The sequence below is a fragment of the Budorcas taxicolor genome, chromosome 2 (assembly GCF_023091745.1).
Source record: "Budorcas taxicolor isolate Tak-1 chromosome 2, Takin1.1, whole genome shotgun sequence".
NCBI classification, from domain to species: domain Eukaryota; kingdom Metazoa; phylum Chordata; class Mammalia; order Artiodactyla; family Bovidae; genus Budorcas; species Budorcas taxicolor.
In genome coordinates this window covers 166,777,588-166,848,781 of record NC_068911.1, presented here as the reverse complement: position 1 = coordinate 166,848,781, position 71,194 = coordinate 166,777,588, and the positions used below count along the sequence as shown (strand labels likewise).

At 49.7% G+C, this 71,194-nt stretch overlaps 1 protein-coding gene across 3 annotated transcripts; it reads right to left on the bottom strand.

Moving 5' to 3' along the window:
• Window positions 1–18,266: 18,266 nt before the first annotated feature.
• NKAIN1 (sodium/potassium transporting ATPase interacting 1) lies at window positions 18,267–64,307 on the bottom strand. 3 transcript variants are annotated; one of them, XM_052656324.1, is made up of 8 exons: window positions 64,201–64,288; window positions 63,691–63,789; window positions 25,210–25,347; window positions 23,260–23,340; window positions 21,833–22,030; window positions 21,432–21,492; window positions 20,722–20,852; window positions 18,267–20,621 (listed from the first exon to the last, which is right to left on the bottom strand). In XM_052656324.1, exons 1-7 carry the CDS (start codon window positions 64,252–64,254, stop codon window positions 20,740–20,742), a joined length of 744 nt encoding a protein of 247 aa, XP_052512284.1. In that variant the 5' UTR covers window positions 64,255–64,288; the 3' UTR covers window positions 18,267–20,621; window positions 20,722–20,739. The 3 variants fall into 3 exon arrangements, with proteins under 3 accessions (XP_052512284.1, XP_052512293.1, XP_052512301.1); XM_052656333.1 differs by having other exon boundaries at window positions 20,771–20,852; XM_052656341.1 differs by lacking the exon at window positions 63,691–63,789 and having other exon boundaries at window positions 64,201–64,307.
• Window positions 64,308–71,194: the final 6,887 nt, after the last annotated feature.

The window sequence follows — 71,194 nt, the reverse complement described above, 5'->3', positions numbered from 1 at the left end:
CTCTAGTTTCTGCTTTCTTTTGCTCTGGCTCCATTTCCAAATGAGCCATGCCAAATCACTCTATTTTTCACAACTACTACTCTAGTCCAAACCACCATTGTTTCTACCCTAGTGACTATAACAGCCTCCCAACTGGTCTCCCTTCTTCCAATATTCCTATCTCTCACTCCTGGTCTCAACTCTACTGGATGCTCTTTAAAGAGCATGAATCAGATTTCATGACATCTCTGCCCAAAATGTTCCAAAAAATTCTTGGACTAAAATCCAAACCCTTCTCTAAGTCCCATCAGACCTTCAAGGCTGGCCTCTGCCTGAACCCCTGAACTCATCTCCTGCTTCCTTTCTCTCTCACTTTACTGCACTGGCCTTCTTCCCATTGTTTCTCATGCTGGGGGTGTTCCCTCTGCCAAGAACTTACCCCTGTGCCTTGCTCCCTAAATTAATTCACAACTCAATTCCCTTGATCTCAACTGTCCAGGCTTCTGTCCTTACAATTCCAAGTCTAGTAAGAAAAACACAGAGCTCTCTTGCACAACAGTTTGTACACAAGTCCAAGGCTGGTTTTCATCGGCCCAAATTGCACTCCGGGCACATCCCTGAACCAGTCACTGTTGCCAAAGGGCTGAGATGACCTGATTGGTTAGGCTTGAGTCACATGGCCACCTGGAGCTAATGCAAGTGTGGGCTGCCCATGGAGGAAGGCAGTTCCCAGAGAAAAATTGAGGTCATGTTACCAGAAGGGTGAAGTGATGCTCTGTTGTTGTTCAGTAGCCAAGTCGTGTCCAACTCTTTGCAACCCCATGGACTGCAGCACGCCAGGCCTCCCGGTCCCTCACTATCTCCCATCCATCTCAATGGACGTGGACTTGGGCAAACTCAGGGAGAAGTGATGCTAGGCAGCCAAAACAACAGATGTCTCTTTTCTGTGTGTTCATAAGTGCCTGACAAATAAGTGTTTGGGGGAAAAAAGAAAAAAGCCAGCTTGCATTGCAGACAAAACTCCTCTGGGATCTTCTTCATCAATATTCATTCATTTAACAAATTTTTATTGAATCACTCAATTCCAGGCTCTGTCCTAAGGGACTCTGCTACTCTCTTAAATCAAAATGTGATAATATAATAGATTATATGACTTGTCTAGAACAGTCCCGGGCATTCATTCAACAATATTTATTGGGCTGTTATTAACTTTGGAGAGGAGCTCAGATCACAGCTGTGAACACCATAGGTGGTCCCTCTCCTCCTGGGGTTTATATTCTAATGAAAAAAAAAAAAAAAGACATATAGCCAAAGAGAACATTTAATCTCAATGGAAGTCCATGCCATTCTTTTTTTTCTTTTTAGCACAAGCCATTCTTTTTTTATTATTATTAAATTAATATATTTAATTGGAGGCTAATTAGTTTACAATATTGTAGTGGTTTTTGCCATACATTGACATGAATCCCCCATGGGTGTACATCTGTTCCCCATCTTGTACACCCCTCTCACCTCCCTCCCCATCCCATCCCTTAGGGTCATCCCAGTGCACTGGCCCTGGGTGCCCTGTCTTATGAATCAAACCTGGACGGGTGATCTATTTCACATATGATAATATACATGTTTCAATGCTATTCTCTCAAATCATGCCATCCTTGCCTTCTCTCACAGAGTCCAAAAGTCTGTTCTTTATATCTCTGTCTCTTTTGCTGTCTCAAATATAGGGCCATAGTTACCATCTTTCTAAATTCTAAAACCCTGTATATGGAATTTACAAGGTTAATATACTGTATTGATGTTTTTTTTTTTCTGACTTACTTCACTCTGTATAATAAGCTCCAGTTTCGTCCACCTCATTAGAATTGATTCAAATGCATTCTTTTTAATAGCTGAGTAATATTCCATTGCATACATGTACCACAGCTTTCTTATTCATTTTTCTGCCAGTGGACATCTAGGTTGCCTCCCTGTCCTAGCTATTCTAAACAGTGCTGTGATGAACATTGGGGTACATGTGTCTGTTTTAATTCTGATTTCCTCAGTGTGTATGCCCAGCAGTAGGATTGCTGGGTCATATGGCAGTTCTATTTCCAGTTTTATAAGGAATCTCCACGCTGTCCTCCATAGTAGCTGTACTAGTTTGCATTCCCACCAACAGTGGTAGAGGATTCCATTTTCTCTGCACCGTCTCTAGTATTTATTGTTTGTAGACTTTTTGATAGCAGCCATTCTGACTGGTGTGAGATGGTACCTCATTGTGGTTTTGATTTGCATTTCTCTGTTAATGAGTGATGTTGAGGATCTTTTCATGTAGGACAAGCCATTCTTAAGGCTGACACTTTCTAGGGAGAAAAAAGGAGTGACCTGAGCCTTTTCTTTGCTGACGAGCCTTTCGAATTTTTGAAACTGTGTACTTGTATTAATCATTTAAAAATATTGATCCATTATTTTCAAAAATGAATGCTATGGATTTCCCTGGTGATCAAGTGGTTAAGAATCTGCTTGCTAATGCAGGGGACATGGGTTCAACCCCTGGTCTGGGAAGATTCCACTTGCCACAGGGAAATAAGCCTGTGTCACAACTACTGAGTCCATTCACCTCGAGCCAGTGCTCCATAACGAAATAAGCCACTGCAATGAAAAGCAACGAGGAGCTAGCTCACTGCAACTAGATAACGCCTAAGGGCAGCAATGAAGATCCAGGGCAGCCCCCACCCCAAATTAATAATTAATTGATTAAAATTTTCAAAAAAGCAATGCTGTAAGGAGATACATTGCACCACTTTCACAAAAGTGAAATGACTGGCAGTGCCAAATGCTCAGGAGCACGTGGAAGAACCAGAAGTCTCTTATGTTGCTGATAAGAATGTAAAATATTATAACCACTGTAGAGAACTATTTGGCAGTTTCTTATAAAATTAAACCTACAACAACCTTATGACCCAGAAATTCCTCTTCTAAGAAATAAAAAAAAAGCAGGTCCACAAAAAATTGTGATGTTCATAGCTTAATAATTGCCACAAACTGAAAACAACCCCAAAGACCATCAACAGAGAAGCAAATAAACAAAGCATGCTATGGCTGTGTAATGAAATACTACTCATCAATGAAAAGAAACAAATTAGTAGTCATACAATATATCTGAATCTCAAGAAGAATACGCTGAATGAAAGAAGTCAGACTCAGAAAAGTCATACTGTATGCTTTAACTTATATGAAGTTCTAGAACTGGCAAAACTTATCCAGGTTAATTGTAGTAGGAACAGTGGTTGTGGGCGGTGACAGATGCTATTCACTGGGAAGAGAACTTCCTGAGTTCTCTGTCTCCACAGTGTTCTCTATCTTGATAGAGGTGTAAGTTACAGAGATGTTTCCATTTTGTCAAAACTCTTGGAACTGCGTGTTTAAGTTCTGTCTGTGCATTTCATTCACGGTAAATTATACCTCAATTTAAAAAGAAAGTAGTTGCAAGTATTTGAATTGAGGAAGCTACTGCCTACTATGGAAATGTGTGACAGGGTAACTCCAGGAGCTTGTAGGTGTGTAAGAGAGATCAGGGAAGGCCCCTCCTGAGAAAGTGAGGTTTCAAAGACCTGAGGAAGGTGAGAAGAAATGAAGGAGGTGAACTCAACACACATACATCCGCTTTTATCAGTGGAGCCCTTCCAAAGCCAAGTATCTAACATTCCTTTTGTGTCTGCAGCTTCCATAATTGTGTTTTCGCAGTTAATCTCCCAAATGTTGCTTCAACATCAGCCTTCTGGCTCCCATTGTACAAATGAGCAAACTGAGGGCTTCCCTGGTGGCTCAGCGGTAAAGAATCCTCCTGCCAATGCAGGAGAGGCCGGTATGATCCCTGGCTGGGGAAGAGCCCCTGGAGAAGGAAAGGCAACACAGTATTCTTTCCTGGGAAACCCCATGGACAGAGGAGCCTGGTGGGCTACCGTTCATGGGGTCGCAAAGAGTGGGACACAACTTAGCGACTACACAACAACAAACCTGAGGTACACACCAACAATCAGGACGTGGTGCGAGCCAGGTTCTAGGGCTGCATATTGGCTATCACGGTTCTGAAACAGGAACCGTGAACTCCAGGTTGGGAGGGCAGGAGCAAAGGAATGTTCTCTGAACAAAAGAAGGGCTGGGCGGGCGCGACGCACCTCTCATCTCCCCAGGCGCCAATCTCCAATTCTGCTGGGAGAGTGGGGTGGGGGTGGGGGCGCCAAGGTCTGGTTCCATTCCGCTGAGTCAGCGCCTCCCAGGACCCGGGGGGGTTGGCTCTAGAACAAAGGGAAATCAGTGGGGCTGAGAGGCGGGGCGCAAGCCTTGGGAGGAGCAGGGTGGAGGCGGGGGGCGGGGCTCAAATCCGGGGAAAGGGGCGGGGCTCGGAGGGGCCCAGAGTCAGGAGGAGGTGCTCCCCGAGGGGTGGGGCTGGAGGCGGGGCCCGAGCTCAGGGAGTGACAGTCCAGGAGGGACCAAGGGGTGGGAGGTGTCAGGCTGGAGGGGGAGCAATGGGCGGACCGAGGATCCCAGAGCGCCCGCGGCCCCAGAAGTTTCCAGGAAGCCGCTCGCTCTGCAGCCCCACCTGCTGGTCTCCGCCAGACCCCGCCGGTCCTGTGGATCAGCAGGTCTGATCCACCGAGCCCTGGAGGAAATCCTTTGCATTCTCTTCTGTAGCGTGACCACGGCCTTTCTTGTTTCTCAGGGTCTTTGAAGAGTGGATTGGGAGGATGGAAGTGAAAAGGAAGGCTTGTTGTCAGCCTGTTCACCAACGCACATTTTGAATACTTGCTAGGAAGAATTGTATTAATAGCTGTACTAATAACTTCACACGCAGTTTCCACTTTTCCACACACCAATACATAGAATAGGTGGTATTATCATCCTGTTTTACAGCTGAGAAGACTGAGGCTCAGAAGCATTGATGTGGCTTGCCCGGATTAACACAGCTAGTAGGCGGTAGAAGCACTTCAACCTGGGGTCTGACTTAGTATTTTCGGAGTCTTTCTTACCCTGAAGCCGGTGCTTTGAACCACTGTTTAATTTCTGCCTAATAATTTTATTCACTAATTTATTCACTTTGATTTCATTCAAAAAATAGTTCTTGATCACCTACTCTGTGCTTGGTCATATATTGAGTATAAGGTATGCAGTGCCGAGTTTGTACACAAATAAGGCTTAAAGTGTAATCGGTAAACAGTGAACAGTTGATGACAAACGAATTACCCAGTTAAAACTGTGGTATGTACTTTGGTGGGAAAGTATGGGGAACTATAAGAAAGATGTTTTCTGGGAGATGAGGGTCTGTGACGCCCAGTCATTACGTCGTATCCAACTCTTCCTGACCCCATGGACTGTAGCCTGCCAGGATTCTCTGTCCATGGGATTTTCCAGGCAAGAATACTGCAGTGGGTTGCCATTTCCTTCTCCAGGGGATATTCCTGACCCAGGGATCAAGCAGCAGTCTCCTGTGTCTCCTTAATTAGCAGGAAGATTCTTTACCACTGAGCCACCTGGGAAGCGAGGTTCATGCTAAATGATTTATGATTTGATGTGGGTCTCCTGCCCCCTTAAAATCTAGCTCAGGGGGCTTCCCTGGTGGTCCAGTGGTTAAGACTAGGTGCGTCCAGTGTAGGGGGCACAAGTTCGATCCCTGGTGGGGGAACTAAGGCCCCACAGGCTGCAGTGGTGCAGCCCAAAAAGTCTTTATCAAACTTGTTTGAACGTTGTGTTAACCAGGATTCTAGCAGTAAAAAGTGACAAAACTTACCACAAACCAAAGTAAGCATTGCTTTGTGACATTCTGGATTAAGAGCACATTAACAAGTATTGACTCAGCTCCTGCCCCCTCATATGTTGGGGGACAGGCACATGGATGTACAACTTATTCACTCAACAAATATTTGCTGAGCTTTTGTTATGTGTTAGGTAAAACTATCTGATGGCCTTATTCTTGCCCCCATGGGAATTTACTGTCTGGTGGGGAGACTAATAACAAACACTGAATACAAATGAGCATATAATTATACTTGTGAGTATTGCTAGGAAGAAGAGCAGAGTGCTTTAAAAGCCTCTAAGCAGAGTTCTTGGCCTTGTCTGGAAGCTCAGAGGAGACCTTCCTCTCCCAGAGGAACGTTTGATGTGACATTTGAAGGATTCATAGGTTAAATAGGCAAAATAGGAGAGAGAGCATTTTAGACAGAGGAACCTGCATGTGCAAAGGTCCTGGGGTAGAAGGGAGCATGGTAATATCAAGGACTTGAAAGAAGGTCATTGTGGGGCACTCAAACAAGAAGGAGGACTGGCATGAGATGAGGAGGAAGAGGTAATTAGAGGCTGGTGGATTTTCTCAGAGCTTACAGTTTCAAGAAACAGGGGCTGTGCACGGAGGCTACCGTTTTTTGTGTGTTTGAATCAAATGTGGTGATGTGTGAAAGGCATAACAGTGCCTGACATACAGCAGACACTCAACAAATTGTAGCTTCTAATACTGTTCCACTGAACTTGAATTTGTAGAAGTCAGGGATTGTATCCATTTCTTCTCTGTCTGCAGGCCCTCTATGGAGGAAGAGGACTCAGCAAATGTTTGTGAACCAAGCGAACAGAGGAAGGTATAGGCCTTGGCCAGAAAGCAGGAATAGACATCACTGATTTTTGGAAAGGCTGGTGGAAAACTGAAGGGGGTTGCACCATAATGATCACTGGTGAACTGCCTCCCCAGCATCCATCCCCTCTGATTTTCATTTGGAGATTGATCATTTGGAGGGAAGTGCCCTTCCCACTGACTCAGTGTGGTGAGGATGGGACTACATTCACAGCATCAGGGATGAAGTGAGTACAGGAATGGCTTGACTAATCTTTATATCCATTCTCTTTGCTGTGGTGATTGGCTCATGTATGGGCACATGACACACATTCGTCCAATCAGAATGGGTTTTGGGAGTTACAATGATCTAGTGAGGATGGGGCTGGACTGTCTCCCCAGTATGAGGGCCTTTCTGAAGGCTGAGCCAATCTAGAGTCCTTGTCACTGAGAGATGAAGAGGGAGAAATCAGTCTGGGAAGGGCCTGGATGTGGGTTCACCCTGACATCAGTGAGGAGACAAGTGAGCGCCATGCTGTGTCTTTTTTGACCCACAGCATGGGCACAGGCACACGTGGTGGAGACAAGAGTTCCCAGTAGGAGAGGAGCAGGAAGTGGAGATGAGAGCTGAGACAGTTGCGGAGACATTCAGGATGACAATTTTGTAGAGAATGGCCTGGGTCCTTGAGTAACTGCAGGGAGCAGAGCTGGCCACCCACCTGGACGATTCACATGGGGACTGTAATGTGAGAAAGACACTGTGTTCCTTAAGCCACTGTGTTGTTGGGTCTCTGTGTAAGTAAGAGCTGTCTGGCTTGGCACCAACTGATTCATTCTTCCTGATATCCAGCAACCTCCTTCTCATCCTTTGAAACTTAGCTCAAATGTCCCCTCCTCCAGGAAGTCTTCTCTGAACTCATCCAGAGGAATGATCAGTTTTCCCTGCTCGGTGTTTCAAGGTTGTGCTTCTTTCTTTCTCTTTTTTTGCTGTTGTTTAATTTGTTTCTTTTTAATTGAAGGATAATCACTTTATAATATTGGTTTGATTTCTGCCATACATCAATGAACAAGGTTGTGTTTCTAAGTCCCTTCTCCAGGCCTCCATCACAGGTCACATCTGATTCTGATGTGCTCTGGTTTTGGAGAGGATGCCTATCCTGTTTGATTGTGACCCCTCAAGGGCTGAGATTGTGAACCCAGACTGTGATTTGATTCATCCACTCATATATCTGTAGAGGTCCATACTCTAGCAGGCTGTTTGCAAAATCCTGGGAGATGCAGCGTGGGGATGGGGCTCAGAATTTGAGCCCCTGTTCCTGCTTAATTAGTTGAGCTCATGGAAGCATTTCCATCTTGTTCTCCTGTCTCTGGTACTCATTTTGTTAGAGCAGATCTAGAACTCAGCCTTGTTCTCTGACTTCCACAAATCCCCCCTCACACAGGCCTTTGTGTGGGTAGCAGATTCTACTAAAGATTTGATGAAGGTGGGAGGAGGGTTTTAATATCTAAAGTTGGTTCTTATTTTAGTCTCTTTCAGCAACTTGTGAATTTCCTTCATAAGATTTATAGCAATTTGTCATTATTTTGTTTATCTGTCTTTTTACTTTTTGTGTGTTCGTTTTCTTCCTCTATGACGTTGTAATAAGGACTGATCTTGCTCATCATCCTGTTTATAGCGCTCAGTACTGGTAGGCAGTGGACTGACCTCAGTTGAGTGAATGAATGTGAATTTGGACGTCTGTCTGAAAAGCTCTTCCACCATGGGGAGATTTTCATCCAGCTCACCCCCTCCAGTTTTTCCAGGCCTTTTCCTATTTCTCTCTCTCTCTCTCTTTTTTTTTGGTATCAGTTTGTCCCACAGGGCCTCCAACATTCTTCTCACCCAGTATGTGGAAAATGTTCTATTCTTTCTAGCCCCTACTCCTAAACCCATCTGCAAATCGAACCCCCTAAGGCATTCAGAAACAAGACACTTTTTATATAAGGATATCTCCACTCCTTAAGACACAGCCATGATTTTAAGTTTCCTCTACCATGACCATTTTATCCCTAGTACCCTGTACAGGGCCTGGCACAGTAGAAGCTGAGGTTACACATGTGTGTGTTAAATTCAAGGGAATGGAGAGACTTTAGATGGTGTGACAGACTAAAGACAACCACAATTTCTTTGCCAGTCCTCTTGTTAAGAGATAGCGTCAGTGGTTCCCCTTCTTGAATGTGGACCAGCCAGTGGCTATTCTGACCAATGGATTATAGTGGAAGACATGCTGTACCAGTTCCAAACCTAGCTTTTATGAGGACTGGCAGTTGCCACCTTGGTTTTTTGGAGCTCTGAATCACCATGTGAAACTCCAGTGATTCTGCTGGAGAGACCATGGGAAAGGCCCTGAGACGACAGGGAGATGGGCCCAGTTGAGCTCAGTCTTGTTGCTGATGCCATCCAGACATCAAGCATGTGAGGGCAGCCTCGTGGGTGCCTTGGACTCTCAGACCGAGCTCATCACCCATTAACTACTGTTGCCCAGTGACTATGGTTGGTGCCATGGAGCAGAATAACCCACTCAAATCCTTGGTTCCCCCAAGTTGTGAGATATATTAAAATGTTTTAAGCCACATTTTGAGTTGATTTGTTAGGCAGCAATAGGTCACTGGAACAGAGGGAGCAAGCCCCTTGGGGAGCCAGGCCAAGGATGCTGGCTGGGCCACCACCAGGACTCAGGAGGGTGGGCAGGTGACACTCCGGTGGGAAAAGGAAAGCAAAGAGAGCTTCATTTGCACCCTAATGGGGCTGTGGCTGGAGGAACAGGTAGTCAGTGGCCACATCACCTCTCCCTGGCTGGCCCAAGCTTAGAGAGTCCTTGGTGGTCCTTGGCATTGACCTCATAGTGGCCGTGTCAGCATACCTTGTACTGACGTCATGGGTCAGAAAAGGTACATATATAGAGGTCCTACTCAGTGCCAGGCACAATGATGCATGGGTCCTTATAAACCCAGTACAACCCAGAGAGGGAGATGCAAATACTGCATCTATATAAGTAAAACTAAGGCTTGGAGAGGGTAAGTGAGCTGCCCAGGGACAGAGCTGGGGTTGGATTCTATGCTGTCTACTCCAAAGCTCCAGCTATGACACTGTGACCTGGCCACATTAGAGGGGTCAGAGGGATTTGAGGACCTCATTGTGGTAGTGGTGACAACAGCTCCCAGGGGTTTGACATGTGCATTCACCCAGGAGAAGAGGCTGTGTTGCCCCCTGCCAGGATGAGGGTTTTTAAGTTTTTTCCATGGAAAAGAAGGCGGTGGATGTAGGGGAGCCCAGGTTCCCTAAAACCCAGGGAATTAGGCCAGTAGTTCTTACCATCCTGCAGGACCCAGGCAAAGAGGCCGAATCTCTGCCAGCAGGGGAACACGGTATTAGAGTGAGAAAACAGGAGTCCAGTCATGGCTGGGTGGCCCGGCGAAGGAAAGGCCCTTTGCCTCACTGAACCTCAATTTTCTTGTTTGTAGAAGGGATAACCACAGTATCCGCCCTGCTATTCTTTCACTCATTCATTTATTCATTCATTCATTCTCTCACTTACTCAACAAGCACCTACTGAGCACCGACAGGACCAGGCTGGATGCAGCCGTGTGCCAGTGACCTCCAGACCCCTGGCCAGTGCTTGCAGTCACGGAGTGGGGAGAGATGATGGTCCTCAGACCCGGAACAGCTCCTTTTCCATCCGGGAGCTCTCTTTTCTCTTCCTGGCAACGGCAGTGCTTATCACAGTGGAGGCTCAGAGATATTTCCTGGGCCCTCTGGGCAAAGGCTGCAGGGAGGTGAGCGGAACTTGGGATGGAGAGGAGGCAGAAGTGGATGGTGGCTGATTCTCAAGGCCAAGTCCTGCGACAGTGAAATGGGTCCTCTGCCCGTGGCCATCTCAGGAGGGCAGGCTGGGCTGCAGAGGCAGATGGAGGAAGACTGGGTCTGGCTGGTTGAGGAGGCCCCTGGGAGCCCCTCTGAGGTTCAGAACTGAGATTCAGGTCCCACCATACTGCTCCAGAGTGTGGTCTGTCAAGGAGGCCTCAGGCCACCCCAAAATAGAGTGAGTTCTTTCCCTGTGTAGTTTTTACAATTTCCAAAGCTCTTACCTTTTATGGCCTGAAAATATACATTAAGAGGGTCATTTTCCAGATGGGAATATTGAGGCTCAGAACAGTGACTGGCTTGTCTAAAGTGATCTGTTAAATTGAGACAAGAACTCACCTTCCTGGTCACGCCTAGTGCTCTGTCTCACCCTGACTCCTCTCCTCTCCCTACTGACCTTCTCCCCATGGAGTCCCATTGACCCCAGCTCCCCATCTACCTTCTCCTTGGGGCCCTGAGCCCCCCCGCCATCCCCATCCATGGTGATTCAGGAGCTGCCATCTTTCAGGAAGTGGGGAGATGCGAGGGAAGAGCAGGGGCGCAGGCCTACTGCCTCACACTCACCCCAGGCAGGCAGAGAGGACACCTTCTGTGCCTGGAGGCCAGGGGGACGGAACCCACAGTGCATCTTTTACTTTCAGGATCACCTGTGATCCTCAGAGAACCCTGCCTGGGGAGGGATTTTACAAGTGAGGGATTTTTATCAAGAAATAAGACGTGACCAAGATTTCCCAGTTAGCAGGTGCCAGAGCCAGGAGACGAACCCTGGTCTGGTTCTGCATAACCCTGGTTATTATGCAGAGCCCTTTCTGAGTCTGGTGCCAAGAGAGGGAGGGTGGTGGCTGGGCAGCAGGATGGTCAGTCATTTGGCAGGGATGTGGAGTCCGTATGTCTGGAGGCAGTGTAGTTACGGCACCAGCCAGCAGGTGTCACTGTGACAGCCGTGCTCCCCCGGGTTCTCCGGGAAGGAGGCAGAGTGCGATCACGCAAAAGCAAGATCAGGATTTTTGTGAAAACAAGCAAGAGACAGCAAGGATAAAACAGGGGCTATACCTCTACTGGAGATGGTGGGGAGGATGAACAATATCACTCAGGAAAAGAGTCCAGCCAGGCGCTCAACAAACAGGCGTCACCCCCCTTTACCACCCATGCAATCTTAATTTCTCTGTGGCTCAGTTTCCTGATCCATCAGATGGGAATTACAGCAGCTGCCTCACAGGATCTCTGTGAGGATTGAGGGAGTTGATGTTAACCCGGCACATTGTAAGGACTCGGTGAGTGTTTACTGTTGATATATTCCTCCTGGCAGTAGCATCCTATCCTGTTGGGCCTCACGACTTTATTTCCCACCACCCTCACAAACCGCACCAGTCACACTGAGGACCCTCCCTAGGCACAAGAGCAGGAAGCCAAGAGTGTGGACAGAGATGCATAGAAGGTGTATTCACCCGGAGGGTGAGGGAGTTTGGAAGTCATTGTCCTTGGCAGGTGACATACTATATCTAGAAAACCCTAAAGATGCCACACCAAAACTACTAGAACTGAAACATGAATTCAGCAAGGCAGCAGGATACAAGGCTAACATACAGATGGACTTCCCTGCTGGCATATCGCATAGGAATCCTCCTGCCGGTGCAGGCGACACGAGTTCAACCCTTGGTCCAAGAAGATGCCACACGGGTGGAGCAACTAAGCCTGTGAGCCACAACCACTGAGCCTGAACTCAGGGCCCTTGAACTGCAACTACTGAGCCCTCGCACCCAGAACCTGTTCTCCACAACAAGAGAAGTCAGTGCAGTGAGAAGCCTGAACATTGCAGCAAAGAGTAGCCCCCACTTGCCGCAGCCAGAGAAAACCCACACACAGCGACGAAGACCCAGCACAACCAAAAAAAAAAAAAGATTAACATACAGAAATCTATTGCATTTCTTTACACTACTAATGAAATATCAGAAAGGGATAATAAAAACAAAATCTCTTTAAAAATCACATAAAAAAAAAAAAAGCAAACAGGAATAAACCTGACCAAGGAAGTGAAAGGTTTATATACTGAGAACTATAAGATAGTGTTAAAGGAAATTAAGGATGACTCCCGGGTAGCTCGTACAGTAAAGAAACTGCCTGAAATGTGGGAGACCTGGGTTCGACCCTTGGGTTGGGAAGATCCCCTGGAGAAGGAAATGGCAACCCACTCCAGTATCCTTGCCTGGGAAATCCCATGCACGAAGAAGCCTGATGGGCTACAGTCCATGGGCTCACAAAGAATCGGACACGACTGAGCGACTAACACTTTCATAGAGATGGAGGGAGATCCCATGCTCTTGGATTGGAAGAATTCATATTGCTACAATGGCCATAGTGAACTTCCCCAGTGGTTCAGTGGTTAAGATCAGTCTGCCAATGCTGGAGACAGATTCCATCCTTGATCTGGGAAGCTTCCACATGCCAGGTGCCAGGGGGCAACCAAGCCCGTGCACCACAGCTCTTGAGCTGGAGCGTTAGGGTCCGCGAGCCACAGCTGCTGGAGGCCACGTGCCTTAGAGCCTGTGCTCTCCAACAAGAGAAGCCTCTGCAATGAGAAGCCCAGGCAACACAATGAAGAGCAGCCTCTGCTTTCTCTGGCAACTAGAGAAAGGCCATACACAGCAATGAAGACCTAGCACAGACAAAAATAATTAAGATCATTAAAAAATCAAATTGTTTGCTTCCTAAAAAAGTAAAAATGACCATAGTACTCAAAGCAATATACAGATTTAAAGCAGTCCTTATCCATGTCCTTACCTATGAAATGGTGACAATATCAGCGAATGAGCCGTTGACACAAGTGAAACCCCAAGTCCAGTGCCTGGCACAGTAGCTGCAGGGCTTGGCGCTGGTGCTAGAAGCTTGGGAATTCCCGCTCTCTTATAATCATCAACCATTTGTGATTCTTAATCTGATATTCGGGAACCTCTGTAGCTGACTGGGGTCCTTGTGCTCTCACAGTATTTCTGAAAGCCAGAGAACCATCTCATACTAAAATGGGAAGAGGTCATCAAGCTGATAAGGGAGCCAGTGCTCCAGGAGGTCATGTGGTGAGTCCTGCCCTACAGAGCTGGGACAGCTGCCTTGAGTAGTTGGGAAATAAATTGTTAATCAATGCTCTCTCTTAAAAAAAAATCTGGTGAGGATGACGGTGGTAATATCAAAAGTCTGGAGCCACTGATTTAGCTTCATTTCTCCCTTCTCCCCAGGGCCATTGTCTGGACAGAAACACTAACGCCCTAGTTTGGAGCCTAAAGATCCCAGTCTCGGAGGCAGCCCATCATTTGATGAGACAAGGGTCAGGAGGCGTCATTTTCGTGTTATGATGGAAAGGACCTAACATTTATCAGGGGCCTTCTATATGTCAAGTGCTTTATAGGTATTCTCATTATCACAATAAACCTTTCAAATATTGTGCCATTTTACAGATGAGAAAAAGTGAGGCTCAAGTTAAGTGATTTACCCAAGTCTCACTCATCCCTCCTTGATGACTTAACTCACTTTATTTCTTCTGTCTAGGGAGGCAATTCCCCACTGAGGGCAATGTCGCCCCTCAGGGATATTTGGCAATTTTCACTACTGAGGGTCGGGCTACATCCGGTGAGTGAAGCCCAAGGTTGCTGCTAAACATCCTACAGTGTACAGGATAGCTTCCCACAGCAAGGAACTACCTGGCCCCAAGTTCAGACAGTAAAGAATCTGCCTGCAATGCAGGAGACCCGGGTTCGATCCCTGGGTTGAGAAGAGCCTCTGGAGGAGGGCATTTGGCAACCCACTTGAATCCCATGGACAGAGGGGCCTGGCGGGCTATAGTCCATGGGGTCGCAGAGAGTCGGACACGACTGAGCGACTAACACTACTATTAGGTTGAAATAATGTGGAGCTGGAGAAACTCTGATCTAGAGAAATCCATGCGCTTCCCTCTGGGTCACTCCAGGAGGCCCTCCTTGAGTCCCTACTGGGAGAAGTTGCCCGTCCTCATCACCCCTGCAGCCACCGTCTGCCCTAATAGGTGCTGAGCATGCTGCCTCGAATCAGAGCTTTCAGTAAATGCTACTGGATTGATAATCAATAAACGCTTGTTGGCTTAACACACAAGGTAGTGCCTGTCTATTAACTCCTTGCTTCAATTAGACTGGCAATTTCTAGCATTTTAGGACTGGAAAGAAATACCCTGAGGCCTCTTCGTTCCAGCCACCCTAACTGAGCACTACCATCCCTCATCTTGATTGTCTTGATAGCAACTGACCTGGTCTCTGTGTTCCAGTCCTTGACCTCTCACAGTGTATTCTTTACACAGTATCCCAAGGGATTCTTCCTAGTTCTGTGGTTTCCCATCTCAGATCAAAAACTAAGCCCTTATGGTGTTGTTCAAGCCAATATAGTGTCAGACATTCACACCCTTATTTCTCTGACTTTGTCACCTACCACTCTCCTTTCCTTGCTTTGAACCACACTAGCCTCCTTGCTTCCTTCTAGTATTCAGTCTTCTACCTCAGGGCCTTTGCACTTGCTATTCCCTTTGTCTTCTAACTTCTTCAGGTATTTTATCAAAACTATTTCTCAGGGACTTCCCTGACGGTCCAGTGGTTAAGACTCTGCACCCCCAATGCAACGAGTGTGGGTTTGATCCCTGGTCACTTGGGGAACCAAGATCCCACATGCCATACAGTGCATGGCCAGGGGGAAAAACCTTTCTGACCGACATGATGTCCAATTTAAAACCAGCATCGATCCCTCTCCTGCCTGCCCTGTCCTGCCCTCTTTTGCTCCATGACAATTACCTGACAAACCATATAATTTACTGCTCTGCCTTTGTGTGTATCCTCCCATAGATACCCCCCCAAGAGAGCAGTGATTATGTCCTGCTTTGTTCACTTCATATCCCCAGTGCCTGGTACACAGTAAATTCTTAATCAATATTTGATGAATTCAGATGCTCGGGTCCCAGTGAATTGGAATCTGGTACATGAGCGGAGCCCAGAAATCTGTACTTTAAAAACACACCCCAAGTACAGGTAGGGTGGAGAAGCCCCATCCCTGAATGTCAGCAGTAAAGAAACCCAGGAATATTCTGCTAAGTCCAGTCCTCTCATGTCATGACGAAGTCGCCAAGGCCAGAGGTGGGGCCCCAGGTCCCAGGGTGAGGAGAGGGCAGAGGAGAAATTCAAACTCCAGTATTGCAAGGCCAACACAGGGCTCTCTCTGCAGCTCACCGGCTTGGACCTCATCAGACTGGTATCAGGGGAATCGCTGTGTCTGAGACTCGGGGCATGGTGTGGTCCCCAGCTCAGGTGGTGGTGGGCAAACTCGGACCTGTCTTTTGCTCAAACTAACCTAGTGGTGAAGTTGTCAGTGTTAAAGTTCAAGAGTTGATCCTACCTTTTGACACGATTAACCCATTTTTTAAAAAATTTAAGACTGGAACAAGTATTAACAAATGAAATTTAAACTTGAGAGAATCTTAGAGTAGAATTCTGCAGGGGCTGGCAGGCATAATTTGGGTAGGCCTTCCATGATCCTAGAGGAGGGGAAGTTTCAAAAATGTTTGGAGGCCTCTTTACCTGGTTCTAGAATTTCCCAAACCTGGATCACTCTGGGCACTTGGGAAAAACATAGGTTCCTGCTGCTGCCCAGATGTTGGGTTCAGTGTGGCCCAGATCAGGCTTAGGAATTTGGATTTTTAAGGCATTTTTATGCTCTGTAAACTTGAGAAGCTTGGCCTGTCCAGTTCCAGTCGCCTGTGGAGTAATGAACCTTATAAGGCAATGAGGTCTGGTGTGAGGCACTCCCTCATTCCCAATCTGTTTAGAAACAGGAAGACCCAATCTAACTTATTCAAGCAAACACTAGTCTGTCTACAAATCCCAGGAGACTCTTGTGCTTCTCAAATGCACCTTGGGGAATTCGTATTCTAGTGCTTCAAAGAATGGCTTGGACGCCTTTATGACTCAATAGTCATTGGAAGATCCATCCCAGCTGGATTATTCAAACATGCAGAGGTTGCGGGAAATGGTCCCAGGGTAGCAGAGGCTGTGCTGGGCCTTTTTGGGGCTGCACGTGGGCGTCTCATTACCCTGGCCCTTGTTGGAGAGCACAGGCTCGAGGGTGCATGGGCTTCAGCAATCGTGGCATATGGGCTTAGTTGCCCTGCAGCAACTGGCATCTCCCCTGACCAGGGATCGAACTTGTGTCTCCTGCATCGGCAGGCAGATTCTTAACCACTGGACCACCAGGGAAGTCCCTGTGCTGGGCTTTGTGGGAAGGCCAGCTTAACTAGTTTCTATAGTGATGAATAGGGACCAAGGGATGCCGGAGTCCTGCAGTTCATGCTGATCGTGACTACTGCAGGGGCCATCCCAAGTTTATACACATAGAGCTCCTGGTCACACACATACCTCCAAGAACACATGTTTACACAGAGAAGAGAGGAACCCTAAACCTCTCCCAGACAAAACACTGCTTCCTGCTTCCCTCCTCCAACCCACTGTTCCAGCCCTGCCAGTTCTCGCTAAAGGACAATCCTGAGTAGCTTCTGCTGAAAGTCCTTCAATAGCTACCCCCACACACTTCCCCCAACCCCAGGTTTGACATTCTGATGCACTCTGGTTTGACATTCAGGGCTGCAGGATAGGACTCCTTCCCTGTGGAAGGTGGAATAATGACCTCCCACCCCGGGAAAGATGTTCCCATTCTAATTTCTGGAAACTGTGAATGTGATAGAGGGCTAAAGGGACTTTGTAGATGGGAATAAAGACTTTGAGAGGAGGAAAGTATCCTGGACACAGATCCTTCTAAGTGGAGAACCTTTCCTGGCTGTGGTTAGAGAGATGTGATGATGGGAAAAGGATCAGAGAGCTGTGATGTCACTGGCTTTGAAAAGGGAGGCCAAGAGCTAAGAAATGCAGGGAGCCTCTAGAAGTTAGAAGACAAGGACATGGACTCTCCCCTAGAGCCTCCAGAAGTGCAATCCTCTAGACATCTTAATTTTATCCCAGTGAGACCCATGATGGACTTCTACTGAACTTTAACAAATGCATATTTCTTTAAGAGACTAAAGTTGTGATAATTTATGACGGCAATAGAAATCTAATACATTCCCCACTGACCCTGCCTCCAGCTCGCTCGTCTCTGGCCATTCTTACCCTAGACACCACGGGCTTTCCTCCTTCCCTACCTCTGCTCATGCTGTTAGCTCCTATTAACTAACTGCCTTTCATGCTAAACTGTTCTTAGCATTGACCACCTGCTATCAGCATCCACCCTTCTGCCTGACCACTCCATGGGCTCCCCACTAGACCATGAACTCCTTGGTTTATTTCCCTCTGACGCCACAACCAGGAGTGGTCTGCAGAGGTTGGCATAGTGGACCTGGCATGCTTATGTGGAACCTCTGGTTCTTGGCCCTAACTGCAAGGTCACCTGGAGATCGTAAAAATCTCAGTTCTACCAAATCACTGTGGAAGAATGGGAGACAGCTCCGCATGTGTTACTGGAAGATTTCCAAGAGTTAGGTTGAAAAAAGTAGAGTTGAAGAGTAAGTAACATATTTTACCATTTGTGTGAAAAGGGGGGGAAATTTATATAATTTTTAAAAAATTGACTATCTTTGGAAATATATGAAAAACAGGTGAAGAGTGCATAGCCCCCTGAAACTCTCCGAATTCTGCATCATACATACGTATTACTTATTTACACACAAAAATAAATGTTTAAAATTCAAAAGACTCTTGTAGTATGGTCAGAAAAAGAGCCAGGATGTCCCAGTTGGGAGGCAAGAATCTGTGTCTAAAGCACTGTCTGCCAGTTTATTCCAAGTCAGGAACTGAATCATCAGAAGAGGGCAGAGCCAAGATGCCAAAGATATTTGAAAGCATAATCTTAAAATGCACTTAATCAGAAAAATAGAAAGCTCTTCAAGGGATTGTGAAGCCAGGTTTGGGAACCACTGATCTAATCCCCTCTGTGCATTTTATGAATCAGGAAAGACAGGGAGGATCATTTGTCCAAAGCCACACAACCAGCCAAAGGCACAGGCCAGTGTCCCAGGAATGTTTGATCATGACAATGACGTGGGTTCCCAACCTCTGCCCACCCTTCATACAAAGACTTTTCCCTTAGAAGACCCTGCTAACTCATGGGCAGGAGAACAGGAAGAGAGAAGAAAACACCGTCTTTAATCAACCCACCTGCACAGAAACCAGGGCAACACTCCCTGCCTTGCAAGGTCCCAGTGAGACGAAAACCTGGTCTCCTTGAAAAAAAGAAACCATCTTATAAAAACAAAAGGCTTCAAAGCACCAGTGGCTAAACCTGCTGAGTAGAAAAGGGGTTCAGGGTGAGATGACAGCTGGGGGTGGGAGAAGAGAGGGCTGGAGGCAGGAGCTGGCCCAGGGGCAGAGCAGCAGCCAGGCCGGAGGGAACCATCACCCTCTGGAGCTGCACCTGTAGCTGACCAGGGCTGATCTCAGGTCCTGTAGTGACCAGAGAAATGCCCAGGGTAGGCTCTTCAGCACAGACCTGCACATGAGATATTGGGGTGGGGTCCGAGTTCAGGACATTTTGGCCTTAGACAGAAGGGGATGGCAGATCATAGCATGGAGAGTAAGGAACGGTCACCATGGAGGGGCTCAGGTGTACCACCGTCTGTACTTCCACCTGGCTCCCCCGGGCCTCCCACCCTCCTTCCTAAGCCAGGGCCACTCCTGTTTCACAAACTGGAAGCTGAGGCCCGATCCTCCTGCCCTCGGATTCACCAGCCAGGGATGCAGGGTCGTCAGAGGTGTCTGAGGAGGGAGGTGAGGAGCCTGAGCCCTTACGTCGACTTGCTCTTAAGGAAGAGTGCTGGCCTCCAGACCCCTCTCCCCAGGGGCACCCCGCCCCCATTCTGCCCCTCTGGAACAACTTCTGGGGTTGTTAGGAGTTGCTTCTGGACACCGACGCGATCGTGAACGCTGGTGATCTTGCGGCACCGGTGACGGGGCAGCACGGGTGAGCCCTTTTCCACGCTGGAGCCACTGGTCTTTCATCAGATGAAGTGGATGGTGTCCTTAGAGGTTGGCAAAGTTGCTGAGGGGGTGAGGGGTCATGGGTGCAGCAGCCTCAGGGACCTGGGAGGGAGTGGGGGAATGGGGTTGTGTCCCCCCTTTGCTAGAGAACGCTCGAAAGCTTTGCCAAGGGTGGGCAGAGGCCAAGTCTAGGAAGGCTTCCGTGTAGGTCAGGCTGAATGCAGGGCTCTGGGATCTGTCCATCCCATTTCCAACAAGAGAACGGGTCTATTGCTTTAAGAGAGGCATTGGCGAGTGGTGGCGGTGGTATGAGAGAGTGGTGTATGTCATACGGGTTCTAGAGTGTCCAAGTTGGAAGGGCGCTTGGAAATGGAATTCAGAAACCGGACACTGGGTTTTGGAGTCCGAAACTATAGATGATATACTGTGTTCAAACCTGCCTCCACCAAAAGCCCAGCTGTGTGACCTCAAGCAAATTGCTTTACATCTCTGGGACTCAGTTTCCATATCTGCAAAATGGGGATTATAGCAAAATCCCAGTATAGTCCAGAGAATTGAGAGTCAAATGAAAAGGCTAGAAAGAGCTCCATTTACTAAGGGATTATTTTAATTATTTGAGGTGAGAAGCTAAGGCCCAGAGAAGACAAGGGCTTTGCCAGATGTCACACAGAGTTAGTGATGGAGCTGAGATTAGAACCCAAGACTCCTCTTCTTCATTGTTCGGGGGAACTTTCCCCAGGGCTGGTGAATAAATGTGGCGAGATGGGGTGTGTGTCTCTCTCCTGCCCTTTCCCTCTGGACAGGGGACAGGATGCTGGGGGAAGAAGGGAGAAAGGGGAGGCTGGAGAAGGGCGGGGGGGTCTCCCGCACACGTCAAGGCTGAGATTAAAAAAAAAATACAAACCCCGCGATTCTCCCCGTCCCACCCGTCTCCCCGCCCCACCCCTCAAGTCCAGGCTGCTAAGGACCAAGTCCAAGTCGGCTTCAGACCCAGAACCAGCCGGCTCAGGCTGCAGTCAGTCAGGGAGCCGCCAGGGGGCGCGCCTGCCATTTTGGCCAGAGCTCGCGGCAGCGGCGATCAGTCTAGCCGCCGGGGTGGGCGTGGGGCAAACGCTACCCAGACCTGCAAGAAACAAAAACCAATTAGGGAAGCGGACCACTGAATAGGGAGGCGAAGAGATCCGCCTGCCCTCTCCGCTCCCCCCTCCCCTTCTTTCTCCTACACTAATGCCGGGGTCCCTCTACCCGACTCGGCTCTGCGCCATGACCCACGTGTACAGAGGCTGCAGTTGTAAATGCGCCGTCTTCTGGGGCGCCTGGTATCCGTAGGAGTCAAAACCGCCGATGAAATCGACTGCGGAAGGGGAGACGGGACGTGGTTAGAGAGATGGTCCTGTGGATAGGCGAGGTGACGCGAGGCTGGGTCTTGAAAGGGAGGAATCTGAGACCAGATCCGGTACAGGGCCTGAGGGGTTGAGCTTTGCTGTAACATCCCGAGGGATGGGCCAAGGCCTGAGATGGAGAGCTGGGGCGTAGATGTGGAGGCTTGTCGATGCGGAGGGCTGTCGTTTAAGGGAGAAGGCTGTGGGGTGGGAGTAGGGGAACTCGAGCAGGGAGGCGAGACCTTCCGAGGAGCTGGAGTGGGACGAACTGGGAATGGGTGGTGCTTGGCTGGAGTGAGGCTGTGGACCCCTCCGAGGGGACAGGACGGGGCCTAAGGGGCGGGTAGTGGACCAGTGCCTTGGCTTGGGCACCTGGACGTCTGGTCCTCATCCATAATGGGCCGGCTATGCAGATCCCCACCCAGCCCAGTCTCTTCTTCCCCAGCCCCAAGAGGGACCCCTTAACTGACCCAGAGCTCCCTCCCGCTGGGGCCCCTGTCCAGGGTGCTGACGGTGTGGGCTCCCCACTTCCCTAGGGGCTCCGCACTCACAGCTGTCCTCCTCTTCCAGGAATACTTTGCTCACGTAGCAGGCGAACACGAAGCCGAACAGCTGGAAGAGGACACAGTGCATCAGAGAGGGAGGAGTGGGAAGCTCTTTCTTCACCCCCTGCCTGGCCCTGCCCACCTGGCTGGAGGGGCCAAATGTGCTGAGAGGAAGGTAAACCCATAACAACTTCCCAAGTTTAATGACTGTGCCTTAAACTTAACACACTTGGTTCTGTTCTCCGTTCTGGGTGTGACTTTGAACAAGTGATTATTTTACCTCTTTGTTTCCCCAGTTGGACCTGGGCGATATCTTACTGGCTTGTTAAGAGGAAAGAGGGTTATGTAACTTTGTATGTGTTAGTGCCAAGGGCAGGGCTGGGATGGGCAGGGGGACAGAAACTCACAGCCAAGAAGATCTGCAGGGCACTGCTAAGTGCTTCAATGTAGGGGTAGTCCAGGAGGCAGCCGGTGACTGAGATGACATGGTGGTCCTCCAGGGCCAGGCGGGAGTTCAGGACAGGTGTCACGAGGCAGCCTGGCCCGTTCTCCATCCACCAGGAGCGATGCAGGGATGTGTTGAATGTCATGATGAAGTCCCGGTCCTAGGGGCAGAGGGGCCTAGGATACTGAGCTGGGGGGAGGGTGAAGATCTTTCCCAGGTTCCAGGGGACCTTATATAAATGTCTACTTCACACCTGGGTTATAACAGCTTCCCTTCTTGGCTTGTTTTGTGAGAGGTATGGTCTGTATATGCAAGTCTAAATTTGGCCAGTAGATGGCGCTAGATGATCATGCCGGGCTGCTACAGCCCCACAGGAGCCTCAGAATTTCAGGGCTGGAAAGGATATTAATGGTGACCGGTTCCCCCTTTCCAGCTATTAGTGAAATCCCCAATACAGACCTTCACAGCTCACTCAACCTCTTCACATTGCTCCCTGTGTGTGACCCTGGGCAAACCTCTCCTCTCTTTAGCCCTTGGTTTCCTCTTGAAATGGAGAAGGGGCTGACCTAGATCAGTTCTTACCCACGTGTGCATCTGTGTTTCTCAATCCATTCACGCATATGGTTCATTAACAAATATTCACTGCATACCGACTAGGTGCCAAGCACTGAGATGTGCGATCTCCCTCCACAACCACATGAAACTGGAGTTTCTATTAACTGCACTTACTAGATGAGGAAACTGATGCTCAGAGAGGGTGAGCCACCTGCCCAGGGTCACACAGCTAGGAAATGTTTGAGCTGGGATTTAAATCTAGCAACAGTACGAAGCCAAGTGCTCTCATTCGTGTATTTTGCCTCCTTTCCATCTAAAACTAGGAGTTGTGCCCTCTGGATTTGTTCTTCCCCAGGTTAAATACTCCCACTTTCTTCAGCAGTTCTCCATGTGACATGGTCTGTTCAGTTTTCCCAGAACAGACTCCACTACCTAGTTCCTGTCTCATCCGAAAAATATCAATCAGAACTGGACTCAAATCTTCACGGTCTAAGCCATACAAAGCACGTTGCATTTTCACTTCTTTTGCACTGAGCATGTGTGAAGCCTAAGACAAGTTTTCTGGGTCATGACATATTGATGGTTCTTCTGAGACTGTGATCAACTGGAACCCCAACCCGTCTTCACTCAGACTGCCCTTCAGCTTCATCATTTGTTTTTGAGAAGTACAGAGGAGGCCAGAAATGAATATGTAGGGGTGGAGGGGGAGCACAGATTACCCCAATGTGTAGAGAGTGTTCTCTTTAGGGGATGACACCCCAGACCCACCACAGGAGCCCTCGGGGCAGGGGATGCCAGGCTTTGTCCTCTGACAATGCCAGGCCCGAGGCTTACCTGGGACAGCTGTCCAACCTCCAAGTAGAAGCAGATGATAAATGCATTCCAGCCAACCCAGAGCACCAGCCAGGCTGCATACTGGGGAAAGAAAAGGGGGAGGGGTCAGGGCGGGGCCTGGGGGAGTGGGAAGGGGGCGGGTCAATGGACTAAAGAGACCTCTTCAGGGGAAACTATGACAATGCCTCACTCAGAGAGCACTTCTCAGTTTCTAAATCATCTTACAACCAGGCTCCCTTACGAGAGCCCTGCAGGGAAAGCACCGAGAGCCCTGCAGGGAAAGCACCGTCTTTCTCTTTAAAGCTAAGCTAAGGCTCAGAGAAGAGGTTTACGTTTTCCAAGATCACACAGCTAGGAAGAGGTAGGGCTGGCATGCAAACCCAAGTCCTCTGGTAGCTAATCCTATCCACTCTGTAGAGAACAGCAGACACTGGATGGCATCCTACGCATGGCCAAGAACTAGAGAGGAGCTCGAGGTTGCTGTTGTTTAGTTCCTAAGTCGTGTCCTTTTGTGACCCCATGGACTCTCTCCATGGGATTTTTCAAGAGTACTGGAGTGGGTTGCCATTTCCTCCTCCAGGGGATTTTCCCAACCCAGGGATCAAACCCATATCTCTTACATATTCTGCATTAGCAGGTGGGTTCTTTGACCATTGAGCCACCTGGGAAGCCCAAGGAGCTGGATGATTTCCACCCAAATCCTACGCCTGTGATTCTAGTGGCAGCCTCCTGGCAGGCAGTGCTGTTTACAGAGGTGCCTGGGGCGTTCCTGACGACTGGAGAAAAAGAGTCCTCTCAGATGAGGGAGAGATTTGGAAGGGCCCTGTTCACCTGGCTTCTGGAACTGAGCCTGCTGGAGGTGGGGAAACTCACCCTAGAATGAGGGTGAGTGGGCTTGGGGGTGGGAGGGGCATGAAATTACACGTCATCGGTATTTGAGGTGCTAGGCATTTATGAAGCAAACCTACCAAAGAGCCTTTTCCCTCAAGAGAGGTGTGTGAATGGGTCACTGAGGAACAGCAGCAGATGAGGATGAGAACAGCTGAAAACAGGAGTCTGATCTTCAAGGACCAGGGCTTAGAAAGAGGAAGTAGGTGGAGGGAGCCAGGGACACCATGTACTCCTGGGATTGGGCGCAGGAGGCGCTGGCCTCAGAATCACACGAACCTCTCTGGACCACATGCTTGATGAATATCAAGGGACAAGAGCCAAGCCTTCCTGAAGCAGCTTGAGAAACCAGACGAGACCAAGTGCCTCCCTCACCCGGACCTCCTGCAGCAGCGTGGGGATGCGGCAGGAGCCTTCGCTCTGGCAGCGATGCTCTAACTCTGCCACTTCTTAGCTGTGTGACTCAAGGAGTCCTCGTCACCTTTCTGAGCCTCATTTCCTCATCTGGAAAATGGAGACAGTAAGATACACCTCGCAGAGCTGTCGTAAAGGTAAGTAAAGCTAGTGAAACTCTTGGGATGTGCCTGGCACATGGGAAGGTGAAGTATGAAAGTGAAAGTCACTCAGTCGTGGCCGACTCTTTGCGACCCCATGGACTGTCCATGGAATTCTCTAGGACAGAATACTGGAGTGGGTAGCCTATCCCTTCTCCAGCGGATCTTCCCAACCCAGAAATCAAACCGGGATCTCCTGCATTGCAGGTGGATTCTTTACCAACTGAGCTATCAGGGAAGCTCTGGCACATGGGAAGCACTCACTCAATGATGCTTCTGGTTAATAGTTGGACTTTACTGTAGAAAATTCTTTAGGAAAGTACTAATCTTGTCTCCACTGAGCAAAGAAGCATTGGGATTTGGATATCACCAGCCAGGCTGGAGCCAAGACTGAGGCAGGGGTCTAGGTGCCCGGGGTTGGGGGGCAGCTCTGGCTGGAGAATGAGGCGGGAATGGATGGGGATGAGAAAGAGGGGGTTGGTTTGGGGAGGGGCCGAGTGAGCCATACCAGAATGAGGTACCGGGAGCGGTACTGCACGGTGCCAAAGATGCCCAGGATAACTGCCATGATGTGCAGGAAGTTGGCTAGGATCGGAGCCCACTGGTAGCCCAGGAAGTCAAAGATCTGCCGCTCCAGCGCAGCCACCTGTGGGAAAGAGCAGGCTGAGGCCACGTCACCCCCTAAAGGAGGAAGACGGGGGCTCCTTCTCAACCTTGTGGAGCAGGGGACACCAGTTACCAGGGTGATGAGGCACCATGACCTGACTGTACACACATCTCAAAGTCACCCCAGCCCTGTAGTACCCAAGGGGATTCTGGGAGGTGAGGACAAATTGGTGAGGATGAGAGAGGGATGGAGCCCTGGCGATCACTTTGGGGTGGGCTAATGGGAGACGGGAGCCAGGGTTCAGAACACCTTCCTCCCTGCCAAGAAGCCTCCCCGCCTGGTACCTGCAGCTTCCCTGGGGGGTGGGTCTCAGTGGAGTCAGGATTCAGACTGGCTCCCCCTAGCACTGGTTTGGGGATGAGCCATGGCCCTGGCGGACCCAGGGAAGCCTGCAGGACTGAGTCTCCTCTTTGAAGGACCCCTCTCTGGAGGTTGTCCTGGCCCAGGGGATCCATGGGCTGCAGAGAAAGGGATTTGTTTTCCTTTTTCTCCTGCTTCCACACTAACTTGTGCTCCTTGGCAGTGCCTTCCCATACTAATGCTTGTGTTCGGTGACATGACTTGCTTCATTCAGTGAGATTTAAGCAAAGAGGAAGAAGGTGAAAAAGCTTGAAAAACGCTGGTGCATTGGAACTTGCCCACTTTTTACACTGATAACACAGAAAACAACTTTTGAAAGAGCTCAAGCTCACTTTCAGGAGGACAAGTGGGCACGGGGAAAAGAACCAAGGCAGCCCAGCCGACAGCACGTGAGTGAGACCATCTTAGACCACTCAGATGCTAGCCAACCCACCCACCGACCAAGGACATGTCACCAGACCAAAGGACCTCCAGCTGACCCACAGAATCGTGAGCTAAATCAAGCAGTTGTTTTATTTTTGGTTTTTTATTACTGTTTTTAAATTATCAGCCATGTTGTGCAGCTTGTGCGACCTTAGTTCCTCGAATCAGGGGTTGAACCTGGGCCCATGGCAGTCAAAGCCCTGAGTCCTAACCACTGGACTGCCAGGGAGCTCCCTAAAATGGTTGTTTTTGCACCTCTACATTTTAGAGGGATTTATTATGCAGCAGGAGGTAACTGATATAGGACTCGATCAACAGTCCCTTTCCAGTAGCCCCGGATTCAACCTTTCAGCTGATACACTTAGGAACAAAGGTACCAAGGATACCAATGGTTACTCACTGTCCCATATGCCTTCTTCTGTGGACAGAACCTATCTCTTTGTTTTGGAAACTGCCTCCCAGACCCTCAGTCCATGTGTACTAACTTCTGCAGTGGGCTCAGGACCCAAGTCTAACTAAATAAGCAGCACACAGCGATCTGCTCAGGGCTGGGCACTCACTCTGCGGTCTGCCCCTGAGAGTTGCCTGGATATTTGCTGGGGCATCAGGACAGAGATGCTGCCTGTCCACCGAGATACCTGGCTGGGTGTGGGGTCAGCTGAGAGCTCCTGGGGACTGTCTTTGCCACCATGCAGGGGACAGCCTGCTTGAGGAGGAAGCCAGAGCTAAGGGACAGAGAGTGAGGAAAGAAGAGTGAACACGCAAGGGGAGGGTCTGGGAGACCTTGTTCTGGGTCTGAGGATCTAGCCACAACTAAACGAATTCTCCCTTCTTGTACTGATTTCTGTCACTTATACCCAAGAGTCCTGACTACATAGAAGGAGAGAGAAGAGAGTCTGTCTAGGTAAGGAGAGATGATCCTAATAAAATAACATCCCAGAAGGCTTTTTCCTGGCCAGGAGGCAGGAGGAGGTGGAGGTGATGGTACCACACAGATGGTAAAGCTTGGGCAGAGGCCCAACCCTGGCATCCACTGACCTGGCACTGGCCTGCCTCTTGCTGGTGACTCCCCTCCCAGGGCTCTGCAGGCTGCAAAGAGCTTTCCAAGTTCATCTCTCATTGGATACTTCTTAGCAGAAAAGGCACCGCTGAGATCATTAGCTCAGAGGAAAGCAACAATGAGGCTCAGAGAGGGGAAATGACTTGCCCAAGGTCACACAGCAGGTTGGTGGCAGAGCCAGGCAGACATTCTGCCTTTCTCTGCCTTCTGTCCCTTTTAGCACCAACATGCCACCTTTCCCGGTTGGCACTGGCTCAGGAGTTTAGACATGTGGTTTCTGGTTGAGGTTCTAACACTGACTCCTGGTTTACTTGGGCAGGCTACCTTCTCTGTGGGTCTTGGGCTCCTCTTTCATACACAGAAGCTGCCAGACTAAATAATATAAGGGCCCTTCTGGTCTTGAATCCAATGGCCTGCACCCAAAGCTCCTGCCCCAATTCTGTTCTCCTTTCTACCTTGACTCTGTGAGGCCCTGGGGAGCCCTGGTGGTTTGAGGTCCAGATGGGTGCTCTAGACTCAGCTGGCATGGGATCCTAGAAATGAGGTTGTGAGAGAGTTGCCCAGGCTCCTAGTGTAGCTGGGGAGACACCCTGCCTGGACACAACTGCCTAAACCTGACATCACCCCCACCCCCACCCTGGCCCTTGCTCAAAACCCTTGTGTTCTCAGGGACCTCACTGATGGAGTGAGAGGCAGTCAACTCAGGTTCAAAATGCAGTTTGCTGTGTGACTCAGGACAAATTAATTCCCCTCTCTGAGACTATTTCTTTAATTATAAATGGGGAAGACAGGAATTCCCCTAGGAAGTTGTGAGGATATGGAGACATCACATAAACTATTGGACTTAGTATAAGGTAGTTAATTAATAGAAGACCTGAGTCAAAGCTTCTTAGTTGGGCTTTGAAGGCTGCTAGGATTTGGCTCAATTCTTTATTCTGGGTCAATTTCTGCCCCCAAGCAGCTGAAATAACAGTTGAGGTTCCACTATCATTTCCTTTTTCCTATACCCAAGTCCTCCTCATTTTTCAAAATATAGCACAATTTTCTCCTTCCCTAGCAAGACTTCCTGCTTGGCCCAGAGGGACCTCTCTTTCCACTGAATATGGAACACTAGCTGTTCGTGACACTCTGAGCCATCCTTGCAGCCTCCCATCCAGCTCTCACCCACTCATTCATCACAACCCCATCCACATCCCTTTATTCATCCCTCCGACATCTGACATGCCCTCATGCATCCAGGGTCCATCATTTATTTATTCACAGAACGTTTAGTCTGTGTGAGGCCCCGTGCTGACGCTGGGATGCTGAAGTGAATATGTTGCAGGCCCTGCCCTTTGGGAACTCAGAGCCTAGGTGGGGAGATGGATGGAAAACCGGACAGTTACGAACCATTGTGATCAGCGTGATAACCCAGGCCTAAACGATGCTGCCTCTTCTGCCAAAGGTGAGTGCAGAGATCAACTTAAATAAATAAACATTTTAATTGACATTCCATATCTTATATATAATCCCAATTCTAAAGCTGTTGTTACTCCAGAACTCCTGCTTCCCCAGCACTGATATGTGGCTAATTAACAAGTAAAGATAAGAACAAAAAACAGGAGGCGTATCTCCCCAACCTGGTTCCACCAGCTTAGAAACACTAGTCTGAGGACTGCAGTGGGTGTAAATCGTAACTGGCCTTGGAGTGTCCTTTTTCCTTTGATGAGAGGAGTTGTGTGGAGACAACAGCAACCTATCCCTTAAGTGCACAGGCAATGAGAGAGAAAAAATGACTTTGGGGAAATTTTGACCTGGTCAGCCTACAGGCCAGAGCAAGCTGGCTCCCTGGGTCTCTCTCCTCCGTGAGCTGGCACGAGGCTTCTGTGGGCAAGTGCTGCAGCCTCCTACCAGATTTCCTGGCAGAGGGAGGCTGCCGACCACCTCTGTGGAGTGCTTTTTCTAAAGCACAAAATCTGCTTGAGTCACTCTGTCGCCCATGCAGCCCAGAGAGCCTGGAGTAATCTCTCCGGCCTCTGGGCCAGGCAACTCATGGGTCACCCAGGACCCCAGACAAGCAGGATGAGTGGTAACTAGTCCCAGAAGGACAGAAGAAATCCAGACCCTACAGCCCTGACTGGATCTGTCATCGCCCACAGAGTAAGTCTCACTTTCCTGCCCGTCGGTCAGTCCTCTCTGCCCTTGATCTGAATGCCCCTCTGAGCCGCTTCCTGACCCAGACCTCCCCTGGCCCCCTTTCACGAGCCCTTGCACACCAGTGAGTGTCTCTCTGGCCTCAGTGCCTTTTCTAAGGGGTCCCCCACCTGCTACACCTTGCACCCAAGGACCCTGCTTCTCTGGAGTCTTCCCAGTGACTGTTTCTCTTCTCTCATCTCCTGTTCCTCGGGCCCAAAGGTGGGATCCTGGAATCCCCACACTGCCTGGCAGAACTGTCCAGCCCTGTGGCTGTCCCACCCTCATCCACGGCTGGCTTCATCATCCACTCCAGGTCAGGTCCGTTCCTTGAAGATGATTCCTCGATCCCTGCATCACCCTGGTTGACTCTAACATCAGGTGGGGGCACCCCCTCCAGTACCCCAACGTCTCAGCCTCTCAGGTCCTCTCCCATGCCCCAGGCTTCCATTCTTCCTTGTCCACGGCCACCTCTTGGGCTGGGTCATCACCTGTAACTGCTATGCTTTCTAGTCACCGATTCTTGAGCCCCTCTCGGACCGCCTCGGCTTCTTTCCAGCAGCCTTCACGAGGACGAGCCCAGCCCTCTCCTCGCTTCCATTCCCCATTTCACATCCCAAGTCATCCTGCTGGGATCACGGGACCCCTCACTTCACCATCAGCTTCGCCTGCAACCCAGACTCTCATACTCCTCTGCCTTTTCATCACGAATGTCAGGGAAAGCCCACTTCTGGATAAACCCAATTAATAGTTTTCTTAGTTCTTGAAAAGCAGCCAAGCGTTGCTGCAGACTCACTTCCCAGGGCAGACTGGGGCCCCTGGAGATCTGGAATCATCAACTCCAAGAAGCTCCCCGGGCAATCACTCTCCCTGATGATATTCAGGTCTTCTCGCTGTCCTCCACCTCCTGGGGGTCCTTCACCCCTGCTCTGGGTGAAGGCCTGGTCTCCTTCACCCCCATCTCCTACACTTGAGGCTCCACTCCTCCTCCCACCCAAGGCCAGTGCCTCCTCCTGCACTCCGAACTGTGTCCTCTACCTTCTCAGGAGCTCACATCATCTGCAATCTCTTCTCTTGTAAACTCAACTTCTTCCCCTGCCCGTAATCCTTCCCCCTGGCTCCTAAACATGCTCAAGCCTCTTCTATTAAAAAAAACAATAACCCCTTTTCCCCTCCAGCTAATGCCTTATCTATCCCAATGTTCTCACATCCAAAGTTGATTAAAGTTCTTCACATCCTTCCTGCCACTCACTCCCCCACCCACCTGCTATAACAATTTGGTCTGGGAAATTAGGAGCAGAGCTGGGTTAGAACCCTGGTGCCACTGGTTTTTCTACAACTCTGGGCAAGTCACTGAACCTCTCTGTACCTCAGTTTCCTCAGCAACAAAATGGGTATGTTTCACAGTACCTCCCTCATCTGATCTTGAGGAGAGTCAGCACCATGTAAAATTATATTCCTTTGCAGAACTCCCCGCTCCTCGCCCCCTCCACCACTTAATTTTTTTTCCATGGCACTTTTCACTGACTAACATACTACTTACTTCTTATTTACCATCTCCTGCATTAGACAGCAAATTCCACGAGAGCGGGGATGTTCACTGCTGCATTTCCAGCGGCGAGAGCCATGCCTGGCATACACATCCTCCACTTCTCAGGCCTGACTGTGGTGCAGCCTAGCCCCTCTTCATACCCATGTGTCCCAGCAAACGCGTGCCCCGACCTCCCACCAACTTCAGTCCTTTAAGCCTCCAGCCCCTTTATAACCAAGCACCCACTGGATGGTTCATCATGAACTTAATATGCCCAAACCTGGTCCATTTCCAGGGATGTGGGCCCCATGAGGTGTCCAGCTACATGAGCTAGAAAGTTAAGCTTTAGGTCCTAGACTCTTGCTCACTTGATGCCCAGTCATCAAGTCCCGGTTCTTTGATCTTCTGAATCTCTCCCTTCTGGCCATTTTCCTCCCTCTACCCTCTCTCACCTGGCCGATTGCAATACCAGCCCCCAGGCCACTTCAAGCCTAACCCGCCCCTCTTTCCAGAGTGAAGCCTCCACCAGGCTCCCTTAGTGCCCCTCCCCCAGCCTTGAGCTCCCCACCCCCATCCCTGATTATTTATTTATCGGGTAGCTGCCAGCTGAGGGGGATGCAGTTGCCATGGTAACCTTCAGCCCCGAGTCAGGGCTGCCTCTGTTCTCAGTAGGATGCTCTTGTCTGTCTAGACGCCAACCCCAGGAGCCCAGCACCAGGTGGGGGGCTGGGGGTTGAGGGGTGAAGAATGAATAATGCAGATGGGCCCACCCCAGCCCCAGGAAACTAGCTGGGGGAGAGGGCTAAGCCTGGGGCCTCAGAACCCCATCAGAAGCCTCTTGTGCCCAAGCCCTTGCCAGCCAGTTCTGCAAGTCAACCACTTTTTGCCCCAAATTCTAGCCATGTCACCAGGGGACTTAGATACAGAAGTCAGGTTGTCTAGGAAAACAATGAGGAAGGGGACCCTGAAGTTTCTGGAGAATAGTTTGGTCCAACCTGGTCTCCTTTACTGACATCACATTATTAATTTTTTTCCTTTATTGGCTTTAGTTCACAGAGATCCTAAGGCGAGAAAAGCTCGCCACTGGGGGCTCTAGGTAGACCAGAGCTCCACTCCCAGATCAGCCCCTGACTCACTGTGTGGCCTTGGGCAAGTTACTCCCCCTTTCTGAGCCAGCCTGTTTGCTCAGAGGGAAAATGCCCTGAGGATTCTGGACAGTGCATGTGAAGCTCTAGAGTGGGTGCCTGGCACACAGTTGGTGCTTAGGACATGGCAGCAGCCTCAGATGCATCCCCAAACTGAAGCCCCCCGCTTTCCCAGTGGATTTCTGAGGCAGCTGACAAAATTAAAGTCGACTCAGCTCCTCATCCGTGAAATGAGGTAGTGGGGCTGAAGCCACAGATGGCAGAGCTGGAAGGACCCCTGGAGACCCGGTGGTCCAAGCCCTCATTAGAGAGGGGAGCAAACTGACAGCAGAGAAGGGCAGTGACTTGTCTAAGGGGAGGGTCTTCTCTCTTTCTCTGAGCTCAGAGCTCAGGGATGGACCCCCTCTCTAGGGTCCATCTGGCGTCCAGAGCCATTTGAGCATGAGTCAAAATAAACACTCAGCAAGAGATTAAAGAGTACAGTCAACGGAGACGAGGTAGCCTCTGGCAGGGTCAGGGAAGATGGGCCTAAAAGGGACTCAATTCATCCGACAAGCATTTCTTGAGCACCTACTATGTGCCAGGCACAATGCGGGGTATATGGTGATAAGCAAGCTAGCGTGGCTTTGGCCGCAGAGAATTCAAGCCTAGAGACCAGATGCCACAGTCCTCTGGGAGCCGAGGATGGAGGCCTCTCTGCCTGGTTTCCCACTCACTGTGTGTAGTGACTTGTGGGGAATTCCTCCTACTGCAACACACACTCTCTCTCTCCCTTTCTTTGCAAGGGCTCTCACAGCCCTTCTGCCTCTCTCTGGCCCAGCCTGGATCCTCCTGGAAAATGTCCAAGGCTATCACTGTTAAGTGAAAAGAAAAAAAAAAAAGAGCTGCAGAACAATATGATTCCATTTATGTTTAAAAGAAGAAAAAAAAAGAAGACAGATACAAGATGTGTGTGACTGTAAATGCCGAATCGAGGGCCAGGGAAACATACAACAAATGGTTATGAGAAGTTCTCCCTAGGGAGCGGGAAAAGGGAGACTTCTACTTTTAAATACACAACACTTTTGGATTTCTGAGATGTTTTACAACAAAGCTACACTTTTTTTTTTAAGTTAAGAGAAAATGTTGTAAGATGTTGTTGATTCATCGCAAGACTATGTGGAAGAGCACCTGGGTGGCTCAGGATCTGAGATCTCCTGTGACGGGAACGTGCTTTGGGACCAAGGGCAAAACTCCTCTGGGCCTCAGTGTTCTCATCTGCACTGTGGGGGCCACTCCAGCTCCAGGTTACTATCTAGGCCTGCTGTTGCTGCAGCCTACCTGCCTGCAGGGCGACTGGCCTTGGGATCCTGGGACCTCTGGTTCTGCCAGTCCCTGGTACAACCTGTCTCTCTAGGTTCTGCCTGGGTCATCACAGCCCTGCCTCCCCTTGCCTGACTATACTCAGACCCATCACCACCCCTTCTCCAGGTGCCAGCAGCCCTCTCCCCAGAGCCCTAGTGTGGCCACCTTGATATGAAGGTTCCCCTCCTACACGGCAGGCTCAGAGCAGTCTTCTTGAGTCTCCCCAAGTGTCTCAGACAGGATGTGGCAGAGCTAAGATCTGAGTTCTTATCTCTATCTCCACTGCTCTTCCTACCCGCCAGACATCTCTCCAGACAGCCAAGGTGATATGAAGGGACAGAGCAGAGGTGGGGACAGAATCTGCTCTGCTCTGATGAGCCACCCAGCCCAGCCTCCCATGGGCAGAGAAGTAACAGCTGATGTTTATTAACCTCCAACCAGCACCAGGCACTGTTCTGAGCACTTCAAATCTGCTCATTCATTCATTCTGCCAACAGTTCCTGAGTGTCTTTTGTGGGCTTAGTGCTGACAGCTCAGTGGTTGAGTCCACAGGGCCCAGTTTCTTTCCTCACTGGATGAGAAACCTTCCCCTCCTCAGGACAGATACCAGAACACCCGGCCCAGGCCAGGGAGCAAGGGAAGCCGGAGGGGGCAAGAAGAGAAGAAGCTCTTTCCCACAAGAAAACTAGGGACTTCGCTGGTGGTCCAGGGGTTAGGACTCTGCACTTTCACAGCCAAGGGCCCAGGTTCAGTCCCTGATTGGGGAACTAAGAGCCCAGGAGCTGTGCAGTGAGGATGGAAAAACAAAACAAAATACAAAGAAAGCCCCACCAAGACTAAGCTAACCTCTCCCAGTGGGCCTTGGAATTGTACAGCCACTTACTGAGTACCTACTGCGTACTGCCCCTCATACTCGAGTCATATTGCTCTCTATGCTTTTTTTGGGTGTGCCAAATGGCTTGCAGGCCAGTGCAGAGTCCTAACCCCTGACCAATTGGGAAGTCCCAGGTCACATCTCTTAATCTGACCTCTACTGATAGATGAGGAAACTGAGGCTCAGGGAAGCCAAGGGGCTTACCCAGGGTCACACAGAAGAGCTGATTCTACAAATGATTGCTGGGGCAGAGCCCTTGCAGAACCCCACCACGTGGTTCTTCGAGACTGGGAGACTCACCCCTACAACCCTGCGCCTCTGCTCTCTAGGGGTAACCTCCTTCCTCCCCCCACCCCCGTGCTGCGCCCTCTTCCTCAGGACAGCTCCCCAGTCTCCTAGCCCCCAGACTGCCATCTGTCTGTCTTCAGACCCACCCGCTGTGGCCCAGCCCCCTACTTCATCTGGGCCTGGAGGAGCCAGGGAGCAGCTGGTCACTACCTTCCACATAATTAGCCCTCGGAGACCACACTTAGAGCTGTTAGAGAGGCCCTGGACTGTCTCAGTGGGCTGATCTGGCCAGTCCTGGTCTATCCTGAGGCAGTGGCTGGGGCTTGGCCTCTGTCTCCATGGCAACCCCATCCCTTCATCCCAGTGACTGCTGACCTGTCCCCAGTTGGGGGGCTCCTCAGGCCCTTTCTGGGCAGATCTATCCCCCTATACCTCTGAGCCGGGAGCTCCATAAGAACAACAGGCCTTGAAGAGGCCTAATTAGCATACATCTACATTAATTTGCATAACCATTGGGCCTAGCAGCCCAGGGTGATACCAAGGTCAGTCTAAAATCAAAGGGTCCTTCTATCTCATGGGACGCCTAACTCCTCATTGACCATCTGGTCCAAACTCACAGGCCCCAGAGTGGGAGGCGGTGTGGACAGCACAGAGAAGGACCTTCAGACCAGTGACTCAGTCTTCTCCTCTGTAGAATGGGCACAAGGTGCCAACTTGACAGCAGTGTTGAGCAAATCAAGGGATATTCTAGATTCCCAGTGGTAAAGAACCCACCTGCCAATGCAAAAGATTAAAGACATGTGGGTTCAACCCCTGGATGGGGAAGATCCCCTGGAGGAGAGCATGGCAACCGACTCCAGTATTCTTGCCTGCAGAATCCCAGGACAGAAGAGACTGGCAGACTACAGTCCAAAGCGTCGAAAAGAGTCGGACACAACTGAAGCGACTTAGCATGCACACATATTTGTAAATTCATTCCCAAGTCCAAGTCTTGCCCCACACCTCCAACCTCCAATCTCCAATCCTGACACTCTGCTTTCTGCTTGTGGGCATACCCTTCTTCCAGGCCCAGAAAAGCCCAAGAGCCTGCCCTCTCCACTCCTAATTTCTGGGTCTTGGCAAGAGTGAATTAGACACTGTAGGCTACCAGATTTGGCCTTTCAGCAACAACACCTCTGGACTTTGACCTGGTTGGTGCACAGCTGGGAAGGAGGGCAGCAGAGGGCATCTGGCCTGGCCCGGGCCCCGGCACCACCACTTCAGTGTACCCTTGGGAAAACCATGCAAGGCAGTTCAGGGCATGCTCTGGAGTCACACTGCTTGGGTTTATCTGCCATGTGAGCCTGAGTCTCCCCATCTGTAAAATGGGGATACCGAGTCTCTGCACTTCCTGGACTTGTGAAAATGAAATGAGATAATGTATGTCAAGTGCTGGATAATCAGCATAATGTTAACTATTATTATTAAAATAATGACAGTAATAAGAAAGAGACTTAAGACCACGTGGAGGGTTAAAGCAGGGTTTACAGAGGAGGTGATACTTAAATTCGGCCTTGGACTTCCCTGGTGGTCCCGTGGTGCCAGTTTGATTCCTGGTTCGGGAAGAACCCACACTGCCCAGGCACCACAACTTAGAGTAGCCCTAGCTTGCCACAACCAAAGAAAGCCTTCACACAGCAACAAAGATTCAGCACAGCCAAAAATAAAATACATTTTTTAAAAAAAATGGCCTTGGACTTAAAAAAAAAAACAAAGCTGCATATCCTCTGGATGTCCCTCAAAAGGACACACAGTAAATTATGACATCTCCCTAAGATGAAACCAACACAGACATTACAATAGGGTGTGGAAAGAGGGTCAAGCTGTGTGGTGTGAAAGGCTGCAGGACCACCTGAGAAGTATGATCCTTTTTCTCTTTCTTTTGGCTGTGCCGAGAGGCATGAGAGATCTTAGTTCCCGACCAGGGATCAAACATGTACCCCCTGCAGTGGAAGCGCAGAGGCCTAACCACTGAACCACCAGGGAATTCCCAGCAGGATCAAAATTTCGTGCAGAAGAAAGAAAAAGAATCATCAAGCTGTTAACTTTGGAGACTGGAACTGGAGGGGGGCTCTTTGAAGTCCACTAGAGAGATTTCTATAAGGTTGCTACATTGATGAGCAATGCTTTTATAAGACAACAAAATAAGAAAGAAATTACCAGGGGATGAATGAGCATGGGCAAAACCCCCCGAGGTGTGGGTGGGGTGATCAACCATCCCGACTGGCCTTGGGCTGTGGAGTTTCTCCAGGTCCAGCACTTGAAGGGATAAACCCCAAAGTCCCAGGCAAACTGGGAGGAGTTAGTCACCCCAGATGTGGCAGCGTGTGGTCCACTTGGGGGCCTGGAGCAGCTCTGCATGGGTGAAGTGAGAGTGGCAGGGTGGGGACGCCTGCAGCTGGGCCTCAGACCCAGAGCTTTATCCCACTGGCCCCAGGAGCCAAGGAAGGTTTGAGTAGGGTTAGCCAGGGCTTCCCTGGTGGCTCAGATGGTAAAGAATCTGCCTGCAATGCTGGAGACTCGGGTTTGATCCCTGGATCGGGAAGATCCCCTGGAAAGTGGAATGGCAACCCACTCCAGTATTCTTGCCTGGAGGATTCCATGGACGGAGGTAGAATCCATGGATGGATGCCTCAAGCACGGGGCTCCCTGACTGGGGAAGGGGGCTGGAGACGGGCAATCTGATGGAGATATCAAGGCCTTCTTCAGATGGCTGAAGGCAGGAGCCAGAATCCCTCTCCATGCTCGAAGACTCCCTCCTAGGGCTCCCACCTTCTTGGAAATGCCCCCTCTACCTCTGCCCCATTCCCATGTCCAAACTGTCAGCACATCCCCAGTGCCATTCCTCAGCAGGCTCTGGACTGGGGAGTGAAGGCCTGGGAGGAGGGTGCCTTCCAGAGAGAATCTGGGGAGTGGGGGAAGACAACCCAGACAGTGAAAACCCACCATAAACCAGGCTCTCCCAGGACATGGCTGCTATAGACAAATGGACATTTGGATAAATATAAAAGTGATTAATCAGATTCCCCCCATTAAGTACAATGAACGATGCCATATTATTAAGTCAAAAACTCATGGTAGAAAGCACATTAATGAAGCTGGCACTTAGGCAGTGAGAATTAATTAATTATGGAGGTGTAGAGGATCTCACGGAGAAGGCAATGGCACCCCACTCCAGTACTCTTGCTTGGAAAATCCCATGGACAGAGGAGCCTGGTAGGCTGCAGTCCGTGGGGTCGCTAAGAGTTAGACACGACTGAGCGACTTCACTTTCACTTTTCACTTTCATGCATTGGAGAAGGAAATGGCAACCTACTCCAGTGTTCTTGCCTGGAGAATCCTAGGGACAGGGGAGCCTGGTGGGCTGCCATCTATGGGGTCGCACAGAGTCGCACGACTAAAGCGACTTAGCAGCAGCAGCAGCAGCGGATCTCAGGAGTGGCTATGACAATGGAAGTGGGGTAGTGAAGATTGGAAAGTTGACAAAAACAATCAGGAGTCAACATCTGCCCAGGAAGGGACTGGGAACAGAGTCTAGGAGTTATCAGATGGAGTTATCTGGATGGAGTCTTAGCTGTCACTTAACAAGCTGTGGGATGTGGGAAAGTCATTTCCCTGAGCCTCAGTTTCCTCATCTGTAAAATGGGAATACTGTTACTAAGCGCAAGTTGAAATCAAGATTGCCAGGAGAAATATCAATAACCTCAGATATGCAGATGACACCACCCTAATGGTAGAAATTGAAGAGGAACTAAAGAGTTTCATGATGAAACTGAAAGAGGAGAGTGAAAAAGTTGGCTTAAAGCTCAACATTCAGAAAACTAAGCTCATGGCATCCAGTCCCATCACTTCATGGCAAATAGATGGGGAAACAATGGAAACAGTGGTTGACTTTATTTTTCTGGGCTCCAAAATCACTGCAGATGGTGATTACAGCCATGAAATTAAAAGACGCTTACTCCTTGGAAGGAAGTTATGACCAACCTAGACAGCATATTGAAAAGCAGAGACATTACTTTGCCAACAAAGGTCCGTCTAGTCAAGGCTATGGTTTTTCCAGTGGTCATGTATGCATGTGAGAGTTGGACCATAAAGAAAGCTGAGCGCTGAAGAATTGATGCTTTTGAACTGTGGTGTTGGAGAAGACTCTTGAGAGTCCCTTGGACTACAAGGAGATCCAACCAGTCCATCCTAAAGGAGATCAGTCTGGGTGTTCATTTGGAGGGCCTGATGTTGAAGCTGAAACTCCAATACTTTGGCCACCTGATGCAAAAAGCTGACTCATTTGAAAAGACCCTGATGCTGGGAAAGATTGAGGGCAGGAGGAGAAGGGGACGACAGAGGATGAGATGGTTGGATGGCATCACCGACCCAATGGACATGGGTTTGGGTAGACTCCGGGAGTTGGTGATAGACAGGGAGGCCTGGCGTGCTGCAGTTCATGGGGTCGCAAAGTGTCGGACACGACTTAGTGACTTTCACCATGAAGTCTTTGGTTTCATCCCAAGGCCAGACTTTTGCAGCTTGACCCCAAAGAAGCTATATAATGTAGTGGTTAAAAGTGTGGTCTAGAAGCCAGACTGTCTGGGTTTGAATCTGACCTTTAACACTTCCTAGCTGTGAGATCATCAGCAAGTCACTTAACGTCTCTGTGCTTTAATGTCTTCATCAGTAAAATGAAGATAATAATAACAGTACCTTTTTCATGGGTTTGTCCTGAGGCCTAAATGAGGGAATATATGTAAAACACTCAGAACACTTGCTGGTCCTCAGCTATAAGTAAAGCCACTGTGATTATTCACAGTGTAGACTCCAGAACCCACAGTTCAGAGGACTCTTGTTCTGGACAGGAGATCACAGTGTTCCAGGTGTGCAGGTTCCTTGAAGGCACTCCCCTGATTCCCCTGACCCTCCCACCCCGCTCCCCACCACCGCCACCCCACTCCATCCAGTCCAGCAACTGCCTGGCTGGGTCTGGCCCCTTGCTCCACCCTTGATCTCCTCACTCACTCACCAAGCATTCGTGGACACTGACTCTGTACCAGGCCTGCACTGGCTGCTCAGAAGATTGACTCCAAGTGTCTGTGTAGTGAGAGACCAGAGAAGAAAGCAAGGCCTCCGCTCCAGGGACTTGCCCTGTGCATGCGGCCTGACATCTGTGTCATTGACTCCTCTCTCTCCTGAGAAGTGTCATTTTACGCTTGTGGACACTGGTTCAGGGAGCAAAGTCACAGGTCCCGGGTCACAGAGCAGGATTCAAACACGCTGTGGGCTCCAGAGCCTGCACACCACCGCACTCTCCCTATCAACTCCTCTTGCTCCCGCACAGCGTCAGCACCACTCTTGCTGATGCCTCCCCCAACTGCTGAAACTGGTGCCCTCCCAGAGGATCCACCAGGGCCACAGAGGATGCTGAGATGTGTTCTGTTCAGACTCCTCATTTGCTAGCCTTGTGATGCCCAGCAAGTCTAAACCTCCTAAGCCTTGGTTCCCTTGTCTACAAACAGGAAAAGAATTAAACCCGCCTTTCCGAGCTGACATGAGAGGACATAAAGCAGATGCCTGGCACAGAAGGTGCACCCAGCAGATGCCTTTCTCTGGTCTCCTCTGAGTCCAGTCCTTCCGTCCACCTCACCCTCACTTTTGTAGATGGTTTTCTGATCTGCTGAAGTTTTCTCACCCCTTCAGTGAAGGTTTCTTTCATTCTTTCCGGAGGCCCTCCTGCAGCCCTTCTGCTATCACCTCAAATGGGTGGCCTGCCTGCCTTCACAGCACCCCTGCAAATCTCCATGTCAAGTGGGCTATCCCAGGGCTCCCTCAAAACGCTCCCTTGAAGCTGACCCGGTGCTCCCTCTGAGCCAGTCAGGCTGAATCAGCCTTGAGAGTGGGTGGCCCTTGTCTGTAAGCAGAGGCACTCAGACCAACACTAGTTTCAGGGCCTCCTCCCGACCCTGCCTTTTCCCTCCTGGACTCTGCTATGAATCTATGACATCCTGTCTAACTCAGAAAATTATGAATGTTGAGACCTTGTTTGACCATGCGGGGCCTCAGTTTTTTCATATGTAGAATGGGGCCTGAAGTCCCTACCCTACTTGCCTACCAGGTTAAGGAGTGGACTCAATGGGATAACTGACCCCTGGGAACCATCAAGATCCCCTCCTCGCTGGACAGAACTCCTGGGCTTGCACTTTCTGTTCCAACTGGGTCAAGAGAAGCAGAACCGTAAAGCCCTGGCTCCTCCTCCTTCCCACCTGAGCATCCCCAACAGCGGAACTGACCTCCAAGGAGCCTGTTGCAAGAGAAGAATCTCCTGGAAGTCTGTTTAATCTCAAAAGAACATGCATCTAATATTCTACTCTGAAGCTTCCCAGGTGGTGCAGTGGTAAAGAACCCACCTGCCAATGCAGGAGACGCAAGAGATGTGGGTTCAATCCCTGGGTCAGGAAGACCCCCTGGAGTAAGAAATGGCAACCCACTCCAGTATTCTTGCCTGGGAAATTCCACAGACAGAGGAGCCTGGTGGGCTACAGTCCAGGGGGTTGCAAAGAGTCAGACATGACTGAGAAAATACACACACACTCTACTCTGACATAGAGCCTTCTCCTTCAACCATTTCCCCCCAGATCAGGATAGAGCGGATCCTCTGCAGAGAGGAAGCTCTTTATCCTGTGGTTCAGCTCCCACCCTGACCCCTCACCAACCAGGCGGATACAGGAACTGAAATCTGAGAAGTCAGCCAGACCAAATCCTGCCTCCACCATTTGCCCACAGGCCACACAGCTAGTAAGCCTCTTACCATGGCTGAAATGGGGATAACTGATATCAGAGCCTATCTCATCTGCAATGGAGATAATTGATATCAGAGCCCACATCTGTGGGTCAGGCCAGGATAAAGCAAAGGGAATGAGTAAAGAAAAGTGTAAACCAGTAAAGTGTCTAAACCTGAGGTCAGGGATATAGAAGCTGGAATCACTGTAGGAAGGGTCTTGAGAAGTTTGAGCTCTTTAGGTCATTATGAGACTTTTTCATTTTCCCTTTGTTCAACCAGTACATCTTCACTGAATAGCAGTACCAATACTAGACAGTTTCTACTAGATACAGTAGTGAGCAAAAGCAGAAACAGACACAGCCCTTGACTAAACCAAACACTCAACTGAACAGGAACAGAAGGTAACTTCCTCAACCGGGTAAAAGCCATCTATGAAAAAGCCCACAGCTCGTACCATGTTTAATGGTGAGAAACTGAGATCAGGGACAAGACAACGTGCCCACTCTCCTTCACTGCTGTTCAGCATTGTATTGGAAGGACTTCCCTGGCGCTGTCCAGGGGTTAAGAATCCACCTTCCAATGCTGGGGATGCAGGTTTGATTCTTCAGGGAGCTAAGATCTCAGATGCCGTGGGGCACCTAAGCCTGCACACCTCAAGTAGAGAAGCGCAGGCCACATGTGGCAACTTCTGAGCCCATGCTCTCTAGAGCCTGTGCTCCGCAGCAAGAGAAGCCCATGCACCACAAGGAAGACCCAGTTCAGCTCAAAACAAACAAAAACAAACAAATGTCTAAAGAGAAACACCAGAAATCCTCACATCGTTGTACTTGAGATTGTAGCCAGGGCAATTAGGCAAGAAAAAGAAAGCAAAGACACCTGGATTGGAAAAAAAAAGAAGTAAAACTATCTCTATTTCCAGATAATATGATTTTTTAAAATTGAATGAAAGAGCCTTAAAATTCTATAGTGCTTTACAATTTTTAATAGTTTTACTGTAATGGAAAAGGATATGAAAAAGAATACATACATACATGTATAACTGAATCACTTTGCTTACACCAGAAACTAACACAACATTGTAAATCAAATATACTTCAATTAAAAAAAAGTTTCACAACCTATTTGCATATAATCCCATAGCCCTTTCCCCCCTTACCCCTATATATTTCCCCCTACCCCTAGATATTCCCCCCACCCCTTCCCTTCCCTCTCCCACTGCAGCCACTAGTTTGTTCTCTCTATCTGTGAGGCAAATGACATGACGTTGTACATAGAAAGCCCTAAAGAAGTCACACACATACACACACACACACACACACACACACACACACACACACAAGAAAAAGTTAGAGCTACTAAATCAGAGCACTAAAGTTGCAAGGTCCAAAATCAGTATGCAAAAATCAGTTGTATTTCTATATACTAGCAATGAACAATTCAAATTTGAAATAAGGAAACAATTTCCTTTATGATAATATAGAAAATAATAAAGTACTTGGGATAAATATAACCAAGTAGGTGCAAGACTCATACGGTGAAAACTACAAAATATTACTGAAAGAAATTAAAGACCCAAATAAATAGGAAGACATCCAGTGTTCATAACCTGGAAGACTTAACATTGTTAAGATCGCAATACTTCCAAATTGATCTACAGACTCAATGAATCTCTATAAAAATTCCAACTACTCTTTTTGCAGAAATGGATAAGCCAGCCCTAAAATTTGTATGGAAACGCAAGGGGCCCAAAACAGCCAAAATAATCTTGAAAAAGAACAAAGTTGGAGGACTTCTTGACTTCAAAACTTAACAACACACTACAGTAATCAAGACACTGTGGTACTGAGATAAGGTCAGACATATAGCTCAATGGAATAGAATCTAGAGTCTGAAAATAAACTCATATATTTACAAAAAGCTTTCAACAGGGTGCCAAGATGATTCAATGGAGAAAGTATTTATTCAATAGAGGATGCTGGCACAATTAGACATCCATATGCAGAAGAATGAAGTTGGACTCCTACCTCACACCACATATAAAGCTTCATTCAAAATGAATCACAGACCTAAATATAAGGGCTAAAAATATTCAGCTCTTGCAAGGAACCACAGGAGTCTATCTGAGTGAACTTAAAACAGGCAACAGTTCCTAAATATGACACCAAAATCACAAGCAGCCAAAGGAAAACTAGATAAATTGGACGTCATCAGAATCAAAACCTTCTGAACATAAAAGCATACTATCAAGAAAGTGAAAAGTCAACTCATGGAATAGGAGAAAATATTTGCAACTCATAGATGTGATAAGGGTCTAGAATCCAGAATATATAAAGAACTCTTGTTGCTATTTAGTCACTAAGTCACGTCTGACTCTTTGCAACCCCATGGACTGTAGTCCGCCAGGCTCCTCTGTCCAAGGCATTTCCCAGGCAAGAATACTGGAGTGCGTTGCCATTTCCTTTTCCAGAGAATCTACCTGACCTAGGGATCAAACCCATGTCTCCTTCACTGGCAGGAACTGCCACAAGGGAAGACAAAGAACTCTTCCAATCAACAATAGAACAATAAACAACCCAATTAAAAATGAGCAAAGGACTTGACTAGAAATTTTTCCAAAGAAGATACATAATTGGCCAATAAGTACATGAAAAGATGCTCAACATCATTAGTCACCAGGGACATCAAACCCACAATGAAGTACTACCTTACACGCCCAGGAACAGTTACTCTAAATAAGCTGGTGTAGTGAGGATGTGGAGAAATTGGAACGCTTATGTATTGCTGATGGGAATGTAAAATGGTACAGCTACTATGGGAAGCAGTTTGACCTCAAAAAATTACACATAGTTATCATGGGGCTTCCCTGGTGGCTCAGATGTAAAGAATCTCCTGGATGCAGGAGACTGGGTTCAATCCCTGGATTGGGAAGATCCCCTGGAGGAGGGCATGGCAACATTCTTCAGTATTCTTGCCTGGAGAATCCCCATGGACAGAGGAGCCTGCAGTCTGTAATCCACGGGCTTGCAGAGAGTTGGACACAACTGAGCAACTAAGCACACACTCACATCACATGGCCCAGAAATTTCACGCCAAGGTATATACCTCAGAATTAAACAGAGTTCAAGCAAAACTTGTATAGGAATCTTCACAGCAGCATTACTCATAGCAGCTAAAAAGTGAAAACAAACCAAACATTCATCAATTGATTCATGGATAAGCAAAATGTGATACATCCATTCAATGGAATATTATTAAGCTACAGAAAGGAATGAAGGAATGACCTATGCCACAATATGAATGAACCTTAACATCATGCTAAGTGAAAGAAGCCAGTCCCAAAGGACCATATATCGCATGATACTATTATAACAAATGTCCAGAACAGGCAAACCCAGAGAGACAGAAAGTAGATTACTGGTAGCTAGGGGCCAGAGGGCAGCGGGAATGAGTTTGAGGTTTCTTTTTAGGGCAATGAAAAATGTTCTGGAATTAGATAATGGCCACGGTTACACAACTCTGTGAACATATTAAAAACCACTGAACTGTTAAATGGTGAATTTTATGGTATATGAATTATATCTCAATAAAATAAGGAGAAAAAAAAGTCCAGACATTTTTGCCCTTCTCATCCTGATGGAGATTACATTTAGGGGCAGGTAGGGGAAGAGGGAAGCACATACACAGAGACACATGTACACAAATCGAAATTATTATTGTGCTAATAATAATGTTAGAGGTGTCAGGAATGAGAGGTATGACAGGTTGAGGAAGACTTTAGGGAGGAAGTGATCTGAAGGAAGAGTAGGGTTAGCAAGGAGAGGAGAGGAGGAAAGAAGGTTCAGGCCGAGGATCCTTCATGGGAAGGAGCTTGGCAAGTAGACAGGTCCAGAGAAGACCCCCATGCCTAGAGCAGGGGGAATGAGAGGGAGAAGGTGGATGGAAGGGCTGGGAGGCCCACTGTGGCTGGGGTGGGGGCACCGAGCCCTCTGAGTGGCCTTTGGATAAAGGTTCACGGTGTGGGGGTGGAGGGCAATAAGCACCTACTATGGGGTCAAGTGCTCCCAGTCAACATCTGGAATGAGTTGGGAGGTTGTTTCCCCTGGCTGAGTCACTCTTCATGTGACCTGATGGAAAAAACCCCAGTTCCCCGGCTTATTTAGTGGCCCCTCCTGTACTGATGCTCCCAAGGAGGAAACACTGATGAAAACCAGTCTCACTGCTATGGTAACAGCAACCACTTCTGACTTGCCATCCTGATGATAGGCCAGGTGGGAAGTCTGCCTAGCAACTGCGGTGGGTGTCAGAAGTCCCTCTCCGGGGCTTCAGGATCCCCCTTCCAGCACTGTCCAGACCTTGGCTCGGGTCCCGGCTTCTCCTTCCAGTGGGGAATCACAGTCAGCTGCCAACATCTGGACAGCTCTTCACAGCTCAGACTGCGATGGCTGCCACCACCCTGGAACGTAGGATTGTTAGTCCCCCTGGATGGATGAAGACACTGAGTCTCAGTGAGGTAAAGGGGAGCTCTGGTCCCCTTCCTTCTGTGCTGCCTTCCCCCTCCCATATGGTAAAGGTCTGCTCACCTGCTCTGATTCACCGGTGGCACCTAGGAAAGAGTGACTGTCACTCCCCCTCCCTGTCACCCTCTTCCTTTCCTGGTGATCTATCGGTTCCAGGGGACCTGCCCCCAGTGTTCTATTCTGGCCCAACAGAAGGCTAGAGGAAGGGATCATTTGAGGTCTGTGAGAGCCAGGGTGGTAAAAAAGGATTGTGAGAGGCCCTGCACAGGACAGCAGTACCCCTCCTGCCCCTCTGCGGGCGTGACACAGCTGAAATAGTTCCCTTTGAGATGCCTGGCTTTGAACTTCAACACCAGTACTAACGTCGATGATTAGTACTTTGTGTGCACTTACCCTGTGCCAGGGTCTTCCCTGGAGGCTCAGTGGTCAAGAGTCCGCCTGCCAAGTGGGAGACATGAGTTCGATCCCTGGGTGGGAAGATTCCCTGGAGAAGGAAATAGCACCCCACCCCAGTATTCTTGCTTGGGAAATCCCATGGACAGAGAAGCCCGGCGGGCTATAGTCCATGGGGTTGCAGAGTCAGACACGACTGAGAGACTCAACAGCAGCTCTGCTCCAGGTTTTGCGGCAAGTGCTTTGTGCGCACTCTCTCATTTAAATGAGGGATGGGCCATCACCCTTTTGCTATGGAGGGGAGCGTGGCCTGAGATCTCAGAGCTGGAGAGGGCGCTGAGCAGTGGCAAACCAGGTGGCTCTGGAGCCAGAGTCTGGCTCTTAACCAGATACCTGCCACCCCCAGGAGACCTTCTCATCCTTGTCCCTATCCCCCTCCCTGAGGGACTGGCTGGGAAGATGAAAAGGGAGGGCAGGAGAGCTGAGGAGTGGAGCTGCCACCTATAATCGCTTCCTGGCTGCAGGCCAGAAGGCTGCTGGTGGACCTGTTGGAGGAAGGGGTGCGCTGTCTGCAAGGCAGCAAGAGTGGAGGGAGAGGGAGGGGGAAGGGCCCTCCCACGGATGGGCCCTGCCTCATCCCCAGGCCTGGTTCACAGGAGGAAAGAAAGGGAAGGCATGGTTCTTTTTTGTTTGGCTTGGCTGGGTCTCTGTTGCGGTGTGGGCTCTCTAGCTGAGACGGCTTAGTTACCTCTTGGGCTTCCCTGGTGGTTCATATGGTAAAGAATCTGCCTGCAATGCAGGAGATCATGGTTTGATCCTTGGGTTGGGAAGATTCCTTGGAGAAGGGAACAGCTACCCACTCCAGTATTCTGGCCTGGAGAATTCCTTGAACTGTATAGTCCATGGGGTCTCAAAGTGTCGGACACGATTGAGTGACTTTCACTAGTTACCACTTTGTATGTGGGATCTTAGTTCCCCGACCAGGGATCAAACCCACACCCCCTGCATTGGGAGGTGGATTCTCAAGTACTGGATCACCAAGGAAGTCCCAAGAAGTCATGGTTCTTAAGTGCCTACTATGTGCACATGCTGAGCATCACCCTACACAGGTGGTATTTCATTCTATCCCCAGAATGACACAGAGACCAACAGCTAATGCTTATGATGTGCCAAGTATCTCGAATGCTCAGCATGCTTTGATTCACTTAATCCTCCACAGAAACATGCCAGTTCAATGCTCTGCACACGGGAAAACTGGAGCATAAAGGAGAAAAGTAACTTGCCCAAGGTCCCACAGCTTGTAAAGCTTTAATTCAGGTCCTCTGGCCCTAGATTACCTGAGTAAGACTTTGTATCCTGCTAGGGGAACTGTGTCCCCATGGTCCAGAGAGGGAGAGGGAGGCCCTTTCTTGAGGTCACCAGGTGTCAGAATGGGGTCTGAGCTCATCTCCTGGGAATGTCTATAGCATTTTGACTTTGCGGCACCTCTGCCCCTGTTCCCCACCAACTCCTGCCCAGAAACATCGAGTCCACGAGAACAGGTCTACCTACAGCCCTTTGCCCATGGTTGCCCAGAACTGAGCAGAGAGCAGTCCGCTTCCATTCACCTGGAAAGCTTATTTCTATTCAGGGTTCTTTTTGTCTGGAATCACACACACAATCACGATCTTTCCCAACTCACTTTCTGGAACAGTCCATAATAAGCCTCAGTGACAGGCTCCCTGACTTTCACTGGGAAGGAGACAGGGATTAAGATGCCCTCGGGCCCATTGTCTCCTGGGGCCTCTGTGGACTCATCTGTACAACGGGTTGGAGGGATGTTCTCTGGGAACTTTCTGGCTCCCGCAGTCCCAGATTCTCTGTTGCGAGTTTCCCTTTCAGCAAACAGTCCTAACTGGGAGTTTTACAGCCATACCACCTCCCGGAGCCTCATCACGATTCGCCTTGGCTATAATTACGGCGGTTAAAGCTAAGTGCCGAACAATTGATGCTTTTGAACTGTGGTGTTGGAGAAGACTCTTGAGAGTCCCTTGGACTGCAAGGAGATCCAACCAGGCCATCCTAAAGGAAATCAGTCCTGAATGTTCATTGGAAGGACTGATGTTGAAGCTGAAACTCCAATACTTTGGCCACCTCATGCGAAGAACTGACTCATTTGAAGAGACCCTGATGCTGGGAAAGATTGAAGGTGGGAGAAGGGGACGACAGAGAATGAGATGGTTGGGTGGCATCACCGACTCAACAGACATGAGTTTGAGTAAACTCCGGGAGTTGGTGCTGGACAGGGAGGCCTGGCGTGCTGCAGTCCATGGGGTCGCAAAGAGTCAGACACAACTGAGCGACTGAACTGAACTGAACCACTTCCTAAGCACTAAGGGCCAGGTGCCACTCTGAGCACCTTTCATGGATTCTCTTGCTGAATTTGCTGGGCAGCCCTAAAAGGCAGGATCCAATGATCTCCACATTACAGATGAAGAAACTTGGCTCCAGAGAGGCTGAGCACCTTGCCTCCCCTCACGCTCCCAGGGAAAGGCAGAAGCCGGTAGTCTCACTGTTGCCTCCCGCTGCTGGGAGGGCAAGAGTCCACTAGCACATGTCAAGGATTTGGCCACAGGCCTCGATAAACCGCATCCCCACACCCTCCATCTGCCCCCATCAGGCCCAGGAGCCAACCAGCTCCACGTGTCAACAGCTGACAAGCACGGTGTGATTCCCAGGCTGGACCCCAGCCAGCCTCTCCCTTCATGGGAGGATCCTTGTGTCCCTGGTGGCCTATCTCGGGGATGACAGCGAGTGGCAGCTTGGGGACAGCAGCCCACTCAGGTGGCTCCCGGGGCTGCTGACCAGCAGACAGGCAGTGACAGGCTGGAGCAGCTGTTATTGCCGAACCTCTGCCTGCACCCACCCCTGAGTCCAGAAGCTTCGTTAACATCTGGAGGCCTTCGGACACTGAGGCGAAAGTACAAACAGAGCACCATGCGTCAGATATTTAAGTTCCGAATCAAGCTGACAAACTTGGATAAAATATGGTCTGTTTTCCCACCCAGACACAGCAGTCTGGAAGGCCAGGCTGTGTGCTGAGATTTCTCAGATTCCTCAGAGCTCTACGCTGTTAGACAGTAGTGTCTTCCTGGTCCCTTCCTGGTCCCTCCCTGGTCCCCCAGAAGGGACCAGGCTCCTTCACACACAGGTCTGGGAGCCTGGGACACACGTGCAGGCCAACATCCACACCTTCCCCGCCCCCACAACAGCAGTCCTTTGACTGTCCCAGGGGTTCTGGAGCGCACCCACCAGCTGCACAGGCTCCCTCTGGACATGCTCTGGCAGGTCCTGAAAGTGGCCTTGGGGCTGACTTAACAGGGGACCCTGCGAGCAAGCCGGTAAACCCTCACTGGAGCCTCGTTCCCCACAAAGTCTCAGGCCACATAGGTGCCTGGACTCTGGGTAGCCCCAGCAGATGGAGAGCTAAGGATTTAGCATCACGAAATCCAGGCAGACCTCAGCTCTGCTGCTTGCGTGCTGTGATTTGTGGCTGGTGAATTCCCCTTCTGGGTCCCCCTTTGCTCATCTGTAAAACAAGGACGATGACAGTTCCTGCCTGGTGGGGCTGTAGTCAGGAGTAAATGCAGTAAGTCTGTGAAAAGCTTTGTGCCTTGCTCGCAGACTGTTCAACTCCCCTGAAGGCTATCTCTGAGAAGCCCTCCCCTTAACACCCGGCTCCTTCACTGTCTTCTTTTTTGCAAAGCTCTGCCCACGCGGCAACATGATCACCGACAGCACCTGAACCCACATGGGCCAAGACTTTGCCTCCCAGACCGCTGAACCCCCAGGATCTCACACAGGGCCAGAACTAGAGTAGGCAAAGTAAGCTTTGTGATTATTCACCAGGGTTTTCCATCTGCTTACGGGGCTCACTCAAGCATCGCCACCGAGGGCCTTCTGAGGGCCAGACTCAGCGCCAGGCTCCAAGGACCAGAAGGCTCAGGCTCCTCTCCAGACTCCATGGAGCTCACAGTCTACAGAGAACGATTTCATGTGGAAATAGGGACAGATGACAACAGAGTGATACCTGCCGTAATAGGGGCAAGGTGTTGCCAGAGTCCATAGGAAGACAGGTGCAGGAAGACAGGCTCCAAACAGGAGATGAGTTAGCAGGCCTTAGGAGATGAAGAGGGGAAGGGCCCTCCAGAGACAGAAGCAGCAAATGCAAGGCACAGAGGTGTGAGGTGCAGCTGGTGAGCTTCCCTCCACGTGGCCTGAGCTCAAGGGTGTGGAAGTTGTGTCAGGGTACGTGGGGCAGCCCACTGGCTAGCCCACTGGTCCTCAATGCGGGATCAGCAGCAACAGAAGCACCTTGGAACTGGTTAGAAACGCAAATTCTCGGTCTCCACCTTGGATCTACTAAGTCAGAAACTCGAGGCACGGTGTAGAAATCTGTATTTGAACAAGCCCTCCAGATGATTCTGATGCACGCTTAAGTCTGAGACCCATCAGACCTCCCCCTGTAGGCAACAATGAGCCATGGAGAAAGGAGGAACAGAAGGAGGCAGGATCAGACTGTACTTCCTGACAATCACTGGGCTGGTGAAAGGCCCACATCTGAAAGCAGGCCTCAAGCTGGAAAACGAAAAAAAGGAATTTCCTGGCAGTCCAGTGGTTAAGACTCCACGCTCCCAAAGCAGGGGGCACGGGTTTAATCTCTGGTCGGGGAACTAAGATCCCACATGCCACACAAGGCTGTCAAAAACAAACAAAAGTTGGTCCCACGTGAACCCTCAGCTCCAGCAGGACAGAGCTGCAGCGTGTAGCAGAACCATCTATCTTCACATGTAAGGGAGGGGCTCCTGGAAAGTCAGAGACCCCTGGGGGACACAGAGCCTGCTGCCAGGGTGACCACCTGTCACTTGGAGAAAGAGGGCAGCACCCTGCAGAGGGTCAATGAAGGGGAACTGGTTATCATGGCAACCTCCCCTCAGGTGGGATAGGACAAAGGAAGAGGAAGTCTGTGGTCCTCAGGTATCCACCCCATCCCTAGGTGGGAGCATCTCGGTCCCAGGCTCCTCCTCTGACTGCCTGTAGCCCAGCATCTCCTTCTCTGTCCACCTGGGCCCCAAGTGGCAATTTCCTCCCCTCCCCATCATGAGGCCACACCCTCCTGCCACAGTCTAAGGGCTGGGGGGCTGTCTCCTTGGTTACAGCCCAGGCCCTTGTATCCATGGTGACCCTCTCTTAAGAGGCCCCAGATCCTCATCTGCTAGGCCAGCAATGTCCTTTGCCAAGGCTGGTTCTGGGAGCAGTGACCCAGATCAGGAGTAGGGCTCTTCCATTTTTTTCTTCAGTTGGCACATGGTGAGAAAAAGAGGTACAAGATGATTCAACATGTTACCTTCTGCCAGGAGATGGACACAGAGGGTGCATTAAATAGCTTTCCGAGGTCCAACTTGAAGCTTAGGAGAAAGCAAACTGCACCCTCAAACCCAGTGAAGTACAAAGCACAGGGGGGTTCTAGAGTCCAAAAGGCCTGGGTTTGAGTCTTGGTGCAGTTATCTTGGGCAGCCTGTGTCACTTTTGGAGCCTCAGTTTCCTCACCTGTACACTGGAGATATTAGTATCTACCCTTTAGGGTCCCTGCAAGATTCAGTAAGAAAATGCATCTGACTGAGAAGCATAGTGCCTGGCACCCCACTGCGTCTTATCTTCCTGTCCTCAGGTTCAGGAGGAGGAATGCCTGCTCCTGAGTGAGACCCCTCATTGCTGGTGGGACCCCCGCTGGGCAAGAGCCACGGGCTCTGGGCTCAGAAGCACTCCATAAACACCGACTGCTGGTGCTGTTATTATTACTATTAATCAGCTGGCAATGAATGGTAAATTGCTTCCTCCAGGTAATTTACATTTCCTATTGTCATTGTAATCTTCATTCAATGCAATCTGATACAGGGATGTTTTCTAGAAAGCAGGAGCCATGTTGTGCTTCTTAGTTTTCCTGCAGTGCCTGGCTCCAGTCCTGGCAGGGGCACCCAAGCAGCTCAGCGTTGAAAGGACTTGGAAATCACCTACTCTAACTCAGCGTGCAAGGCAGAACGCTCTCTTCCCTGGCTTTATCAAGCGCTTGGACGCCTCCAGGGATGAGGTCCTTATTCCCTGTTGAAGATGGACCAGTGCCTGCGACTCCAGGGTGGCTGAGCTTCGTGGGGTGAGCAGGAGCTGAATGGGCAACTGCAGGAGTTGGGGTGATGGGAACTCCCGGGGCCACCCCTACGCCCTAGCAGCCCCTCTTCCTCTCCCACTGAGAGTTGATAATAGGAGTGGTTCTAATTATGCTCTAATTGCTTTCTTCCAGGCAGTTTTCTCTGGAGCCAAAGAGTTCAGAGTTCATGAATAAATGAAGAGGGAGGAAGCAGAAGGGATGTTTATCGATCCGCATATCTCCATGTGCCAGTGTCTGCCCCACAAACGCTTGGGCATGCAGCTGTGTAGTTTTGCATGTATACATGCATGGGTGCGTGCTAAGTCACTTTGGTCATGTCCGACTCTTTGCAACCCTATGGACTGTAGCCTGCCAGGCTTCTCTGTCCATGGGATTCTCCAGGCAAGATATTGGAGTGGGTTGCCATGCCCTCCTCCAGGGGATCTTCCCAACCCAGGGATTGAACCTGCGTCTCTTTATATCTCCTGCATTGGCAGGTGGGTTCTTTACCCTAGCACACCTGTGAAGCCCCTGTACACATATATACAAACACAGAAATATACACACCACAGGCCCCAGATACCTCTCTCCAAAGGACTGGTGGGGGGTGGGGGGGTGGTGGTAAAAGGAAGGTAACAAGAAGTGTGCGAAACTGACTTTGGGTTCTAGTCTCAACTCTGCCATTGACTTGCACTTTCCTTGTGTTAAGTCGCTTTAGTCGTCTCCGACTCTGTGCAACCCCGTGGACTGTAGCCCGCCAAGCTCCTCTGCCCATGGGATTCTCCAGGCAAGAATACTGGAGTGGGTTGCCATGCTCTCCTCCAGGGAATCTTCCTGACCCAGGGACTGAACCTGGGTCTCTTACATCTCCTGCATTGGCAGGCGGGTTCTTCACCACTAGCTTAGGCAAATCCTAGTTTTCCCAGCTGGAGAGTACGGAGGGGAAGTGATGTGTCTTGATACCCTCCTCTCAGAAAACCCAGGCTTTAGGGCTTCAGTGGGTGCCATCCAGCTAGACAGAACCGTGGGTGAGGGCACTGTCACCCTCAGACTGCCCTGAGAAGAACTGGCCAAGCAGCCAGGGCCTCCAGGGAGGTGGCAGGAGGATCTCACGCATGTCTGTGCTGGCAGGATGCCTAGTAAAGATAAGCAGGGGCTCTGGACTTGAGGCTTTTGGGGCCCTGGGCAAGACACTTGAACTTCTTGAGTCTCAGTTGCTTTGTCTGCTAAACCTGTGTGATGAAGGTTTACCCAGAACATATAGTGAGTGGTCTTAGCCAAATGCTTAGCTTACAGTAAGCATCTGGTAAGTGGTAGTTATTATTGCGAATACTGTCAACACCCTGCAAGGTACAGGTTGATGTCTTCATAACACATGAAGAAACTAAGGCACAGAGAGGTTAAATACCTTGCCCCAGACCATGCATTAAATGACAGGATTTGAACCCAAGCCCACCTGACCCCGAAGCTCTGGGCTCCAGTGTCGCTTCTCTGCTGTGTTTGATCAATCTGGGCCCCAACAGTTGGCACATAGTCAGTACCAGCTCTTAGGGAGGTATGGATATTATGGATGTATGGATATTATGGCATACAGTATCCATAATATGCTGAATGACAGAGAAAGGAGGTTAAAAAAAAAAAAGAGTATAACAATGCTTTTTCCAGTGACCAAGGTTGGGGTAGATTGATTAAGGTACTAGACCAAGATTCCCTTCAAGGTCAAATAGAAGTGCTGGATCCGAGAGACCCCAGGACTCATCCGTGGCTGCGGCCAGGCCAGGTGGTGATCAAGGGGTTCTTGGTGTGCACTTTTAGAAGGAAATCTTTTCACCCTTTATGACTTCCACTAAGAGGCCAAAGTTAGCCATCCTCACTCTGGCATCAGCCAGACCCGGCTGTGTCACTGCCTTGCTGGGTGACCCTGGGCGGGTAACTGTTCCTCTCTGAATCTCAGAGGCCTCCTCTAGGAGGTGAGGAGAAGAGTGGTCCAGCTCTGGGGATGTGGGATGACACAGGCAAGGCCATATGCTAGAGGCTAAGAGCAGGATCTGGAGTCAGCCTGCCAGGTTTGTATCCCAGCTCCTCCATTGCCTGACATAACTGCCTGTGGCCTTGGAGTCTGCTCCTGGAAAACGGGGCTCACAACTGTCTACCACATGGGGTGTAGTGAGTGTGAATAGGCTCTACAGGTAAAGCAGTTGTGACATTAGGCAGTGCTTTGAAACGCTCCGTAAATCTTCTCTATTGGACGTTTTACACATGGGGAAACAGCCCTGGAGTGCGGCGAAGCTCTCTGAAGTCACGGAGCCCGTGCACAGCAGACCCGGGCCCATGCGGGAGCCGGCTGCGTGCACGGCTCCTCGTCCAGCCTGTGTCCAGACTGTGGCTTGATAACCTCAGACCTTTCACAGCACCTGGGCCATCCTGCTCCAGCCTTGAGGACTCTGAGGCAGGGGGAGGGGAGGCTGACGCTCCTGCCTCCTGCTCTCCCTGGTGGCTCTGAGGCTAGCTCAAACCAGCGGGGTATGTCAGAGGGCAGGGAGCACCTGGCTGGCCCCTCCACTCCAGGGCTGGCCGCCGAGACCTTGGAAACAATCCAGGGGTCCAGGACCAGAACACCATTTGTCAGCCCTGCACGGTGGTAGCGGGCTTGTCTCCATGGCAACAGTGCAGTGTGAAGGCATCCTGGCAGCATCAGGGAGCGCGCTGAGTAGTGTAAACAGAGGCTGCAGTAGATTACACGCCTATTATGAGCAGTCTCGGGCTCGGAGCACTGGTAATTATGTCTAATTGTGCATTTAATTGTGTAATTGAAAACCCACATCTCTGGTTCAGGCTGGGGCTGCAGAACCTAACGTCCCCACCCCCAAAGAAAGAGGCGTAGGAGCCACCCCCCCCTAATAATCCCAAGGCTGCCTCTCCTTCGAGGGCAATGGGTAGCCGGAGTGAGCATGGAGTAAAGTACCTGCAGACTTCTACTCTTCCCCACTTCAGTGCCAGGAGCTCAGCCAGGCTCTGTGATTTGGGGTGGTGGGGGAGCAAGCTCAAGGTAAAGGGGCATGGTGAAAGCACAAAAGTGCTCACAATTTTCATTATTTATAATATACATCATTTTGTATGATAGCCACTGTCCTCTCAGGACCTAGAATCAGCATCTGGTGCTTCCAAAGGACTTGGATCATCATTAGATCAGTACACATCCAAGTCATCCAACCTACATGTTAATCCTTATGACAGACAGGGAACTCATCACTCAACGGTCAGCCCACTACGGCAGAGCCTCTGTAGTTTGAAAACTGCTGATGGAGCTCAACACCCTCTTCTCCATCCCCTGGTTTCACAGACTGGAGAAAAAGAGGCCCAAGAGGGACAGGACCAGCTCAAAGTTGCACAGCAAGTGAGTACCAGAATCCTGGGATTCTGACTTGCAGCTGAGGGCGTATTTTGTACCCTAAAGTGACCAAGAATCCTGGTTCTGGGCAGCAGCAAGAATCATGCCCAGGACTTTGTAGATGCTTCACAAATATTTGCTGAATGCCTCTCGGGGTAGGGTTAGTTGAGGCAATGTTTGCCCTCTTTCCCGACAGTATTTTATCTTCCTAGGGGTGAGGAAGTTCCCCTGAGGAGTTAGTGATAGGTTAGAACCTCCTACTCTGAGCCTCTGTAGCCTGAGACTTGATTTTACAACCAAATATGCCATGTGGGTATTTGGGATAGGGAATCTCATTCAAACAGACAGCGGAAGGAAGAGGTTCCCTGAGTCCTGGACAACCTGACACCCAGGTGTCAAGCTCAGGCAGGTCTTTGGCAGCAGGAGTCTCCTCCTCCGCCCAGAGCCTGATCCTCCCATCAGTCACCACTGCCTGCAGCAAAGTGGGCTGATGTGGCAGCAGCTCTGATCTCCACCCAGTAAAGGATGGAACTCATCGATGAGTCAGAGCTGCAGAGGTCCTTTGAGATGAGGAGTCCAACCTTCTCCCTTTACAGAGGGGGACGCAGAGAGCCAAGCTTCTTCTCTGATCTCCTCTGCGTGAGTGCTGGCTTCTGTGCCCAGAGCTCTCTCTGCCTTATCTCAGGTCACCCTCACTGCAGTCCCATGAGAATGTGATATTATCATTCCCATTTTAGGCAACAGAAGATCGAGGGACAGTAAGGCGGAAGGCCATACAGATTTAGTAGAACCTCTGCTTCAACTAGTTTAATAAAAGGACATGTCCATTTCCTATCCCACGATATTCAGGTTCATAGAATCTGCTGTCTCATTTCCAAGGCATTCCAGAGTGAACCCTGGGACTTCCTTGGTAGTCCTGTGGTTAAGAATCCGCCTTCCAATTCAGGGGATGCGAGTTTGATCCCTGGTAGGGAAACGAAGATCCCACATGCCACGGGGCAACTGAGCCCACATGACTGCAAACTACAGAGCCCACACGCTCTGGAACTCGAGCACCACAGCTAGAGAGAAGCCCATGCACCACAGCGAAGACCAAGCATGCTGCAACCAAGACCTGACGCAGCTAAAAACAACTAAATACATAAAAATGTATTTAAAAAAATAAAATAAGAAAATTATAAATACATTTATTTAAATAAATGTACTTTTTAAAAGACTGTGAATACTTTGTGGGCTCCTAGGCAGCCTATTTTAACTCCAGGAAGGACAATTCTCTGAGGCAGATTACTAGTACCCTGATTCAGAGAAGTGCAGGTGGAACCTCACAGAGGTTAAGTGTCTTACCCAAGGTCAGCCGGCTATAAAGAGACAAGAGATGGAGCTCAACCCCCAGCCAGATGACACAGCTCAAGCTCTTCCCAGTTGAACTCCCTGCCTCTGGATGTACTAGCTGCTTTGAAAGGCAGAGGCCAGGAGGCCAGGGTAAGCCATCAGAACCCACAGCCTCAGCAACTGCTCTTCCAAAACCCCAGTACTTGCTGGCGCAAGTCCCCGGGAGGCGTGCTTTGCTGCCTGAGGCTCTCTCTCAGTCTTTGAATCACCATCCTTCTCCCTCTCCAGGACCAGCAGGGAGACCAAGAGCATAAGGACTGGGGTCCCCCAGACCAAAGCCATCTCCACCCACTGTGGCCAGGAGCTGGCCTTTAAAAACACATCTCTGCGCTTCCCCGGCGGTACGAATAAGAGTCCACCTGCCAATGGGGCGGGGGGATACGGGTTTGATTCCTGGTCTGGGAAGATTCCACATGTTGTGGAGCAGCTAAGGCCATGCGCCGCCACGACCGAGTCCGCGTGCCTACTGCCTGTGTTCCACAACAAGAGAAGCCACCTCAATGAGAAGCTCGTGTGCTGCAATGAAGAGCAGCTCCCTGCCCCCAACTAGAGAAAGCCTGTGTAAAGCCACAAAGACCTAGTGCAACCAAAAATGGACTAATTTTAAAAACCCCACATCTCTGGCCTCAGCCTGCTTCCCATCACTCACTACTCCCTGAAACTAGAGGAGAAAAGAGACTTCAACCATCAGAGCGGACCATCTCTACTTGGTCCAGATTTTGCAACTATTCTCAGATCCTTTCCCCTTGATCATTTATGTGCCACCTAGACTGTATCTTCTGTTTCCTTGGCAACCAGTCATTTCATTCTTCTGACTTCAGTATGCCCATCAGTAAATGGGTATAAAGACCAACCCTATCTCATTGAGTTGTTATGAGGGCTGATAAGTCTTCAATTCAGGTTAATTTCTTGGGTAATTTGTTCTTAACCTGTGTCATAAATTCCCTTAAACCTAACACAGGCCTTGGGGTGAGTGGAAGTGGGGATGGTGGATGGGGTTAGCATTTGAATAAGCAGCTCAGAAGGTCTGGCATCTAGTCATCTAGTAACAATTCTTTACGGATGAAGGAAGATTTAGATTATTCCATCAGCTTTCGCATCCTGCATCTCCCAAATCCTACAGGGGGCACAACAGGGTATGCAAGGTAGAAGCTGTGGAGTTCTAGATCTGATGTGTGAATCCTCTTCTGTCCCCAGTATACGGGTGGCCATGGATAAGCCAGATAGTAACAAGGGACAAGGTATGTAAAATGCTTACTGTAGTGCCTGGCTCACAGCACACACCAAATGAAAAGGAAATCGTTCCTATTATTTTTTCCGACAGAACCACACATTTTCCATATAAAGAAACTAAGACTTCAAGAGTTTATGGGTACGACTCTGATCACTAAAATCCCTAGTCCAGGCAGAGATGGGAGCTGAAGTGACTTATCCGAACCTCAAGGCCACAGGGAGCACTCACCTGGGCCAGTGCTGTCCGGTCATCAGCTCAGGGAACACCCTCAAACTGCCATGGGGTACCATGGTTATTCTGATTACTTTATAGCAGAGGCTCAGAGAAGGTAAGGGACTTTCTAGAAGTCACAAAGCAAGGCAGCAATGTCTACCTGATCCCGGAGGTACTGGCCTTTCACTCCACTATGCCAGATCTCAGAGTGGCTGCCATTTATGGGGTACTTATGTCAAATTCGCCCAGCCACCCACCCCTGCAAAGGAGCAGAACCAGGGTCGTATGTTGCCCCGTGCCCCAATCCAGGGTCTTGAGGGCTGTTTGGCCTTAGTCTGTCCATCTGCAAAAGGGACTTGATTACCTGAGCCCCTATGTTGTCCAAAGGGGTATAAGGAACAAAGAGGGCCAGTGCCCTGACTCTGAAACCGGGCCCAAGGACCAGAGCAGAGCCGGCCACTCCCCAGGAAGCCCTGAGCGTGCAGATGCAGCTGCTTCTGAGTGCAGACCCCTGCAGAACCCAGCTCCCTCGGGTCTTCACCATCACTGCTGCTAATAACGACATCAATCAGGTTGACCACGTTTCACACCATTGCTCGCAGCTCAGCAGGAAGCAACATATTTCCCCCCCTCATCCACTACCTTCCAGAAAGCAAAGAGCTTTCCAGAAGGGAAAAGAATAAAATCGGTGGTTTTTTTTGTTTTTGTTTTTGAGTACCTACTATGTACACGGCAGCTGGCTAAGCCCTTTTTCCAACTCTGAGGGGTAAGGATAACTCTTTTTCTTGGACAGAGAAAGACACTGCGGCCCGGAGGAGCGAATGCATGTGTCCAAGGTCACCCGGAGCGGGGACAAGAGCAACCATGGCAATGATGTATTACTGACCACTCACCGGCTCACGGAGCCCGGCAGGTGCGTGATTCTACTGAAATAGTACCATTTTCGTTTTCAGATAAGGGAACTGAGGCTTGACGCAGTGAAGAGATCCGAGGCCACAGGCTGCTGAAGCGTGAGTAGCAGAGCGACACAGGGCAGAGAGGGTGGCTCTCTGCTCAGGCCAAAGAGCGCATGAATCTTGGTTCCGTCACTGACTAGCTTAGACCTCTCTGAGCCTTGGTTTCCTCATCAGAAAAAGAGGCTAATAAAAACCTCTATCACATTTTGTAGGGTAACAATAAGAGGGATAAAAGCAGTAAAATAGCTTACGTTTCGATCGTTGAACACACACTAGGCACTCTGCCAAGTACGTTACATATGTAAGCTCATTGGGTTAAATGAGGTAATGCATATAAAGTGCTTAGCACAGGAGTCCAGAAATGGGAGTGATAATGACGATGGTGAAGAAATTGATGATGATTCCTTTGGGTAAATCTCCTTGGTTCATCCTCTTACTGGAAGAATAGCATAGCCTGCAAGGTTTCAGGAAGGAGGTGGACTAGGAAAGAAGGGCAGAGGAGGTAAATGGGAAACACACAAAAATTAGGAATAACATTAATAATGTCAAGATGATACACCAGGTAAGGAGAAAGCAAGGGGCCCAAGATGTTCCACATAGTGGAACCAGACTGACACATGGGAACCTCCAGGCTAGTCCAGACATCCTCTCAGTGTGCCAGATGGGCAGAACTAGCAGGACCCTAGAGACACAGACCAGTGGTTCTTCCCATTTTAAGATGAGGAAAGCCAAGCCTTGCTGTAGGGAAAAGACTTGCCCAAGTTCACCGGATATCAGTGAGGAAGGCATGAATCCAGGCCTCCAGACTCTTAGCTTCGTGTCCAATTATGTGCTGCTTCCCACAAAGGTAGAGTGCAGGATGGCCCTTGGATATGTCTGGGTCACAATTCCGGGGAAGCATCTCAGGACATACATCATTAAGATAATAACAACACGGACTTCCCTGGTGTCCAGTGGTTAAGAATCTGCCTGCTGATGCAGGGGACACAGGTCCGATCGCTGGTCTGGGAAGATCCCACATGCTGCGGAGCAGCTAAGCCTGTGGGCCACAACTACTGAAGCCTGTGTGCTTTAGAGCCTGCGTTCTGCAACAAGAGACGCCACTGCAATAGGAAACCCACGCATCACAGCTAGAGAGCACACCCCGTTCTCCGCAACTAGAGAAAGTCCGAGTGCAACAACAAAGACCCAGTGCGGTGAAAGAAACAAATTTAAAAAAATTTTCTAAAAAGATAACAACAACAAAAAGTTACAGTTTACTGAATGCTTATTCTGTGCCTGGCACAGTGCAAGCTATATGCATTTAACCCTCATAACACCTCTAAGGATTGGGCACTCTTTTCTTTTTAAAAAAATATTTATTTATTTTTGGCTGTACAGGGTTTTTCGTTGCTGCTCGAGCTTTCTCTAGTTGCAGAGGGTGGAAGCTATTCTCTAGCTGAGGTGCACAGGCTTCTCACTGAGGTGGCTTCTCTAGTTTCCACAGGTCCCAGGACCTGTGCAGGAGCTTCAGTAGTTGCAGCACGTAGGCTCAGTAGGTATAGGCTCCAGAGCACAGGCTTAGTTGCCTTGCAGCACGTGGGATCTTCCTGGACCAAGGATCAAACAGGTGTTCTGCATTGCAAGGCAGATTTTTAACCACTGGACAACCAGGGAAGTCCCTCGGGAACCGTTTCTATCATCTCCATTTAACAGATGACAAAACGTGACTCAGAGAGGCCAAGCAACTTGCTTATGATCACACAGCTAGGAAGTGACAGAGCCAGGACTCGGTCCCATGTCCGTCATGTCAAACTTCAGAGGCTTGTCCCCTGTACTTGTCTACCTGAACAGTTCAGCCCTCACCTGCTTCCTCCACCCTCTAGTGCACCCTCACACCCTACTCCCTCACCCAAAGCAAGTCTAACCCAACTCCAGAAGAGCGTTTAGAACTGGGCTGTTTTATTGTAATCATCAAACCCCACATGAGAAAGAAAAATGATACAGTTCTTCTGCAAAAGTTTTTAGCTGAGAAACATTTAGCGGCCTCTTCCTTCTCTGCCCCTTTCCACTGGATGAGAAAACAGGCTCCCTTCTCCCTGGGATGGTCAGGTTGGTGAATTCTACCATCCAGGAGCACATTACAGAGGCTGCGAGGCAGCAGAGGCTCCTGGGGATTAGCGACAGTTGAAGGGACCCACTCTGCAATCGGCCCAGACAGAGCAACAGACCCAAGAGACCAATTTCCAGTCCCTTCTTGGAGCACCTCCCCAGATTATCTCATGGAGTGCTCACAAGCTACCCCAAGGCATCCCGCTAAGACTCAGAAGGATCAGAATCCCACCCAGGTCTTGTCGGATTCCAGAGCCACTTATGCTGGTGAGCCCTCCAAGTGGAAAGGTGGATTTAGCTGAGCTGGGGTGAGCTATGGAGGCAGGTAAGAGAGAAGCAGGGAGACTGCCTCGCCACTTTCATTTATCTACAGAGAAGTAAGCACCCCTCATCAGAGCCAGAACTACTTATTTTCCAGTAAAGAAGGCAAGGGAGGATGCTGGTCAGCTGTCTGGCTTTATAGCCCCTAACTAGAGAACTCTGGACAAGTAAATTCATAGGATTGTTATGAGAATTAAATGAGTTAATACATGGAAAAGTGCTTACAAGGGCACCTCGCACCTAGTAACTGTTCCCCAAAGCTAAGGACTGTTATTATCATCAACAGAGAATACAGTGGGTCTGGGCATAGAAGGAAACATCTTTATCTTCTGCTCCATTTATTGATTTAATCATTTAATAAAATGTATATGCTACTTTTCTTTCTTTCTTTTCCTTTTTTATTTGCAGCAAGTGGATCTTAAGTTGCAGTAAGCAGACTCTTAGATGCTGCATGTGGGATCTAGATGCCTGACCTGGGCTTGAACCTGGGCCCCCGACATTGGGAGCGATGAGTCTTAGCCAGTGGACCACCAAGACGTCCCATGTTACTTCTCTAATAAGAAAAAGTCCTCGTTTAAAATAAACTCAGAAAGAAAATTCCTTGGAAAGTTTCAGCACTTTTTGGAATTTTATGTTCCTGAAAGGAGATAAAGAGGGTGTTTCTACCGGGAGCCAGGAGTTGCCAAATAACTGATTCACTCATTTACTTTACAAATATTAATGGAGTGCCAGGCACTGTTCCAGCTGCTGGGGATTTAGCAGGAACAAAACAGATAATCTCTGCCCTTCTGGAGTTTCCATTCTACCTGATCTTAATTAATCCCCCCTGCCAACCTCAAGGATGAGCAGTTCGCAGAGAGGCTGACCAAGATGTCACTTGCCCTGCAGCCCACAGCTGGGAGCAGGGCTCCAATCTTCAGGGCCCAGCTGTTTGGGCCACTGTCCAAGAGGGCAGGTCTGTGGATGGAATGTTTGGGGCTGGGGTCCCCAAGAGGAAAGAAGAAAGATGAATGGGGTCTGTATATCCATACTCAGAGTTTCCTTCTGCTTTACTGTACGTACACACCAGTGGTGGAGGAAGGGCAATGGATGCAGGCAAAAGTGGAACCCAGACCAGACCTCTTTACTGGTTAGATCTCAGCTCTAGCATAGGCAGGAGATCCTGGCCTCTCCTTATCCACCTTCCCAAACTCACTTGCCAGAGTCTGTATTGAGAGGCAGAGCTGGTCCTCTTCAGCCCCCAAATTCACTCCTCTGGCTTCCCTGGGATTATGTACAGGGTCCCCAGGTACTCCCACCCTCCCTGGGCACCCAAGTATGCCAGCCCTGTCTCACCCCCTCCACCGCGCCACACCCCGCCCCTCTGGTGGAAAGACTGACAATGCCTATGGCTACGGTGGTCACAGCCAAAGCAGGGAGGGCAGTCCCGCACCTGGTTGGTCAGCTGGCCCAGGACCTAGTAGCTCCTTGTGACCCTCTCCAGGGAGGGGCTCTTAGGCCTGCCCAGTCAGGAGGGTGGAGGCAGGCAGGAAGAGCACAAAGGAGAGAGTGTTCTTGGAGTCTAAGAGCCCCCCCACACAGATGAACATGGACCAGAAATGGTCAGAGATCTAGACACATACCAAGGCGAAACGCGGAGAGAGACACACAGGAGCAGAGAGTTTGTGAGAAACGCTCAGTGGGGCGGAGACCAGAGGCAGAGACCCACGCAAACGAGTGATCTGGAGGAAAACACACGGCAGGAACCTCAAGGGATCCACACACCCGCCTCGGACACACCCCCAAGCCCCGGAGAGCCACACTCCCACAGCGCATCTCCCCAGCAGGAGGCCACTCGTCCAGAGCTGGCCAGTCGCGTGGAGCCCCAGGCGCCGGGCGGGCCGGGGACTCGCGCACAGGACGCACTCGGGGGCCGGGGAGCGCCGGGCGAGAGGCGCACACAAAGAGACAGCCGGGCCAGCAGGAGCAGGCTCCGCCCGTCCGCTCCGTGACTCCAGACCACCCCCAACCCGGGCGCCCGCCCCAGACCCACACCCAGACCCACACCCCACCCGCTCGCCCCGGGACCCCGCCCCGCCGCGCCCTACCCTACCCGGCCCGGCCGCCCGGCCGCCCGGGCGCGCGGCGCTCACCAGCTGCAGGCAGCAGAAGGCGACCAGCGTGCAGCGCCCGCTGCACTTGCCCATGGCTCCGGGGGTCGCGCGCGCCGACCGCCGCGGCGCCCCTCTAGTTCGGTGGCCGCCGCCTCCTCCGTGCCGCGCGGGCTCCGCGTCCTCCGCGCTGGGCGCCCCGGGCGGCGGGGCCGGGCGCCTTAGGGCCGGGCCCGGGAGCGCCGGGTCCTCAGGGCTGGGGCCGGCCGCTCGCGCTCGGAGTCCATGGTCCGTCCGCCCGCGCGCCGGCTCTGCCGCGCCTCCTTTGTCTGGACGCCCCGCTGCCGGGCGCGCCTCCCGCCCCGGGGCGGTTGGCGGGGAGCGCGGAGAGGGGAGCGCAGGCACCGAGCGCGGCGCAGCGCAGAGCAGCACTGCCCAGCTGGGGCAGCCGCCCGGGCGCTCGGCGGCCGCGGTTTCCCGGCCCCACCACGTGGCTCGGCCGCCGCGGCTGCCGAGAGGGAGGGCAAGAGAGGAGGAGAGGGGAGCGGAGGAGAGGGGAGGGGAGGGGAGGGGAGGGGAGGGGAGGGGAGGGGAGGGGAGGGGAGGGGAGGGGGGTAGGGGAGGAGAGGGGAGGGGAGGGGAGGGGAGGGGGGAGGGGGGAGGGGAGGGGGGAGGGGGGGAGGGGAGGGGGGCGGGGGGGCGGGGGGGCGGGGCGGCCAAGGAAGTGGAGGGGTGGGGAGAAGGGGTACGGAAACCGAGGGCAGCGCCGAAGAGGCAGGGAATGAAGTGAGCAGAGAGCAGGCTTGGGTCAAACCCAGACTTCGCAGCTCGCTCGCTGTGTGACCTTGGGCAAATCACGTCACCTCTCTGGGCCTCCGTTTTCTTAACAAAATAGGAGCAATAATGATTGCTCTTGTGTTGCCACAAAGATGAAATGCAGTTATGTGAATCAAGCGCTTAGCTCTGTGCCTGGTCTTCCGAGAGTGTGGAGCATGCCTCTGTCCACCTTGTCTCCGGGGCCTGGCGGCTCCAACCTTGGCCTCTATTTCCTTCCACTCCAGTTCCCGTATCTGCTACCCTTCCCAGCCTCCCTCCAGAGTTCTTCCCTCTTTTCCTCTACTGGCATTTACTGAGCCCGACCTGACTGCATACACACCCCTGGGGCCCCTATGATCCAGAAATGAGCCCTGCAGCGCTGTTCCAGAACCCACTGAGCTTCCCAGGCTAGGGAACAGGCAGGCTCCCCGGGGCACGAGCACAGAGTTGCCTGAAGGCAGAGGTCTGCCCGGGGGGGGGGGGAGGGGGGGGGGACTGTAGTCCCCATATCCCAGGCAGCAGTGGGGAGGGAATGAAGGACTTGTCAGTGGAAGACTGCCTTCTCCAAGACACCCCTTGAAAAGCACTCAAACTCTCAAACACATCCCCAATCCATTTACTCATTCCAGCACCACTCCTAACTTCTTACAGTCGTCTTGAGGACTAGCATCACTCAAGTGGGAATCTCTGCATCATCCTCGGGGGCTTCTCTATCCCATCTGACCTGTCATTATATTCTATGAACTTACCTTCCAGCTGATATCTATGGAATACCTACTAGGTACCAGGATCTCTACTGGGGGATAAGGGGATGAACCGACCTCTGCATTCACTGAGAGAATAGTCTAGAGACAGATTGTCATCAAAACCAGAAAACATGTAAATACATAATGATAAATTCTGATAAGTGCCTTAAAAGATAAGGAAGAGTAAAAGAATAAGGGGAATGTAATTCACATTTGGAGACCAGGAAAGCCTCCTTTAGGACATAGCATTGATACCCAGATTTAGAAGGAAAAGCCAAGGTGGAGAACAGTATTCTGGGAAAAGAAACAATTTTTTAAAAAATTTATCTATTTTTGGCGGCATCAGGTATTAGTTGGGGCACTGCAGGCTTAGTTGCCTGAGTGTGGAATCAATCCCCTTCCTTGCAAGGCAGATTCTTAACTATGAAACCACCAGGAAAGTCCCCAAGAATTAATGTTTCTTATTCTTTCACCTTTTCTCCAGTCTCACTAGCACTCTGGACACAGAAGGTACAGTGACATAGACCTTATAAGACCCATGCTTCTGGACCCAAGCAGCCTGGGTTCCAGTTGCAGCTCTGCCACTTTTGCGCAGCTTACAGAGTGAAGGACAGGGAAGCCTGGCATGCTGCAGTCCACAGGGTTGCAAAGAGCTGGACGTGACTGAGCGACTGAACAACACAGGGTGAGCACTCAAATGCATAAGGTCTCCTATGACTGGCGAGATAACTTGTGGAGTACAGTGCAAAATGAAAATGCAAGCCTCCTTACGGCCCATTAGGAATGAAAACACAGCAGAGCATAAAAACAAGCACAGGGTGTGTCCCACGTGATGCAGAGGATGCATGCCCCCAAAACCAGCTCTGTCTTCTTCCTGGATTATCAGAATGGTCCCCTCACTGGTCTCCCTCCTCTATCCACTTGTCAGCATGCCACTAGGTATTTTATTTTTTTGCCAAATAGTTGTGTTTTTTTTTTAACTGCACTATACAGCATGTGGGACCCTAGTTACCCAACCAGGGATCGAATATGTACTCCTTGCATTTGAAGGCAGAGTCTTCACCACTGGATCACCAGAGAAGTCCCAAAGTTAGAGTGTGAGGTCGCTCAGTCGTGTCTGACTCTTTGCGACCCCGTGGACTATACAATACAAGTCTCCTCCATCCATGGGATTCTCCAGGCAGGAATACTGGAGTGGATTGCAACTTCCTTCTCCAGGGGATCTTCCCGACCCAGGGATCGAACCCTGGTCTCCCGCATTGCATTGCAGGCAGACGCTTTAACTTCTTTTTATTTATTTATTTATTTTTTTTTAACTTCTGAGTCACCAGGGAAACCCCACTTGGGAAATCCCAAGCACACAGATTTAAGCGGGAGGGGATGTAGGTATGCATCTTACGGCTGAGTCATGTTGATGTTTGGCAGAAACCAACACAATACTGTAAAGAAATTATCCTTATTTTAAAAACAAATAAATTGAATTTTTGTTTTAAAAACCACACAGATTATTCATAGACTTGAAATTATGTAGAGGGGTGAATGAATTGGGAGATTTAGACTGACATATATACATTGCTGGTGGCTCAGACTGTAAAGAGTCTGCCCACAATGTGGGAGATCAGGATTCAATCCCTGGGTTGGGAAGACACCCTGGAGAAGGAAATGGCAATCCACTCCAGTATTCTTGCCTGGAAAACCCATGGGTGAAGGAGCCTAGAAGGCTACAGTCCATAGGGTCGAAGAGCTGGACGTGACTGAGAGACTTCACTTTCACTTCATGTATAAAATAACTTATAAGAACCTGCTGTATAGCACAGGGAACTTACTCAGTGCTCTGTGGTGACCTAAGTGGGAAGGAAACCTTAAAGAGTGAATATATGTATAAAGTTACAATGTGAGTTGCTCAGTCATGTCCAACTCTTTTCGACCCCATGGATTGTGGCTTGCCAGGTTCCTCTGTCCACAGTATTCTCCAGACAAGAATACTGGAGTGGGTAGCCATTTCCTTGTCCAGGAATCTTCCTGATCCAAGGATCAAACCGGGGTCTCCTGCATTGCAGGCAGTTTCTTTACTATCTGAGCCACCAGGGAAGGAGGAATAAATGTATACATATAATTCATTCACTTTGCTGCACAGTAGAAATTAAAACAACACTGTAAAGCAACTATGTGTGTGTTCAGTCATGGCAGTCGTGCCTGACTCTTTGCAACCCGATGGACTCCAGACTCCCCTGTCTCTGGGGAGCTCCAGGCAAGAATACTGGAGTGGGTTGCCATTCCCTTCTCTAGTAAAGTAACTATACTCCAACAAAAATTAAATTTTTGTTTAATTAAAAAATGAATTTTTAAAAAATTAAAAAAAAATTATGTGAGGTGAGGTTTTCACTTAGAATAATAAGCTGAGATAAGAGTGGGTTCTTTTCTCAGCCATGCTTGGCAAATAACAGCTGTGTCCAACCAGTTTCCATGACTATACAGGCCTCCAGGAGTCTGGGAAGTCCGTGAAATAACATACAAATCATCATCTGAACAGATGTGTGTCTTTTTCTTGGGAGAAGGTCCACAGGTTTCATTAGATTCTCCAGAGCCCATTTCCTACAAAAAAAAAAGAACCAGCCTGGCAAAGTCTTAGCCCAAATGTAACGGTTCTCTAGCAGATCCTCTCTGGAGCCCCTTCCACATACAGCATCTGCCAGTTCCCTCGTGACACTCACAATGCTATTCAATAATAATAACAATAATAGCTTCCATTTATTGAGTGCTTGCTTTGAGCCAGGTACTTGACATACACTATCTCATTTACTCCTAATAACAGCAGATTCCACTGGGGCTGTGACCTGTGCTTGCCAGGCTCTTGGCTGTATCACATCATGCCTGTGACACCCTGCTCAAGGATAGGCTGACTTACTCTTAAATCTGTCCTATGGGACCAGAACTGATGGCCTGACATCAGCAGAACTAGCCTTTGCCCCTGGGTCATTCCATTTAGACAAAGTCTTGCCCACACCACACACACACCACGCCATCACTTACTTCCATATTTTGCATGTGTTGTTCTGTCTAGAATGCATCTCCCATCTGAATGCTCAGGCTGGAAGCGTCCTATTCAAATTTCAGCTCACTTGTAACTCCCCTCACCCAACCCAGACCTTCCTTAACACTACAGCCTCAAGGAGGCACCCTCCTTTGGGATGACCAGTGTTATCTCCATGAGAGTTTTTACTGGGATTTACTGTCCTTGTTTGATTTTGTTTCCCCCCATAGACTGTGAGCTCTATGAGGACCATGTTCAGTTCAGTCACTCAGTCATGTCCAGCTCTTTGCGAACCCGGTACCACAGCACCCCAGGCCTCCCTGTCCATCATCAGCTCCAGGAGTTTACCCAAACACATGTCTATTGAGTCGGTGATGCCATCCAACAATCTCATCCTCTGTCATCCCCTTCTCCTCCTGCCTTTAATCTTTCCCAGCATCAGGGTCTTTTCAAATGAGTCAGTTCTTCACATCAGGTGGAGTTTCAGCTTCAATATCAGTCCTTCCAATGAACACCCAGGACTGATCTCCTTTAGGATGGACTGGTTGGATCTCCTTGCAGTCCAAGGGACTCTCGAGAGTCTTCTCCAACACCACAGTTCAAAAGCATCAATTCTTTGGCACTCAGCTTTCTTTATAGTCCAACTCTCACATCCATACATGACTACTAGAAAAACCATAACCTTGATTAGACAGACAGAACTTTGTTGACAAAGTAATGTTTCTGCTTTTTAATATGCTGTCTAGCTTGGTCATAACTTTCCTTCCAAGGAGTAAGTGTCTTTTAATTTCATGACTGCAATCACCATCTGCAGTGATTTTGGAGTCCCCTCCAAAAATAAAGTTTGTGAGTTTCCCCATCTATTTGCCATGAAGTGATGGGCCAGATGCCATGATCTTAGTTTTCTGAATGTTGAGCTTTAAGCCAACTTTTTCACTGTCCTCTTTCACTTTCATCAAGAGGCTCTTTAGTTCTTCTTCATTTTCTGCCATAAGGGTGGTGTCATCTGCTTATCTGAGGTTATTGACGTTTCTCCTGGCCATCTTGATTCCAGCTTGTGCTTCTTCCAGTCCAGCGTTTCTCCTGATGTACTCTGCATAGAAGTTAAATAAGCAGGTTGACAATATACAGCCTTGACGTACTCCTTTTCCTATTTGGAACCAGTCAGTTGTTCCATGTCCACTTCTAACTGTTGCTTCCTGACCTGCATATAGGTTTCTCAGGAGGCAGGTCAGGTGGTCTGGTATGCCCATCTCTTTAAGAATTTTCCACAGTTTATTGTGATCCACACAGTCAAAGGCTTTGACATAGTCAATAAAGCAGAAATGTTTTTCAGGAATTGTCTTGCTGTTCTGATGATGTTGGCAATTTGATCTCTGGTTCCTCTGCCTTTTCTAAAACCAGCTTGAACATCTGGAAGTTCACAGTTCATGTATTGTTGAGGCCTGACTTGGAGAATTTTGAGCATTACTTTACTAGCCTGTGAGATGAGTGCAATTGTGTGGTAGTTTGAGCATTCTTTGGCATTGCCTTTCTTTGGGATTGGAATGAAAACTGACCTTTTCCAGTCCTGTGGCCACTGCTGAGTTTTCCAAATTTGCTGGCATATTGAGTGCAGCACTTTCACAGCATCATCTTTCAGGATTTGAAATAGCTCAACTGGAATTCCATCACCTCCACTAGCTTTGTTCGTAGTGATGCTTCCTAAGGCCGACTTGACTTCACATTCCAGGATGTCTGGCTCTAGGTGAGTGATCACACAATCATGATTATCTGGGTCATGAAGATCTTTTTTGTACAGTTCTTCTGTGTATTCTTGCCACCTCTTCTTAATATCTACTGCTTCTGTTAGGTCCATACCATTTCTGTCCTTTCTTGAGCCCATCTTTGCATGAAATGTTCCCTTGAAATTAGAGAGAGATCTCTGGTCTTTCCCATTCTGTTCTTTTCCTCTATTTCTTTGCACTGATCACTGAGGAAGGCTTTCTTATCTCTCCTTGCTATTATTTGGAACCATGACTATGTCATAAATTATCTCTATATCCCACAGAGCTTGGATCATGTCAGGAGTCAGCAAATACGTGGTGAAAGAATATTTCTGCCTTGGGCCATAGCATATCCATGCTCTTTACCACCAGGAAGTCCAGGATGTTAAGGGGGAAGGCAATCTAAATGTAGAGACAGAAACATCTTTGGCAAGAAGTTGTGGGTGTTAGGAGCTGAGGATGATGTCAGGAGGGGCTTGGAGTAGTTGACACAAAAGATGACTAACCCTTGGACTAGGGAAAGAATGTGGAGGAAATGAAGCAGGATTTAGAAATAAAGGACAGAGATGATTCAGAATATACCCACGCTTCCGGAGTGAGAAGGCAGGATCATGGTCAGCCTCTGAGAGAGATGCATCAGGAGCAGCTAAAGTGAGGAAATTTCTGAGGTGTTA

Coding starts and splice junctions, on each gene's coding strand:
- NKAIN1 (XM_052656324.1), bottom strand. CDS start 64,254: ATGGGCAAGTGCAGCGGGCGCTGCACGCTGGTCGCCTTCTGCTGCCTG. Junction 21,493..21,832: donor CCCTGCAGATCTTCTTGGCT/GTGAGTTTCTGT, acceptor GTCCTCTTCCAG/CTGTTCGGCTTCGTGTTCGC. Junction 20,853..21,431: donor CCTGGAAGAGGAGGACAGCT/GTGAGTGCGGAG, acceptor CCCCTTCCGCAG/TCGATTTCATCGGCGGTTTT.